The sequence below is a fragment of the Anopheles nili genome, chromosome 2, assembly GCF_943737925.1.
Source record: "Anopheles nili chromosome 2, idAnoNiliSN_F5_01, whole genome shotgun sequence".
Lineage (NCBI taxonomy): Eukaryota > Metazoa > Arthropoda > Insecta > Diptera > Culicidae > Anopheles > Anopheles nili.
The window spans coordinates 54,394,351-54,454,494 of NC_071291.1; the positions used below are offsets into that span (position 1 = coordinate 54,394,351).

At 46.8% G+C, this 60,144-nt stretch overlaps 4 protein-coding genes across 4 annotated transcripts; 2 read left to right on the plus strand and 2 right to left on the minus strand.

Annotated features, from left to right (window-relative positions):
- The first annotated feature begins 515 nt into the window (after positions 1-515).
- Positions 516-28,676, plus strand: LOC128731277 (protein phosphatase 1 regulatory subunit 12A-like). Its single transcript, XM_053824385.1, has 9 exons — positions 516-645; positions 10,150-10,318; positions 14,113-14,559; positions 14,671-14,796; positions 14,883-14,958; positions 15,032-15,152; positions 15,614-15,710; positions 25,493-26,432; positions 28,222-28,676. Exons 1-9 carry the CDS (start codon positions 566-568, stop codon positions 28,674-28,676), a joined length of 2,511 nt encoding a protein of 836 aa, XP_053680360.1. The 5' UTR covers positions 516-565.
- A 3,224-nt stretch (positions 28,677-31,900) lies between these two features.
- Positions 31,901-42,940, minus strand: LOC128726193 (sal-like protein 2). The gene is made up of 3 exons (XM_053819990.1): positions 42,776-42,940; positions 33,563-33,748; positions 31,901-33,523 (listed from the first exon to the last, which is right to left on the minus strand). Exons 1-3 carry the CDS (start codon positions 42,938-42,940, stop codon positions 31,901-31,903), a joined length of 1,974 nt encoding a protein of 657 aa, XP_053675965.1.
- A 1,340-nt stretch (positions 42,941-44,280) lies between these two features.
- On the plus strand, positions 44,281-45,590 carry LOC128726204 (zinc finger protein 454-like). Its single transcript, XM_053820001.1, has one exon. It carries the CDS (start codon positions 44,281-44,283, stop codon positions 45,526-45,528), a length of 1,248 nt encoding a protein of 415 aa, XP_053675976.1. The 3' UTR covers positions 45,529-45,590.
- Positions 45,591-49,326: 3,736 nt separating this feature from the next.
- Positions 49,327-52,655, minus strand: LOC128721981 (Na(+)/H(+) exchange regulatory cofactor NHE-RF2). The gene has a single exon (XM_053815792.1). The coding sequence runs from the start codon at positions 52,636-52,638 to the stop codon at positions 51,730-51,732; it is 909 nt and encodes a 302-aa protein (XP_053671767.1). The 5' UTR covers positions 52,639-52,655; the 3' UTR covers positions 49,327-51,729.
- Between the last annotated feature and the right edge of the window lie 7,489 nt (positions 52,656-60,144).

Below are 60,144 nucleotides of genomic sequence, written 5' to 3' on the forward strand. Positions count from 1 at the left end.
GCCCACCGTGAGCTGGACGTTGGTGTGTTGGTGGTGTTGGTGGTGGCTACACTCTGTGGATGTCTCTCCGCGCAGTTACCGGGACGCGTATTCGTGTCGAGTGTAGTGGCAGGAAAATTAAGGCAAATATTTGCGAAACCCCCAGTCTCCTGGGATGCTGATAAGACCCACCGATACACGTCCACCGTTTGTGTTCTGATAATACGACAGCCTCCCGTGTGCGTTCCTTTTTATCGTTGCAGCGTTGAAGCTTCATCCCCACACAGAGCTCTCGTCGGAAAACGGGAAGCAATAATAGTGCGCCAGCTACATGCTTCAATGAGTGCGCCCGTTGTACTAGTGGCGGTGTAGTGTACGCGTGTGTGGGTGTGCTCGTATGTGTGCGTGCGTGTGTGTTTATGTGTCCAGTATCCGGTAAGCCACAGCAAGGGCAAGTGCAGCAACGGCGGCGAACATCATCGTAACCGCAACCGCGGTCCACGGCAGCCGCTTCCACTCCACTACCGGCACCGGTTCCAGCGCCCCCGGTGGCGGGAGCCGCAAGCTGAGCTTCAACATCGGCAAGATGGAGCACTCCGATTTAGTCGCCGAGATGGCTCAGGTCGAGCATCTCTCCACACAGGACCGGTTGCATCTCGCGCGCATGTAAGTAGCTCCATCGATCTCGTTTCGGGTCCATCACTTTGTTTGGGGTCTCTCTGTTTTTCTTTCTCTGTCTCTCTCTCTCACCTGTTTGTTCGACCCCGATGCACAGGTAGGGTGCGTGTTTGCTGCTCTCACCTGCTGCACACGTTCGTGCGCCATATTGTGTCTCTAAGTGGGACCATTTACTGCGTTTAGTGAGTGAAGCGTGTTTTTGTCGAATGTGCGCGCGCGCGCTTCCCCACGCACTGGCGCATTAAACTTTTTCGTACGAATTTCGTGCAACGGAGCTTTCGGAAGGGCTTATGGGGGGGGCTTTTTCTTTATCCTTCTTCGCTTTCCGTCGTCCATTGCTCCGTGCTCCGTTTAACTTGCTCGCTCCGGTTGCTGATTTATTATTCCTGGTGGTGTGCTTTTCAAAAAAAAAAAAACGCCGTACAGCCTAAGTGCAGTTAACCGGCTCTCTTTCTCTGCATTTGCAGTCGATTTCTCCTACCTTCTCTGTCTCCTCTTGTCGACCTGCCTGTGCCGTCACTTTCTCTCCACCGGCGTTCGCTGCGTATGCCGGCGTTTCGTTTTATTTTCCTGTTTTCACGATCCTCTACCCCACCTGGGAGGAACGCGTGGAAACTTTCTTCCGTAATCCAAACCACGTGCGCTCATCCATTCATTCATGTATGTTTTGTTGGTGTTTTCTATTCCACCCTTTCCTGCCGCTTTTCGTACCACTGTCTCATCCCTCCCAGTGTCGCCGTTCGTGGTTATCGTGTTTTTTTTTCTTCCTTTTGGTGTGTGTTGCTGGTGTTGCTCTCGCTGCTTACCTATTTGTGATTTCCCGCTCGGTTTTGCTGCAGCTTTCATATTTTTTGACGGGTATATTTTCTTCGATCGTCTCTCTCTCTCTCTCTCTCTCTCTCTCTCTCTCTCGCACCAAGGGAGGGAAAGGTTTCGGACCTGCGAGTACCGAGTGTTTTGCTTTTTTTTTCTTCCTTCCTTCCGTGAGCCACAACCGCCGCCAGCAACGAAGATGTTAGTTTCGGGGGGAGGGTTTCTCAAAGCTCGCGATCAAACCGCACCGGCACCCTAAAATCTCCCTCCCTTCGTGACTCCGACGTGCTTCGGAAGGCACCCGGGGCGGTCAAAGCCTACCTTACCCCCGACCCCGTGGGCCCCACGGTGCTGGTCATTTGTTCGGTCGAGGTAAATCGTGAAAATTGACTCATTACGAAAAAGTCGCTCCCCGGTCGGGTTGTGCCGCGGTTGCATCCGGCTCAGTGCAGTACGATCCGGGTCCGGGTTCGGTAGGCTCGACGATATAGTTTTGTTTGCCACCCAACGGCGCGCGATAGGCACGACGGTTTGACGGTGAAACGAGAGAAGAAAAAGGAGAAAAATACGAGTGTCAACGCTTGGTGACGTAGTGTGGCCATCGCGTGATTTTTGCTTGCCCCCGAGCTGGTGCAGGCTTTTGGTTTTTAGAAGCTTTTTCGCATACTGATCGGTTGGCTGAAAAAAAAAAACGACGAAAAATTGCTACGAGCATTGCGCGTTAGGCAATGCACCGCATCGTAGTGTAACGATCCCCGTGTGCGTCATATTGGCTCGATCGATTTCAACTATCGATGAGCAAGGCAATGTGAGACGAGAAATTATCGAAAAACAAAAAGAGCAAGTTTATCAAAAGTGTCCGGCAGAATCGAACGAGTGTCGTTGCTACGAAATATTCCACGGAAAAAGCTGTGTGCTTTGCAACTGATCCCGCTTGGAAGGGTAGCTTACTAACACCCACGTTCAAATGCAGTACCGAGTCCCGGAGGTGTCGAATGGTGGCAGTGGAGGCGTTGGAACGGCCACCACCCCCGCTGGCCGTGGTCGCGCGAGGCATCAGCGTGGCAAGACCTGCCAGCGATACAAGTAAAGAAATGTCTTCATCTACCACTGCCTAATCTGCTTCGTGCACTGTAATCAAACTTCGTTTATTATGATATTACGGTGACCTCATCTTGGGCCACATTGTGTGAAACCGTCACCGTGGCTGGGATGTGATTTTCTCTGTGGGACGAATAACAAGTGTACGTGTGCTCGGGATCACGTGGCGGTCCAAGCGGGCACGGTGGTATTTAATTTAACTACTTACGGCCGCACTCGGGCGTTTGTTGGGTTTCCTCGGGAAGCATAATTATGCTAATTCGTCCTACTGCTCATTATCATCCTCCCCGAGTGCATACTGAGTGGGTGCGCGCGTGGGTTGTCCATTATTTAGGATGCTCCACACATTAGCCCTGTGTGCTGGTGTGTGCGGTATGCAGGACACATAGCGGAGCAAATTTTAATCTACTTTTAATGGATAATGTGCGGAGGAAGTTTGCCTTCTTTTGAGCCGTTTTTCTAACTCCTTTCATGCCTCCTATTGGGGAGCTTTTGGAGCATCTGCATTTACCAAGAAGCAGAAACATGGCAACGCAAGGATGTTCCTGATACGCAGACCTCGCCTGTGTGAAGAATGTGAGCGGCAAAAGAAAAATAAACTTTGTTAAGGCTTCCTCTCGCCACTACGGAAACCGGGAGCTTTTGGTGTTAATTTTGTGCTCGGTGTTTAATCCTGCCCGTTTTGTGCTATGAATTTTTAATTACGCTCAAAATTGAACGCCGACATGTGTAGGTACCCGTCTGTGAAAACGGCGGCCCTTTTATGGGTGTTGTTATTCAGGCTCGGCGAAAAATGCACAGCATCTGGTGCTGTGCTAATAAACGACGGAAGCTAATTAAATGCTCAAGTAAACCATTCCCGAGGGTTGTTTTAGCGCGCTATAAAGATGAATGTGGGTGCAATTGTCGACCCTAACACGGCTACATTTTATGTCAGGCGAGTTTTAATGGTGCTAATCAATAGTCAATGACAGGTTGGAGATTGTTCATTAAAGGTGTGCTTGCCGTAATTGTTTAGAATGTGCACTAGCTAAATAATCAAAGACATTTTTATATTAGTTCTGGAATTTCGAAGATAAATAGATACATTATATATTCGTTAAAAAAGGTGTCTTGCTTATAGAAAATACCATTGCGTCTTGGTTTATGAGTTTTCACATTGATTGATCCCGAATGTTCCGCCATGTCATATTTGCTCGGTCTATAAATCACCTACAAGTATAACGCATAGTTGTGTAGGTTATATCCTTCCTTTTTTATTGTCTATATTTCTACCCCTGAGAGTGTGCGTTTATCTGTTATCACACACGCGGTCACACGCCGAGATGGCGAAGGGGTTCGTCAAGCAATTAGCATCTGCTTGTTAGGACCGAAAATACATCGGTCCCTTGACCGGTGTCATCCTCTTTGGGGTTTTGATTTATTTCCCATGTCAATAGAGCTACCTCCCTTTGCCATACCGTCACTGTCACGTGTGCCGGGTGAAATACGCACAGTTTTTTAGCTGCCGAGATTGCTTTATAAAATTAGCACACGAAACTTCGGTACCTTTCGAAGGGGTCCGAGAATTTGAATTCCAAATTTGTTCTGTGTTTAATGTGTTTATATATAACACAAGATCATCGTTGGTCTACCCAACAGGTTTAGGATAGAAGAAATGTTGCATGATTTTTTCACTGCCCGATTTAACAGCTCGTGAAATCATTATTACATCATCTATCATCGTCGCTCGGTCGCAGTGCTGCAGCTGCTTTCCGAAACCACTAAAGATGGTGGCTCATAAAATCTGTAAAATTACACATGACCAGTGGGGGGCAACAGGAATAAGTGCCCCATGTTACCAAGGGACGTCAGGACGAAAGTTTATCATGTGCTGGTTTTGTGTGCTTTCACGTCCATGTGCTACGCCCGGAAGCGTTTGTACTATTTAGGAATCCTGTGGATCCCATCGTCTCCAGCAGTGAGCTTGAATGGTGCAGTTTATGGACCCAAAAAAAAACACACTACTGCTGAAAAGATATGTGTGTGTAGCTCTTTGTGCACCGTGGTGCTATTTCCGTGCTGAATGTCCTTTTTCCGATAAAACATCCGGTTCCAGTTTGAAAGTAGCAACTGTTTGAGACGGGAAAGGCGAGCGTTTGTTCAAAACAAAAACTAGAGCTGCCATTCCGTTCTCTCACATTCTACCCTGCCAGAACGTTACCCTTTATTTCTACCTACATTTATAAGACCGCCCGAAGGTCTGGACAATGTTTTTCATCCCGGTTTGCAACAGATCAATGTCACGTGTTTTATTGCTTTAATTTTTTTGTCGCTCCAAGCTTAAACTATTTTCGTGGTGTTTGGTGTTTTACAATAACAATGGTGCAGCTAGCGTTTCATCTGCTTTGGCGTGAAAAATATACTTGAAAGTGGCATTTTCGTTTCCATACAGTGCGCTCGTTTACAGTTTATTGCAAAATAGCAAGCAATAAATCTTACACTGAGCGTATTTCAGAATAGCGGCTTATTTGAAGGACACAAAAATATTATGATCGTCGAGGGTTTTGTACAATTTGAGTCTTTTTTAATTTAACAGTAAATAAAGTTGGGCTGAAATGTAATTAGTTTTGAACCCCACACTGATATCCATTACTAAAGGGGAAGCATATTCATAAACATGAAAAATTTCTTCTAAACAACATGTGCTTGGAAAGAACGTACATTGTTAGCAATAACTTTATTTCTGAACTTAAAACGGATTTCATTTCTGAACCGTAAATCTAGAATTCTTTTTTACTGTAACATTTACACTCATATTCAGTGATTTATGTCCCTTCAATGTTTTCGTAACCTATACTCAGTTAAAATACATCCAAACGGTGAGTTATGGCCGCGAGCTTCATAACGTTTCAATTCCGTATTACTTCATTTATCGCCGGTGCTTCGAAAATAATCCCACCCTACTCCGTAGAATGTTCAATCTTACGTTCATCTTACGTTTGAAAACATTGTAAACTCGTGCAACGTGAAATGCTTACAAGCAGCTAGGGCTAAGCTAGGGCTTTAATCGAAAAGTTTTGGTACAAAGTTGTGTGTGCCGTGGTTTTTATGAACCCTTAACTGCCATCAATTGTAATGTGTAGTAAAACTTTCCCTACACGTGTCGCTATTGAGACGAAGATAATGGACGACAGCAGCAAAAGCTCCCCGAAGTGAGCGAGAAATATAGGAGCGAATGAGGAATTATATAAATTGAAAGTGATCACAACGTAAGCTGGGCAACGGCTCACTGTTTGCCGGAGCCTGCGCCCTCCCATTTTCGAATGTGTACTTTTGCTTCATTGTCTTCCGGTGTCGAGCGTGTGTGCGTTTCTTGTTGAGAAAAATGGACAAATATATATTTCAATCAACATCCGACGGAGTTGAGGTTGAGCGGATAGAGCTGAGAAAGAATCAGCACCAGTTGAGGGCATCATTGCGCTCAAGACGCACAAAAACAAAGAGTTACACCGTTTCGCAGAGCAGAGTGCTCCTCAGCGGGCGTAATTAAATGTAAACAACCGATACCGGTTTGGGATAAGTGCACGGTTGCAGCGTAAGTCACGAGTACCGTGTACGCGAATGCTCGATAGACATATGTTCGCTCATCTTGAGGAGAATTTTGTGCGATAACGATACTGATGCGTTTTGTGCACGATGGAACATTCTGAAACATGGCGTCATTATACTCGCTAATGTGTGGTTTTGGTGGTCTTATCGTGTACGTCATGTATCGCAAACAAATTTGATCAAAAGTTTTCTCACGAGAGCTAACATTTGATAAGCAGCTGGGATGCTATAAGGCTATGAACCCCATCACTAGACAAAAATTATCTGACAAGCCCTAAACGTACGTACGTCGCTTTATGCAGCGCGTATAAAAGCAGTATAAAACTAATTTCTCGTATGCTTGTCTGAGGTTTGAGCTAGTTTTTGTTGCACACCGCATAGTCCTTGATTTACTTTCAAACCACGTCAGGCATGCATGTGATTGCAGCGTTAGCGTAAAATCTGGATTCCAGCTGCATTTTCCGTCAACTTTCCCGCCATCAGACTTCGATGCACAATAAGAAAAAAGGAATAGAACGTAGATAAAAAAAGCACTTTTTATCCGCATCTAGAGATTTGACCAGTTCGCTTGTACGTGAAGTGGTTGTTGATGGTGGCTGACACCCGGCTTGAAGCAGCCATTGCACTCGGGACGCAATGTCGGTGAATATAAGGTCATTTGACGAGGTCGCTAGAGTTCAGTTTATCTCATCATTGATTTTATTACCAATTTTATGAGCTGTCAACGCAGCGACGTCGTTATACTGATGAATATTGAGTAGAAAAAAATGATCGAAGAACGTGGTGGAGAAATTAATATTTTCTGCTGAGCACTTGTTTTTTTGTTGTTGCTTAATCAATGTCTTGTTCAATATAGTTTATGTACCATCTTTCTATGCTACACCTTATAAAAGTTGACCTTAATGCCGTCGTGCTTAAAAAGTTTATTTTTATATAAGTATAAATTTTTAAACTTTTTTTGTTTATATTAGTATCAGTTCAGCACCTATTTGATGAAAGATAAAGAGTTTATTCTGGGTAATGTTTTGCCAAAGTTTTCCTGAACCTTTACTAAATCGTTTGTATCATTGATCAAATTTATTTATCGCTACCCTTCCATTACATTTCAAACGCTAACACACTAAAAAATGCGAATATTTGTCATGGAGTTTTTAACGTACCGATATTCGGATCCGTCGGTTGAAAGACGGTAAACTGGAGACGATTGTTGATTGTTCCTGTTAGCTGGGTGTTTGATTCGCCACTCGCTGCATACAGTCGATTTTTTAAATGTATTTTCCACGCGAGTGTCAGGTTGCACGATTGATGCGCAAAACCACCTCCGCAACGGGTAGGTAACAATCGTTTATTGTTGTTTCGGTACCGAGTGTGTATTGATAATTGTAGCCAAAGGGTCGGCAGCAGTTGGGATGCTACTGGTTCAAATTTCAATAGAATACAGCTGCAACGATACCGAACGGTTGCTGGCTTGTAACAGCAACGCGATATAAGTGTTTTAGAACCCTATGCTTCCAACCACGCGCTGGTGTGCGAACTGTGACCCAACTAGGTTCACCGGTGTTTATGATCGCAATTAGTGTTGCTTCGATGCTTTCGGAGATTTTGCGGAATTTCGTAAATGGAGCACCGAAACATAGCGCTGCATTGAAAATGATGGGCTGCAAACTGTGCACTTAGAGGGCACGCGAGGGAGGACGCGGGTTTGATTGTTTTTCACGAATAAATGAGCTGGTCACGGGCACTGTTGCCGCATCCCATTGTCTAGCAAAGGGGCATCAACTGTCAAACGTTGGCTGTTGCTCCCAAATTTAATTAATAATGCTCATCTGAGTAACCATAGTTTATAGAGGAGTGAATTGAAATGCATTATCAAATCAGATGAAATTATCTTGTTTTTATACGATTGCATTTTTTAAGAAATAGTTTTGTTAAATTTGTTGTGATTTTCCGTGCTTTCATTAATTTATATAGCTGTTTTCTATTTCCTTTCGAAAGCATCGACCCAACGAAGATTACTTTATTAACCAGCGCAATTAGTGTGCACTATTGGTTGCTCCAATTTTCCCGCCTACTTTACGGTGAAATTTATTCGAGTACCCGTTCGAAAACATCAATGAAATTCAATCAAGTGTGCTTTGCTGATCGTTGTCCCACAAGCACCGGTTCACGGTAATCGATGGATCGATAAATCGCACACACATGGCCGGCTCGGTACGATGCATTATAGAACAAAGCGCAAGTCCGATGCCGGAACCGAGCCTCACACCGTCCACCGGATGGCGGTGGAGATGGAAAGGGTGACACTACTTAGCCAAGCGGGCGCTAAAATCGTGGAAAATCCATCACCAACCCAGCGGCCGTGTAATGGGCGAGATGTGTTCGTGTTCGATGGGTGCTGATGAACGTGTTAAATGGTGAATTTGTCCCTTCCATTATTGCCACCGTCCAGCGCGATGGGGAAGCTGTTGCGGTTGTTAGGTTCGCAAATAACATCCCTCTATCCAACGCTCAAACCCCCGTACAGTGTGCTTCAATCTCGGTGAATGGAATGAAAATCGCAACCGTTTTGGCATTTGATAGGTATTTTCCATCACGTCTCTCACGAGTCCACTGGAATTCTTCCTACGGTTGATCACGCCATACAGCTGTGGTGCTTGTCGTGTGTGGCTGGATGCCTGAGGGTAAGCGTTGGCATAACCTACCGGACTCATTTTCAACCCACTCTAATGGAGGCGTGCTTTTGATGTACAATCAATCATCTAACCACGCCGTCGAGGTGGCAATGTGCCCTGGGTTGGTGATTGAATAATGCCAGAGTGCATAGTAAATGCCACCCATGTCGTCGGTTTCGAATGCGTTGTATAATGATTTGGATGATAATAACAGACATTCAGTGCACGTGAATCATTCACATCACATTTGTGGTCCTTTCATTCTTTCCCTCACACGAAATAGCGCTCCAGTTAATATAGCTCAAAAGAAATGCAATTAAAGCAACGTTGAAGCCGTGCTCTATTTGCTTAAGGACTTGAAGGACGATGCCCGGACCGTGACCGACTCCAGGACACTTGACATTCGTCCGGATAAGTTTTCTTTCCGTCCAAGTGCACTCGTAACCGTCGTGCTATCTTTAACCATCCAACCGACCGGCACCGGAATGGGCTGCAAGGGCCAAGGATAAAGGATGTCAGAGCTCCCCTTTCGCGGTCGGAAATGTTCGGTCTGCACCAAAATGGGCGGTGCGTTAATGACCACCTCCGCCGTATTTCAGACTCATTAATACGAAACCCACGGAGGGAGCGTTTTTCCAGGGGTTTCCTTTTCTACACCCATCTGTAATCGGCCCGCGGTTGTGGTGTGGAAAAATCGTGCGACGGTGTGCGGTAATTCTAATTCCTGACCGCACTAAACCTTGGCCTCATGCCAGTGGAAAATGAGATTTTCTATTTTTTCGTTTTTGGTTACCTCTTTCCATTTTCGACGCAACACCCAACACTTGAGCACGGTGATGCTTGACCGCTGCAACGAATTCGGACCCTATCCGATTATCTGCCCCATGGCCGAAAGAGGCACCACCGGCACGAAAGGATTCCAGTGCCATGCCACCGGTGCTGGTAGGGTTGCATGTCGCCCATGGAAATTGCCAGTGGTGGCACGCTGCCAAGGCTTTAAACGGTCGTCCACATTTCCTTCGTGCTTGGTTAAGGTTGAACGTGTAATTAACCCGTTTTGACCGTCAACTTTGGACGGTCACCGATCGGTCAGCTGGGCGCTGACCGAAATTGGGCTAGCGAGGGTTTTCTTCTCCAACGTTTGGGCCCACGGATTTCGCTAAACTGAAGTTCAAATGTCGTGCAATAGGAGCAAATTTAGAAAATGAGGCTTAGCATGCGTGCACGCGAAGACATTTTCCTTGCCGAATATTCATAGAAAGATCATTGCTTTAATGGTGTTGTTTTTTGCTCTTCTTTCTACTCCTTTTTTCAGGCGCCGAGCACAGCAGCTAAAAGTTGCAAAACAAAAAGAAAAAGAATGGTTGAAGGCGCAGCGAAGCCGCGACCGGATGGGGACGCAAACGTCCTCCTACAAGCGGCACATTACGTTCGAGGATAGCGTCGTCCTGTTGGAGGCCGCCGCTCGAAATGATATAGCAGAGGTATGTATGTCCACGGTAGGCGAAAAGACGCATCTTCATACGCCAAACTTTGTTTACGCAGCGCTGGGTTTGGTTTCTAGAGCACGCGTTTGGCATTGCAAATACGACACGGTGTTTGGTTTCATCTTGGAACGAAAACATGCAACAACATGAAAGATCAATAGAAACGGTGAAACTGGTAGCATCTGTTGTCGTCAATTTTCATCCATGGACAACTAAAGCCTCGATGTTTTAGTTTTCTTTTACTATATTCCGAGAATGGTTCCTCCACTGCTTGTTTTTCAGCGAAATCACTCGGTTAGCCAAGAGTATTGAGTGGCCTTGTTTATTGTGAAGAGTTTATTGTAAAACTTTTCTCGAACCTCTGTGATCGGTGATGGAAAATTTTTCTTGCAGTTCCTTCGACTAGTGGATAAACATTTTATCGTTTATTTGTCATGCTAGGTTTGATAACATACCATCGCCTAAGCATCCATGAAACTAAAACCAATTTGTAGAAAGAAGAAAGAATTATTTTTATCGTTTTAAAAAATTCTACTCCAGGCTGTCCGTTTTCGACGGTGGTGCTAAAAGCCTATCTCCGTTAGAAGGTTATTTTATGATCATACGTGCGCTCCCTTATGGATGAACCCTCGAGAGTGAGTTGTCTTGTAAACGCCAGCGAAGTCCGCATTCCCAGCTGGAAATGGAAACATATGAGAATCGGATCTGGCGGCCTTCAAAACGAGGTCACTGAATCACTTTTACTTTGGCCAGTTCCCATATTCTACTGCAATGTTCCCGTTGGCTTCCGGTTGCTATTAGTCAGGTCGCTCGGCCATGGTTTTATTTTTCCAATTTTTCGTTTTGCAATCCCTCTGACGTAGAGCACGTGCATTTGGAGCGGCTAGGTTCTGGCGGGATAGGTCCTGCTTGCTAAAACAATGCCAAATTGTATAAGTGTGGTGGGTACTAACGAGTTGTACGCTTTCTGGGTTAGTCGGGACACGGACAGTGAATGATCTATCGTACGATGCCTGCACTTGGGTTGCGTTCGTTGCTGCTGTTGCAGGCAGTTGCAGGAAAAATTACCATTTCCGGTAAGCTGCCAACCATACGGTGGCATGTGTGTACCGGTGGGTTACGGTCCCGTATCGCCCACTGACACAATTTAGCTCACTTGTCACGCAAAGCACACCGCGTGACTAAATGATGTAATTCAGTTGCATACCTTCCAGGCGGACGTAGCTATTTATGGGCGATTTTTTTCCCTCCTCACTCGTTCAGCACCGACTGGACCGCCGGAAAATTAATGACAATCAGAGAACAATCGTTGTCACTTCACCAAGTGGGCGAGCGCGTGTTTGTTCCACCGGGAATGGAGGATACTTTAGCATCATGCAGGCTGACAAGCGAAAATGAGACTAACCTCCGTAATATGAATGCGGTACTTAAACGAACCAAAATTCATTTACATATAAGAAGACGACCTCGGGTGGTCTATCCTAGCCGAAGACACCCACCCACTACTAGCCCATCCGGCAGGAGAAACTCATTTAAATACGATTCGCTATTCTAATCGATTCATAAAACGGTAGCCACTCGGACGTCTTCCTTGCGGCAGCACTACTTACAACTTCGGTAGACAATTTCTGCTTCGGAAGTGAACGGATAGGTTCCTATTGGTTTGGTTGTTTTCTTAGATTTTTGTTGTGGCAACGGCGCAAGGGTACATTTCGCGTAGTCGCTCTATCTATCTCTTATAAATACTCGCATTGCATGCCGTGGCAATCCCGGAGTCGTATCTTCTTTGCAAAGGCACTGTTTACTTTTACAATTTTACTGCCCTATCACTAGAACTACAGTTAGGAGTTGCCAGTGCCATAAAATTGCAGTGTAATGGGAGTTAAGTTATGAAAATTACTTTGGTATGTTGAGCAGGGTTGAAGCTAAGATCATTTGGGGCTAGACACAATAAACCCTGGCATATAATTGATGAAAATCATAAGGAATTATATCCAATTGTAAACCATTAGGAATGATATCCTGATGATATAATGATGCTAAACCATTGAACAGGAAAATAAGTAATCACATATTTCAATCTCCAAGGGTCGTAATATAGAAAATTGGCACAGCTTACATTTCCAATAGCTTCACAGCCCGGTATCAATAAAATCAAAAACCACAATGCACCAATTCACAAGCCCCAAAGCTGGTCTCTTTTGGTGACAACTGATGTTAGCAGATTATCCTGTAAGCATTCCATTTACTTCCTGGTAGATGGTTGCAAAGAACAGAAAAAGGGAAGCTTTGGTATTATTGTAGAGTCTGAAATCTGAAGTCATTAATACCACCATGTGGTTTTTTTAGGATCGGTAGGAACTGAATGCACAGAAAGGCTGATAAATTACTTTAGCTCGGTTTTATTAGCTCCCTTCGGGGTCAAGTTTGCATCGGCTTGGGACTGTTGGAGATTACGCCATACCTATCCGCCTTCCAATGCTACAGAAAGACCCCAACGGGCTCGAGAAGGGTTTTATAATTTTCCAAACCCCTGATAAGCGCACCTGGCATAGTGTTGTCCTTTTCTCTTATTTGTCTTCACATTAAATTGGTTGTCGACCCAGATTAGTTGAGGATGAACATGACATTGCAATTAATTATCGCATTTCATGACATTAAGTAGAAGCACATAGCCCTCTGCGGGTTACACAGGAGATTTGTGAACTGTTTTCATATTGTTTATTCTTCTAACTTTGATATGATACATAAAGATACTAACCGATATGATACATGTTAAAACACTTGCACAGTTCGACTTTAACTCGTTGAATTGTTTTCTGTGCTTGACAAGGGAATATTCTGCTAGGCTAACTTCTGTTCTACACATAAAAAAATCTTGAAATTGTCACCTCATCACCATTTCAATTCGTCCCGCATAAACTTTCTTCCCAACGGATCACGCATTCCTAGCACCGACAAAGTTTTGTCACGCTGTACATACCCCAGAAGCAGAAGTAGGGCAGAAGCTGCTATCCCCTTGACGAGAAAAACTTCCTTTCGTATCGTCGCAGCAAGTGAGAGAAACAAGTCTAGTTGCGTTTTCGTACGAGACGTAAATTATCCGGCTGCAGCATTTCTGAAGATACTTCCTTTCGGTTTGCTTTTCTTTCTCACCCTCCCGGGATGACTCGCTGAAACGAACAAACACTCGACTGAAAGGAACAAACACCCAACCATCAGACCAACTTGTCCTGAACAATGTGTGATCTATCTCGCAGCTGAGACGTGTGGACTGCTTCTTCCTCGTTGTCCCTAAAGGACACGCTAAAGCTTATTTTCTTTGACTTTGAAAACTTACTCGGGCTTGCCCTGATGACCTTCCTCAAAGGATTTCGCGTGACCTTGAATCATTGCCTTAAGAAACTAGGTACATACCTCCATGGCAAGGCATTTACTTTCGTTCCATAGCTATGCATTTACTTTCTTCCTAGTTCATTGAAACGAGGACCCCAACTATAATAGCGTTTAATGATCATAATGACGATGATGATGCTTCGTTGTTTTTTTTTTTGAAAAATGAAAACGTTCCTAGAGAAATGGATGCACTGAAACTCGAGCACCTGATGAGTGGTCATTATCGACTACGGGAAATGATACTTGCATCCGTTTCCGCTCCCTGTCGTTGCTGATTGCTTCCGGCCACGTGTGATAGAACTGTTCCGTTCGCCTGGAGACTAGTAGAATGCTCTGCTCTTCTTGAATTTCGCATCACGTCTAAAGTTTCTTTTCCGTTCTTAAACGTTTTAAAGGTGGCAAAGCTGCTCCAGAAGGGCGTCACGCCGGATGCAACGAATATGGACGGCTTAACGGCACTGCATCAGTGCTGTATCGACGACAACGCGGAAATGCTGAACCTGCTGCTCGACTACGGTGCGAACGTAAACGCGCAGGACAGCGAACGGTGGACACCGTTGCACGCTGCCGCCACATGCGGACATCTGAATCTGGTGAAGATACTGATAGCCCGCGGTGCCAACCTGCTGGCGGTGAATGCCGACGGCAACATGCCGTACGACATCTGCGACGACGAGGAAGCGCTCGATTACATCGAAGCGGAAATGTCGAAGCGTGGTGTCACGCAAGAACTGATCGACGAAACGCGCGCCGCCACCGAAACGCAAATGCTGCACGATCTGCAGGACATGGCCCTGCAGGGTGGAGATCTAGAGGTGCCCGATCCGCAGGGTGCGACGCCGGTAAGTCAGTCGCTTTGACGACGATGGATTTATACCCATGGGCCGATGGAAGCATACTCGATTATTAATGATGTTCCGTTGTCACGTTCGCCATCACATTTTTACTTCCAGCTCCACATAGCATCCGCCAACGGGTACACCCGGGTCGTCGAGTTCCTACTGGAGCATCACACTTCAACCGATGCTGTCGATAACGATCTCTGGACACCGGTACATGCTGCCGCCTGCTGGGGACACGTAAGTTTTTGTTTCCTTCGCCGCAGATTGTCACTACATGCATGTTGATGGCACTAATGATGGTCATTTCTCTCCCATCCGTGCAGCTAGAAGTGCTGGAAATGCTTGCCCAAAGTGGAGCCGATTTGAATGCCAAAAATAAAAACGACGAAACGCCTTCCGGTAAGCCACCGGCAGCTTTGTAAGGGTTTGCTGGACGTCCATGCTAATCAATACCCGTTTGGAATCATTTTAGATATTTGCGAAGATCCAGAAATACGAGAACGAATAGAGCAGCTCAAGACCGAGCAGGAAAGCAAACGATTAGCGGAAGCACAACGCAAACGAGTCCGGCGGTCGCAGAGCAACAACACGAGGTCAGTTGACGAACACTTGCTTGCTGCCAAAAAGCGCTGCAAACGGAAGCGTATTTAGAAGAGAACAAACGCACGGGAAGATTTCGCGTAGGAGAAAAATCAATAAGCAATTTTGACTTTCCTGCTCATCGCTACTTAATTGATTATTTAGGCGCATTTGCATGCGCCATCCGCTAGATGATACAGATTACAAACTATCCAACTTGCTTGCGTAAACTTTGCCTTCCCCGAATAAACAACGCCAAGAAGCGGGGAGAAAGTTTTAGCTGGCCCCAGGCAACTTTGTTTGCGGTGAACCAAGTTAAGATATCATGTTCACACCCCGGCCGGGGTGTTGCAGAGTTCATCGTAATCGCGCCGCTGTTTCGTGAACCGCAAAACTAAATTGGAAAATGTGTTAGCCGCTTGGTAGCACCACTAACTCCACGCTTATCATTTATAATTTCTTCTCTCTGCCACAGGGCGCAATCCGTGAGACGAACATCACTTCGAGATAAGGGACTAACGACCAAAAAGGATGCTGTGGAAGAAGCCCGCTTCCGGCTACAGGCGCAGGAGGTAAGTTCCGGTCGGGGTTTTCAATAGCTCTCCTTAACTCACGTATTGCGTACAAACCGAATTCCTCTGTGCTCCAGTTCTTCTTCTCTGCCGCTCATTCTTTCCATCTCTCGTTCCTTCGATGCCACTTGGTGAAGATTTGGTGTCGAGAATATCAGCAACCAAGCAGCGACTAAACTGCGGTTAAAAACGAATCCCCAGAGATGGAGAAATATGGCTGTTTCACGCGAACGTTTTCGTTTCAAACTGCTGTTTCCGGCGTGAAGGGAAGAAGTAATTAAAAATTAATTTTCACAACAAGAATTCATTCCGCGCCGTTGGTACTGCTTTCCAAAGTCACACAGGCTGCGAACGGCGTTACTGTTTATGGGTCTGCAAAAGTTGGCCGAATCACGGCTGCTAATTTAATTCGCACGGTGCGCAGTGCCACAATGCGGCTTTCTCCTGCGTGCTGAAGTTGTGTGGCTGCGATACGAAGAAAGTTCTTAAAACTTCAGCAAAGCCATAAACACAGCCAGCACACTACGGCTAGCGGGAAAACTGTTTTGAAGAACCTATAAACAACGATTTGTAAACCTAATCGTTTCGTCCGCTCGGGGTAAGATGGGTTACATTTTACGATACTTTTATGAGCGTTTGATAGAGTTATGACAAATCTAACACTGCGTCGTTTAGGTACAGATGCTCAGATTGCTGTTAAAAAAGATTAAAGCAAATCTGTGACTAACTTGGCTCTAGAGATGTAGCTTGAAAGCAATGTAATGGTTTGCATTCAAATTCATTAATTGACTCAACAAACATTTGTCCGATATTAAACATCTCAAACTGCTGATGCGCCATATATTTGATTCATAGTGTAGGACAAAAAATAAATGACAACTTATTCAGACAACATTCTGCTAGAATTTGGCTAATTGATCCTTTCTCTAAATAGTTTATGTAGTTTCATAACTATGAATTCAATGAATCTTGATTCCTGTCACGTTCTTTTGTGGGTGTGTTTTTCTTTTTCTATTTCATCGAACATTGAATGTAAACCGATTCAAGGTCTACATTAGAATAGACAAGTGGCTGAGCTTTCGTATGGATTCTGCCTTGCCAGAGATGATGATGATCGATGATTGAATGCACATGAACAGGGTGGGAAAATTGCAGTGCAGAAAGTAATTATTCTGAATCATGCATATAGAGATGCAGAAACCAACCTATCTTCATTGGACAGAAAGCAGTCACGTCTAGCAGATTAGTGACGGGCTGAAATTCCATGGCCGGTCATCGTTGGGGAAAAGGTTTTTTTTTGTTAGTGACTCAATTGAACTCCGCAAATTCTGACTTTATCGCTCCGCATACCGGAAATGGCCTCTGTCTGGTTGGTTCGACTGCTTTCCACGGGTATTCGTTATAAGAGCAATATGCCCAGTGCAACGTAGCCGAAGGACTTGAAATGGCTACGTCGAACAGTGGTTCATTAATTTTTCACCGATCCTGCAGACGTCGAACGAGGCAATTCCAGGAAACGACCTCACCATGTCCAGAAAGCATCAATTTGAATCCATTCCAACGCGAGTTTGGAACACCTTTTTTGCTTTTGACTTTCGTATAACTTGTGCTACCTGGTCCCGTTTTATGTACACTGTTAGGTCGGCATCTACTAGGGCTTTTATGTCGTACTTGGACCATTCAAACCGCACCTGCATCTCGGGTCACGGCCATCGCCCTTCCCGTTTGGCGCCGGTTTTTAAACTTTCGATTGTTTCGACTGTCGTCGCGCAACTGGATGAGGGGTGAAAATTGAAATTTTCCGTCCTTTATCTTACTTCATTCGGGGCGTCCAGAGTGAGAGAGAGAGAGAGAGAACTCGCGCTTATGGATTAAACACCATCCATCCACCGCCCACGGAAAGTGCCAAGGCGGCTTAGAGGGAAGGCAATCAAAAGTTTTTGAATTACGGTGCAGAGAATGATACTGACCCGACCGGGCGGCCATTGTCGGGGTGGCTAAAAGTGCGCCATTCCCCAAAACGTTAATGTGTTTTACTCGTGCTTGCAGTGGTGTCATTGAATGTTGATGCTCGCCGTTGGGAGACAGATTTGAAGTTTTAAAATAAAAAACAAGTGGTTTAAATTATATCACTTTAAATTGGGAAGAACTTTCAATTTAAATTATACCTCGAATAAGCTTCAAACTGTCGGAAATCCTTAAGTGGTTTTGGTGATTTAAGCTTTACGCAGAAATTCCAACGAACGAAGCCATCGAGCGTAACGAAAAACTTCCCATGCCCTTCAATTCGAATCATAATTCTTCAATCATTTTCAATCAATCGCGGCACTAAAATGACAACGATAGATTTCCTGCTACGAATACGGAAGCACTATCATATACCGTGTGCTCATGAACTTGTTCGCTTTTTATAGTTAAGTGTGTATCTTCAATTGATGAGATACAATAACAAATGGAGCTCACCTTCGCGATGTTAACAGTAATCGATTTCCTGTGTTGTCAATCTAATATAACAATCGACGTTAGGGTTTTTTAAACATAACCAGCACCCTCCGATATTGATCAGTTGTTCACTTGGTGTTATACTTGGACTTCGATATCAATTGAACGCCAATATAGTTGTCGTATTGAAACTTCGTGATTATATAGCTTCTAAAAACTCCAACATCTATACATGCTATCAGTACTTCTATGCAATTATTTGAACAACGAAAAAAAATCCCTAAACTTAACGCTCAGTGACCATTGAAAAGGGGGTTTCTACCAACGCCGTTCGGTTCCAGCTGAATAAAACCTTTATGAACTTTGACGCGGAACCAAACGCGGAATGTTGTCCACGCTCCAGTGGATCCATATCACGATTGTTGATGACGATTTTCTGACCAGCGATTGATAGCTTCGATCTATTGATCTGCTTCTGCATGGTTTGCGAAGGGGGAGGTTTAAATTTTAATTTGAAAGCAGGAACTCGCGCAGGAACGCGCGCTATACGGGGTGTGTTATGTTGGGATGTATGCGATACGAAATGGTACTATTTTGGCTTTTTATTTCAACCCCCCCCCCCCCCCCCCCCCTATCAACCGGATTCCACTATCAAACGGATGGAGAATGAACGAACCGCGATAGTGGATAGGCGCAAACATTTAACTTTTTCTCTCTCCTTCACTATCAATCGTTCAACTTCGTTCGCATTAACATTGTTGCACGTACGAAAGTTGTTCATGTCCAGTGGCTACTTCGCATATTTCGCATCTAGTATGCATTGACGAGCGCGCGGTTCAGTTCATCGTTCGTTTGACAATGCTCGGTGGAAAGCCTTCCACCGTTCACATGACGATCCCCCGGGAGGATTGCTTTGATGAACAAGATTTTTCCGCTCTATCATTGACTTTCAAAGTCCTGGACGCCGTATACCATGGTTTCCATTATCCATCCTGTTCTCTCGGTACCACCGTTCCTTCTAGTTTCATAACAGTCGCGCCGTGAAGCTCGTTTCAGATTTCACCCAAGGCGAACATACTTCACATCCGCGCGCGATTGGCAAACTTTTTTCCGGTTTTGCGGCCGCCAGCTAGAACCCCATTGCGCAACGGATAGGAACTTTCGCGCGTTGCCTTCGCGCACTTTAATTGCACAGCGTGTGCGGTCGCCCACGCATGGCTCTTCCGGTGCACTTGCGGGCGTTTTCGCTGAGCACTCACCCATCGCCGGTTCGGTTTTGCTATGATCAGTGTTTCACCAATTTAAACTCTTCGCATGCACTGCGTGACAGGAAGGAAAATGCATCGGACGGCGGTTTTGTCGAAATGCCTTTAAATGCAGATAAAGTTGAGCTCACTGTGCACCGTGTCTGTATAGAGACACGGTTAAATCAGGCAACCATTGTTGACGCGGGAAAAAGGATTCTACCGCGAGTGTCATGCGAAATCTAGAGGAAATGAAAAATACGTTCCCCTTGCCATATGCCATCTGGTTGCGTACTGCGCGCACGAACGCAGCCCAAAAAGCGACGTAGTATTTTCGAAGGAACCACGGCTCGTAGGGTCTACGTCCGTTGCTCGCATTCAAACCGCCACCTCCGGCCGGGGGATTGCATTTGTTAACACAGGCGCAAGTGCAACCGGCGGTCACGCACCCACACTTGTTCAGGCGTGTCGAACGAAAACGAACCGTACCAACAACAAGAGCAGCAGCAGAAGGGGTAACAAAAAAAAATACGCCACCAGCCATAGCGCACGTCGAACCTCACCGTGTGCATGTGCGAGTTGCCAGAGGGGTTGATTATTTTTTGGTCGATCATATGCGATCGCCACCACCACCGACCACCCATCGCCCCCCGGGGCACGGTACGGATGGGTGCGATTTGAAAACAACGTTTAACTTTGCATTACATTACCGTTCAATCGGTCGTGGGTTGGGTGTCGGTGGGGAGAAGAGCCCACCCAACCAGCTCTTGGATGCTCACGCAAGAAAAAGGAAAATTAAAAAAAAAAAAAAATTACCCACACAAACGCATCACAACGATAACGGCGTTAAGGTGGGTGGTACCGAAGGGATGCGCGCGAAAAAAAAAAACAACGCAGCAACAAAAACACCTCCACCACCACACACACGCGCGCCTGCCTTCACGAACGAGCAGGTTGCATTCCGTGCGAGCCAAATTTCCCGGGGAAGGGCGGCATCCATCCAAAATCGGTCTGCACGCGCGCACACGCGGAAAGCTCACCCGGACACGTCTGGGGCTGTACGGCGCCGCCTCGCAGCGAACCACGTTCAGTTCGCCTCCGACGGTCGATCGATTCCAAGCGCCCCAAGCGCACGTGCGCACATGTGATCCGGCGTGAGATCGGTTTTCAGTTTTTACCCGCGCCAACCCGTGTGTGGACGTCGTCCTTGCCATTTGGTAGGCAGAGCGTGCCTTTTGGTTGCTGGTTTTCAAAACTCCCGGGAGTTTGCTCGACTCGCTTCATTTGCGCCCGGGTTTTAAGTGTTTGTTTCCGTGTCGGGACGCTCCCGATTAGAGCGAAAGAGATTGCATTTTAAGCAGAGCAAAGTGAGTGAACGCCAGTTGGCGTGATTAGACCCCGTCCGTGGCCAGTGCCGTATCGGTGGTGCGTGTTGGAAAACGAGAAAATTGAGTGGAGTTGACCGATTGTGAAACGCTCGGATCGCCTTCTGGGCCATTAGTGACCCTTATTTAGTGTGTGTGTGTATGGTTTAGTACGGAAAATATGACGAGAGAGAGAAAGAGAGAGAGAGAGAGTTGTGTGAAAAAACGAAGGAAAACCTTTTGGAAAAAGTGCCAAATTTTAGCTTGCGTTGAACATGCCTGCGAATTGAAATTTCAAATGTTTTTTTTCTGTTCGTTTCATGGTTAAAATTATCAAATTCGTTTGAAAATCATATTAAAAGCTTCCCTATTATCGTTCGCCAAATAAAATGTGGTAATAGTATTATCACCTCTCTGTTTATTCACCCAGAAGATTACATAGCCCTACTGGAGCGCATTCTAAGGCGTGAAAAACATATTCAATAGATGCCTCTCGATCTAGGCCTATGAATTATTGAATGATAAATTCCCCGTTACGCCCATTATCACGCCGATTCTTGCAATGGCATTCAACGTGGTCCACTGTCCGACATTTCGGCAGTTCGAAAACCATTCTACGAAATTGGAAGGACCACAGACTCCTCGATAGTTGTCCCGTAAATACTCAATCCACTTTGCGGGTGTGTTCGGAAAAGCGAAAATCAATTAAACACTGATTTATTACGGCGATAATGCGTGACTGAGAACGGCTTCTTTCCGCCGCACATTAGGTGCGAAACATCCCTTTTCGGCAGATCGAGCAACTAAATCTTAATTAAAACACAAAACCCGGCCCTGTCAGCGAGGGCGCCAAACAGCGCTAGAGTCCTGTCCGGTGCGTTACCGTGAAAACCACCCAGCATCGCAGCATCGTAAGCCCATAAGACACCCAACTCTTGATGTGGTGGTTTCTCGGGGATTGTCCAGATCCGCCTACGGAGAACCCGAGAGCAAACGGAGCCTCCTTGTTGCTGCTGGGCATTGTCAGGATTTTGATGTCCTTTGTGTTTTGATGCCCTGTTGAGGCTGTCGCTCGAGGGCATAGCAAATCCTTGAATTCGTCATCACCGAACCGAACGAATGTCTCACCGTTTAAGCCGGCACCAGGCGAGTGGTTTGTAAATTGCGTTTTCCCAGGACAATGGGGCGCATGGATCATGATTTTATGACAGCGTCTCCTAGTTTTTTTTTGTGTCACTGCTCTCGAGATGAGCAAAGTGATAGCTGTGTTCTTCGGTCGGTGGAAATAAAAGTGTAATTGCTTTTATAAAGCAAATGCACATTGAATTGACCGCTTGAAGGGATAATTCTGCCAGCGATAAACGCAGCGTAGTTTAGCATTTTGATGTAAACCATTTTACGTTCAATTTTAAACCCATTAAACCGCTTGACCAGCCGATTAGTTTCACAATCACGGTGGGCATTTTTCCCCCAACCGATCGAAAAGCTCATCGACCCTTTGCGAGAAGCACCAGGGTATTTAGCCTGGGAAAATCAATCACATCCAATCGATGGGGCCACTCCCCGTGCATTGCGGTAGGGTTGAACAGTCGCAAAACATGGACACATTGTGTTGTACTGGAAAGTGAAAAATCCTCTCTCAAAACGGGGGCGGCTTCGCGTAACACGCATGAACGCATTGCGAACGGACGCCGTCCAAAAGAGCGCCATTATTTGCGTGCGTTGCTGAAGAGGAGAAAAAGAGGGAGGTACAAAGATGAGCAGAAAGTAAAACTAGTGCCCCGTTGGGCCAATTATCAAATTACGCTGCCCAGCCCGGGTAATTCTTCCGCCATTTACAAACGCGCCACGTTCTTCTCTCCGCACAAGAGCCCTACGCGTGCCAGGCTGTTCTGCGAACCGACAAATTGCGACCGTGCCTCGTGTTCGTGAATGAAGGGCTAGGTTTAAAAGGAGGTGCGAGAAGAAACGAAGCAAAAAAAAAAACAGCAATATAAATCGCCGCCACAATCAAACGCCACCTGCAACGAGCCCCGGCTAGTCACGCACACGTCGTAGGTTTCACTTTCCGTTTCGAAGCGCGTTATGTTTTGGGTTAGCGTTTCTTTAATGGGCGAGCTTTTTTTTTTCTTTTTGCTTTTCGGGAGCGGGGTTTTCTGTAAATATTTTCCGCCTTCACACGTCGCGGCAGATAAGCTGTCGATGAGTCGCGGTGGTCGCGTTACAGTCTTTTCATTCGGCGTAAGGCTTGTGGGGTGGCTATTCGTTGTAATCGCTTCACATCGGGCGTTCGGTCTTTGATGTGTTTGATGGGTGGCTCTTTGATAACCAGCTAGTGTCGTTTGAGGCGTGAAAAACGGCAACAAACACTTCAAAAAATGCACACACGCAGACGAGACAGACAACGCGCCCTAGAAGGGATTATCGAGCGACCAAATTCGACAACCCAAAGCTGACCTGATGTGCTGTTCGATGCATAAAATCGTATCCTTTTTTACAAGGAAACATTTAAATTTATTCTCACTCGCTTTTGCGTCCCAAACCTGTTCAAAAACCCCTGACCTTCGCGTGGCTCGGAAAAAGGGGCCAGTAGTTTTTCGTGCCTTTTTTGCCCTGCTCCCATCTTTACACTTTCCGGGTCGTGTCCCCCTTTTTTTCGCTGGTGGGTTACAAGCGGCGAATTTTTAAATTAAAATTCCAACCACCCAGCACCACCTTCTTTCTTTTTCTTTTTCTCTTTCGTTTTTTTTTTTGCCGTTCGATCGCCCATCAGAAACCCCTCCTTGAAGAAGGTCGCCAACGGAAAGCTTACGACTCACTTCCGGACGGGGGCAGTAGTGCTTTCAACCGTGAACCTTCCACCCATTGCCCGCTGGTGGTCGGAAAGGCGCACATTGAATAAAACAAAACACAATACCTTCCGCGCTTGGAGGCTCGTATAAATATGAGTTCATGCATCCAGCCGAAAGAATGTTCGCTCGTCTCCGGTCGGAAGGACGTGGTGACGTTTGAATGCACGGCGCATCAGCTTTAAAGCTACAATCTCAATCGCTGGCGCCTTCTTTTTGACATTGAGCATTGACCAGCGATCGTAAAACTACGCCCCTAACAATATAACCCTCGAATGCGTACGCACGCGGAAGGATAGCGCAAAGCCAACGGACCATGTGACTCGGTGAAGGACGCAATTTTTGCACCTGTGCCTGTGTGGCCTATTTTTTGACCGATCAATCAGCCACTCCTTCCTTTTTTTAAAACGTTGCTGGTGCCTAATGAAGCACCGGCAAATTGTGATTTCCAGCGTGGGGCCTTCAACAGGCCCAGGAGGAAATGCAAATCAGGATAGAACGCGAATGCAAAGGTGACCCTAGTCAAGACCTATATTACGGGATCTATTCGTTCAGGTTGGGAGAAAAGTTTGTAAAATTTCATTATCCTTTCGACCGAGCACGGGCCACGGGACGATCGCACGACGAGGAAATGTTCTTTTTCCCCGATGGATCATGTTTTCCACCCCACGGCCGTTGGAAAAACTCTCGCTTCTGTAAAAAAACTCCGCAAAGCCATCATTAAAATGTTGAGCAGAGAAATTACTCACCCAGGGCCGACCCGGGGGTTCTGGCCGTTAATACAACCTTTCAGAGAAAATCAGAAACCTTGGATGATGGAGCGCGTCTCGGGAGCGCACTTTTTGCCGTCAGCACCACACCCTCCCGCATTGTGAATGAGCATAACTTAATAATGCGATTGTTGCGCAAGCATAATTTTGTTTTTCTTCATTCATCGTTCTCGCAGCCACACCACGTTCCGTTCGGTGGTTTCGCATTCTTCCCTCGAACCCCGCGGTTGGTGGTGATTGTTTCGCACAAAATCATCCCGACTTGCCACACCCGATGGTCAGTAACTTTTGACCCTCGTGATCGTGCCTCTCGGTTTACGCGTCCTGAGGCGGTGGTTAGAATTTCCCGCGCAAGAGGCGCTCAGTTTCACAATGCCGCAGGAGGGGGTGCCTTAACAATACGATAAGGCTCTTTCGGATGTGCGAGATAAAAGGAGTATGCAACAAACACACGAGAAAAAAAAATCGAACATCATCCACGTATATCTCGCATTGTTCCTCGAACCAGCGCGTGTGCTTATTCCCCGAGGGCCACTTTGTTATTAGATTGAACCGGCAAGAAGAAAGTTTATCACGCCTCACGGTGGTGTACGTTCGTTCCTTTTTAACCTGTAGAGAAACAACGTGGTTTTAGGTGTGAATCGTGAACAAACAACAAGCAAACTTTAAGAACAATACACACAGTGAGTCGTAGTGCGAATTTCTTCCGCAAAACAAAGAGTAGTACGGTACGGCAAGAGCCTTAGGAGCTCCATTCGCTTTCGGGATCGGTGTTTTTGAAGGGCCTCAAAATTAAGTCCAAAATGAGACGCGTGTTTTATCTGGAGCGGGACAAGAAACGCGACTCCACGCTGGACGATAGCATTATCGGGCTCCGGTACAGGGTAGGTATAGCCCGGAGGGGGCATTGTTAGGGAAAATACAAAGGAGAGTTGAAGAAGCAGTAGTAATTAATTACGGATGGAGCGATCCTTGTGCTGACGATAAATAAAGGAACATAGAGGAATAATAGATCACGGTTGATGGAATCAAAGGATGCTGTGCCTTTGGCAAATTTTACCGACACCTCATATTTATTAACCTTTACCATTACTCTGCTTCTCATTTCCACAGGGCTACACAACCCCAGATGGCGTGGCAGCAGCAACGGCCACCGCAACAACGATCGCAACCGCAGCAAACGGTGACAATAACAATCAGTCATCGTCCGCCTCGGTTTCATCCACCGCCGTGCGCACTAACGCGTCCTCCCAGCATGCCACCAACACGACCTCCTCCTCCGCTTCCTCCTCCTCCTCCTCCACCACCACCTCCACCTCCGCGACCATCACAAGCACGACCAGCAACAACACCGGCACGACCACGAGCACGACCATCATCAGTAACGGCAATAGCAATAACAATAACCTCCCTCATCACCATCATCACCATCACAACGGCAGCAACGGGACCTCGGTGGCACACCTGAACAGCGTCAACAACAACAGCCTCCCGAACGGTACGACCGGTGGTGGTCCGATCCTGAATGGTGGCGGTGGAGGTGGTGGTGGAGCTGGCACCATCAGCAGCAACGTGCGCCACATGAACAACATCAACAACAACCAAAGCAACCTGCTGCAGCAGCAGCAGCAGCAACATCAACTCCATCGCATGAAGAACGGTTCGGGTGAGCATCACCAGATGGCGCCACTGGGCGGTGGATCGCCAACGCTCAACCAGTACGATCGGCGCTCGCCGGACGGTAAGGATAACGACGAGACGTACCTGATCGAGTCGAAGGGCGCGAACGGCCCGCTTGCGGGAGGTGGCGGTGTTGGTCTAGTCAGCAATAGCAATGGCATGGGTGTCGGTGGCCATCATCATCTGCACCATCATGGATCGGTTAACATTCCAGCCAATGGCGCCCTTTCGGCGGCTGCCGCGACCGCAAGTTCGGGCCCGGGCGGCGTTACGGGTGGGACGACGGCCACCTCCACCACCACCGCCGCCGAGGTGTACTCCACGTCCAACAGCGAGAACGGCAAGATCAACGTCCAGGTGACGGTCCTAGTCGGTACGTATGTTCCCGCTTTCCATTCCCCGGCACTTTCATCTTTGCGCCCTCTCAAAGCGGAAACGAACTAAGGCTAAAATGGCGCCTCGATCACTCTTGTTCTCTAAACACCCGTGTGTGTGTACGCTTGTTTGTGTGTTCGTGTGTGTGTGTTGCTAGTGCTTTTATCTCCTTTCCTTCCATCTTTCCTCGCTGTTTCGCTCTCTTTTTCTCTCACACAAACATATCCCTCATCTGTCGCACCTCGGCTTCTTTGATTCATCCTTCTTCACGACGCTTGCAAATGTGCCGCCTTCATGGATTGCTCTTCATAAAACCCAGAGCTCGCCCTTTAGCATCATGCCAGTAACAGTAGCACACGAAAAAAAAATCCCTTCCTGGAATGAAATGGCTACAAAGCGTGGGTCGCTTTTCGGTTGAAATATACATTTCAAAAGTGTCCCTGAAGGCAATGTAGGAAACACATTCACCGCGATCGTGCGGCCAACTGCGTGTGCCATATCGCTCGGTGGTTAACAGGTCAACATCTAGAAAAGGATTTGTTTTTGCAAACCGCTTTCCACTGCACCGAGGACTGGGCGTCTCCATCGGGTTCCCGCAGACAGGGGGTGTTTAAGGGTTTTGTGTTATTTATTTTTTTGTGACACGATCCCAACAGCAAAATGAAACCATTGTTTATGGTTATCCCATTTATTTATTGTCCTTTTGCTTCAAGGAATTTGGTGGAACGAGCCGACACTCGTGCGCTCGGTTCGATTCCTTACGTTCTACGAAACGCCTCCTCTAGGAGGCATAATATATTCCTTTTTATGTAATGTTTCTTTCCCAATGTGGTTTCCTAATTTCGGTTTGGCGTTTACTTGTCTCCGTTCGAACGGATGCAAACTCCAAACAATTTATCACCTTCTGCTCTCAGTTCTGTTTCTCTTCTTCGTATGTCTCATCATTATTCAAATTTTTTTTTGCTCTCCTTTCATTTCAATCGGCCGTTAAATTGAGTTGGAAAAAGTTGACATACGCCCACGAACCTTCGGGTAAAACTTTGCCATGATTTTGCTCTTTTGTTCCACCCGCTTTTCACACCCACCGAATGGCTCGGGAAAAAGGGTTTAAACAGCGCATTCCGGAACCAACGACAAAGAGCACACCGACACGAAACGTGTCTGTTGAAGAATGCCATTTAATTACGCGAGCACAAACAAATTTCTGGCATTTTGTTCGTTGATTTCGTTGCATTTTTCACAAGAAGCTGATGGTGGGTTTAACTTTTGCTTTTGCCCGTTGGTACTAGTAAAAGTATTGGCTTCCTTCCTGGAAGGATCGTTGAAACCGCGCTATAATTGGGATCTGTTCATGCTCATTCGTTCCCGAACAAACCGCTCCTTCCTTCTTCCACGATCATCCTGCCAACGTATAAGCGTCAAGGCGGGAGAACATGCGTTACTGTCGCACGGATCCATCGTCTCATACAAATTCAAAACCCATCGGACTCTGGGAGCTGTCAGATCGATAATCACGTATCTTAACTATCACTTTTCTTCTTCTCTTTCTCTCCTCTTTTCTTCTCTTTTCTGTGCTGTACGATGTTTCCTCTGTGTAATTTTCTGTGCCACTCCGTATCGAAAAAAAACCCGTGCACTACACCTTTGATTTTACTTTGAATACGAAACAAAACACGATCCCTTTTGTCTATTGGTTTTTTTTTATTGTACACTTTGAACAAACATGCACACACTCACACCTTGCCCCACACCGGATCCATCTCACGATAAACACAATAAAACCGAAGATCCCTCTGTCGCAGGAACGCTGGCCGATCTGAAGAAGCACCGCTCGCAGAACCGTTCCAGTGTGAGCCCGGAAAATGGTTCCCTGCTCAGTGGCACAGCCCCCAGTCTGACCGGAAGCATCGGCAACGGAGGTGGCTCGACCACCCCCAATGGTGGCGGTGGCTCCGGAACTCCTCTCGAGCTGTCGCTCGTATCCAACGAACTGCAGCAGCACCATCACCATCTGCATCATCCGCACGCATCGCCCCACCTTAACCATCGCCAGCAACAGCATCATTACGGTGACGGCAGCATGCTGGGAACGGGGAACGGATCCCTGCACAGCTCGGTGGCAGCGATCGGTGTGGAGAGCGAATCGGGCACACCCGGCGGCACGCTGTCGAAGTTTAGCGGCAACACCAGTGACGTCGTGAGCGACAGCACCCGGTCCCGGCGATGCTGTGTTGTGATGTAAACCCATCGATCCATCGGATTCCGCATCAACAGCTTCAATTCCGCTTGAAAGCATCACGCAGCTGTCGGTGTGAACGGGAACGAGCGGAAAAACGCTCCAACGGAAACTAGAGAACACGTGTGTGTGGCAACCGAACGAATGATATCGTTACTAGCGCCATCTGTTGGATGCTAGCTGAGTCGCGCATCAAATTGCCAGCAGGCTGTGACCGTGTCGTGCGGCTTGGGAGGGCAATATGCTGTCAGTAGGACATCGGAACATTAGGGAAAGAGGGAAGGGCGGAGGGATATCGATGGCCAATCGAATCGACTGAAAATTAAAGCAATGCAGTATTTACACCAACATTACCGTGGGTAAAACTCAAGCAACTGGAACTGGCAGCAAACAACCCGTACGCAGCTGATCAATATTGTACGTTCGTTGCGTTACGGAGCGGAATGCGATAACATCACGCGAGCAAAACCAAAAAACAAACCCGCCACCAGCACGAAACGATGATCTGCAGGCGCTCTTGATTCCGGCGGTAGCTAAGAACGTTAGATGTAATCGAATGAACTGAACAAGGGCAAAAGCGCACCTTAGCAGCTAGTAACGGGGAGAAGCGTGTCGGTCGGGCAAGACGCAAATCAAAATCAAAACGAAGCAGTAGATGAGGTGAAGCAAATTTCAAAGGCTTAGAAGCTTGCTAGCTAGGCGAAACTAGAGCGAGCACATTGTGATGGGCTTTGTGATGTCCACATTTCTGACCCCGTGGTTATTACCACGCGGTTGTACATAGGGATTACTGTTATCATCATTATTATTATAATTATTAATATTATGATTACTGCTACAGCTACTATTATTATTATTATTATTAATATTATTACTGGCCACAGAACTTAAGCGAAACGCGCATTACATTATGTTACTTCCTCAAATCCTAATTCTACGTACGAGAAAACCGTTGCTCGTATGCTTTCACACGCTAGCGATCGCGGGAAATGATCCGTTTCCCGTCACAAGGATACACCCAAGACAAATCCTAGAGGCATACCCTAGACACACACCCCTCTGGGGCAACATCCCAAACGAGGATCGTGTCCGTTCAATAGCATCACACACAACACCCCCCCCGTTGCGTCATTCATTATCACTATTATCATTATTATTATAGTTATTATTATTTTGTCACACGTGTTTTGTTTTCGATTTGTGTTCAGTTTGTTTTAGTTGCGAATGTGTGTGTGTTTAGTTTGTTTTTGTTTCTACGCACGGATGGGCGTCATCCCGGCGCCCTCCTTCACACGGCACCACCAACTCCACATCACGAGCCGCTAGGGACGAAAAAGAACGATCAAATAGCTATGCGTGTGTGTGTGTGTATGGATATGTATGTAGCGAGAACTTATGCGTTAAGCCGAAAATGAGAGATTCCTTCCTGCAATAAACTTAAACCGTACATGTACGAGATGTATTCATATATAGATAGCATAGGGGTGGGAAAGTGAAAGAGAGAGAGCGGTGGGGAACGTCCAGTCACAATACCGATCGAAAGAGAAAGAGTGAAACTACTTAAAGCAATGTGAAAACAGAACCTGCAAATGAAGAGAAGAAAATATATTCTATGTTGAAACACACCTGCGACACGCGTCGTGGGAAAATCTTTCGTCCGAAAAAGCTTGTTTTATTCGTATCGATGTTTTTTTAGAAAAATCATCTGATACGATTATTTCATCTAAGGTGGTCATACCACGTGGCCGCGAAACAACACGGCAATCACATGGCGAACATGAGAAAAGGTGGTTTCGTTTGTTATTCTAAGCGAACGACGTGATTGGCCCATAGCGAGTAACGTCGCACTATGGGACATTGTAGTGATAAACGGTTACCATATTTATTCGTCGCTTGTTTTTCGTCTGCTTTCGTAAAATAAGCATCCTCCGTACACTGGGGAGCACTTATTTATATCACACAAATTTATCCGACAAAGCTTTCTACATTTTTTTTGTTTGAAATTGAACTTTCATGTGTTAAAACATAATTTACGCCTGATTAAAATCCCGTGGCATATGAACACCAAGATCCCATTGTGAGCTTAGAACAGCAGGCGATCGAGAGCGAAAGAGAGGGCTAACGGACGAGTACGCGCAGAACAGAGCGACGGTATGTGTTGGTATCGCTCGAGTGAGCGAGCGCTAACGGATGCAATTCTGACGGCTGCGTGCGAGCGAGACCACTAGCTGTACCATGCCTACCAGGCTGGTAGCAACCTCTTCAGACCATGCTCTCCTGTTACTATAGCTGGTTTTTGAATAGCAAAATTTGACTTCGAAAATCTTCCATTCAGCGCCACGCGATCTGAACTTTCTCGATCACGGTGAAAATTCGCTTTTTCGAATCGAAGGTGAAAATAACAGTACGGATGCGACCGAATGCCATTGAAGGAAGCGTTTTGGAAGGTAAAGGGTTGAGGGCCCAGTTTTTCTCGAGCTTTTCTTTGTTTCATGGCGATATTTGCACTTTAAATGAATGCTCTAGGGCCAAGGATAATGTAAGATCCAACACCGTTTGTATCCTTATGCGGTCTGTATGGGTTAGGTTTTCTATTTCTCTCCCTTTCGGGGATTGTAAATAAGGGTAAATATTTTTACAAAAAGGTTGTTTTGGTTTGGTTGTTGTTGCCTTCCGTTAATAAGTAAAGATAATTAATACCATCCCATTACCCAGTGCGGTTACATGTTTTCGAATGCTCCCAAAATAAACACATTGATTTTTATTTAATACAGATAATCGTCTATTTTACTGGTAAAGTTTTTGTACACGATTCTTACGTTGTAACTATACAAACGCATCTACAGGTGATCAATCAGTCAGAGGGTGATCGACCATCAAGAAGCGCACGAATTCTAATTTATATCCTTTTGAACTAAAACACATGTGGACGATTTCTCTATCGTCTAATAAACAGGGAATATTACACAATAAGCAGTAGGATAGTGTTTGTACATGCATGTACGTTTGCACTAAAAATGACCTAATATATATATATACGGACTGCACCGTAAAAAGGGTCTCCACAGTCGCAATTAAATAATAGCGTGGCAACCTTTCGTTAACGTGCAATTCGTCTCGTAAGTATCCCACTATCGAGAAGGGATAATCTCGATCACGCCTCCTGCAAGGACGATCTACGATCAAGGGGTTGCAAACGAAAAGCGGCTTCCCAACGATCGCCATCCAACCTAGATGCACTTTTCCGCCATCAACGAGCTCGTCTGCGATTGCGCAACACCACGCACCGGATCCGCGTTCAGTGTGCGGCACGTTTGCTTCTCCAAGTGCAGCGTGTAGTTCTGCTGATAGCGGAACCCTTTCCGGCACCAGCCACACCGGAACGGGCACGGTGTATCACGCTGGTGCGTTTTCTGATGCTCACGCAGCAGATCCTCCCGCGGGAACGTCTGGCGACAGAAATGGCACCGATGTGATCCGTTCAATGGCAACCCGCCAGTTTGCTGCACTGTCGGAGTCTGTGGCTGGTGAAGTGGTGCAGCTTTTTGTTTCACAGCAACAACCGGATGTTTTGCACGAACCGCACCAGGAGGTTGCTTGCTATTGCCGTTGCTTTCAGCCGTTTGTGCGGTGTATCTTAGCTTCGACGAGAGTGGCCCAGGAGGAAGTGAACCCACGCGCCCAACCACCGATGGAGCCGGTTTCGGTGAAGAACCACCGCCACCCATCATCAGGCTTTCCTTCGCATCCGCTATCACGACGACGTCCTCATCGTGCCCCACCGTTCGAGCGCCTTCGTCATCTTCCGCACCGATCTCAACGATTGCGAGCGCGGACGGATCCGGTCGTAGCTCGATCTGTGGCATCACGTCACCTTCCCGGAAGCTGCCCTCGTCCTCGTTGAACCCATCGTCGCGATCTTCGCTGTTACCACCCACGCCGAGTCGCAGCTTCGGTTCGTCCTCTTCATCATCCGACAGCTGAATAACGTCACTGGTGTCGATGTTGGATGCCGGACGCACCGTTTCGATCTGCGGCTGATGCGGCGCGATCGCGACGGAAGCACGCTGCTTTTCCGATGCCAAGCGCTGCTGCTCCTGTTCCATCGCCTTCACCAGCTGCGGTTGGTCGAACACCATCTGCCGGTGCGTTTTACGGTGCACCGCCAGGTGAGCCGGCATCTTGAAGCTTCTCGGGCACACCTCACACTTGAACGGACCGACAATCGGTGGGTCGGTGCTTTTGCGCTTCTTTTTCGGTGGCATGTAACTAACCATCTCCGACCGTTGCTGCTGCTGCTGCTGTGGGTGTTGCTGATGCAGCACCGATCCCGCCATACGATCGATGTGCCCATAATCGTAGCATTCCGGTGGTGGGCTTTCACCCTCGACAATCTCGTCACCGTGAGACGTCTTGATGTGGCGGCGCAGGTTCGTGCGGTTTTTGAACAACCTCCGGCAGAGCTTGCATTTAAACGGTCTCGGTCCGCTCACCAGCAACATGAGGCTGTTTACGCGCGCGCAGTACTCCTTCGACCAGCTCGCTTGCTCCAGCTGGATCGTGTCCGACACCGGTATCATCCCACCGGTGGTAAAGGATTGTTCCTGTCTACCATCCCGTTCCGGTGTTTTACACTCTCCCAGCACCTCGACGATAACCTTCTGCCCCGTGAGGTTACCCGTGCGATCTGCAACTGGCCACTCGAACGTGCTCTGACGGCGTTTGGCAAGGCTTAACCGTGACATTCCCGTCGTCGGTGTCGCCGCCATTGGAACCGGTGGTGATGAGGGTGCAGAGTTGGACGAAAACTTGCCTCTAATCGACGGTTCAGAAGTCGATCGAAGGATGTCATCCTGCGCGTGCAATCGCTGATCGTAGGATGGTGTGGTGACGTTCGAAACCGGTGCTGCTGCTGGTGGGGACGGTTCTTGTGTTTCGTGCGGGAAAAATGCGTGTCTCAACGTGACGCGGAGATACTCATCCGTACCGAGACACTGCTCGCGAAAGGCGTGCCAATCCTCCAGCCGGACGCTGCACAGCTCACATATCGTCGCTGGGACTCCTTCCGTTGGTTCGAGCTAAAACGAAACACAAGGAACAGAACAGCAAGGAAATTAGCGATTTTGGAGATATAGCTGAGAAAAGAGTGACTTTAATAGTAGCATTTAAGAAGGATCACGTTCCACTCCGGACACTCCACCATTCGGCTAGATTTCCTTTCTCCTTCCTTCCGTTCTCCGAACAAAACCAGTTTCGCGTACATGTAGGAGGAGTGTGTGTTAGCTTCCAACTGAAAGCTGCCTCAAAACCCTTGTGCTACTAGACATCATTAGGAACTCCACCGACCAATCGATCAACCCCTCACACGAGTGGTCCTTCACGGCGTAGTATCGATTTTTGTCCCAACTTTCTAATCCTTCTAGTACCCCTCCGACGAGGAACTGGCGCTTGTGAACTCGGTCACTTTCACAATCACGTCGCACAAGTTGTGCCAGGAATAGGAGTCCCAACAGAATTCCCCGCCATTCAATTTTTTTGGGGTTGAAATCGAATCGATTCATAAAGGTGGTTCATAAAACCCCCGGTCAGCATAATGACACATATGCATGTACGATAAAGACAGGTTATTTTTTTATCGACACGAAGCGTACAAATATAAAAATGTTTAAAATCAGCGAAAGAAGCAACAAAAAAACCCAACATTTCGAAAGGATCGAACCGGTCTTCCCGGAAACTCATCGTGAGTCACATCTCCCCCAACGGGCCGAGTTTACCTCAATCGATAACGCAACAGTCAGCTCTGGCTCTTTCAGGGAATCCAATTTTTGCAACAACACCCCGTGCAGGTTGGCAGCATCCATCACGCGTAGCTATTAGAAACGGAAAGAGACCAGTGAGACCTGCCAGAGTATGCCCGGGGATTGAGAGCATTGCGTCCACCCGACCCCTGACACGTGTGGGGGCTTTTGCATAAGGGGCCTCGGATAAGGATCTCTCTAGCTTCGGGCTTGGGAAGGGAGTGAGAATTGGGGGCCCTAAATCCTTCAATCTCTTCCCTTCCTCGACGCGTGCATGGTGGTGGTCGCTAGCACCGGCAGTGACGTGGCAAAGTGTGCTGCTTCTGCGCATGCTCTACAAATTTCTCGGCGGAAACTTCTCAACTAGATGCCAGCCAGTCAGGTCACCACCAGCGTGGATCGTCGTCGTGTGCACGGGAGCAGGAAGGCACACTGCAGCATCATCATCCTCTCGAACATCAGGGGTGGTGTTTTGGTGTTGGGTGAGTCTAAGGCCAACCAACGACCAGCCAGGCAGGCAGCTGGCGAACCGAGACGTGTGCGGTTGATTGTCGTGCAAGAAAGCATGAACAAGACTTGACGTTAATACGCCACTGCTGTAGCTCGTGGTGCCGTTGATGATGACAGGGTGGGGATCCACAAAGAGCTGCTTCTTTCAAGGGGGGGGGGGGAGATGAATTCTCCATTCCGTTAAGCACACTGAACCCGGTGTGCTGATGGGGTTGATCAAAATGCTACCATTTGATCCGTTGGTTAATCCAACGTGCAACCTTTAGTGGGTTTGTATTTTACATTTTAAAACTCCGTACTAGCGAATATTGTCTCAAAAATCTTAAAAAGGAACAAAACAAGAAAATATCCATACAAAAGGTATTAGAAAGCATACATTCATTAAAAGGACACACTCCAAAGATGCCACCGTTCAAGATGCATGAGCGAAGATGCCGTTCGTCTGATCTCAACGACATTCACTTTTCGCTTTTTTCGAACAGCCATCGGTGCCATCGACGCCATCGATCGCAACGAAGCTCACCCCTTCTCTCCTGGCAAACGTGGCCAACATTATAAGAACAATCGCCCGTGCGCACAAGCTATTGTTGTATCGCAGGTATCAATAAAACCCTGCTCAAAAGTCACCCAGTTTATCCTGAAACTCAACATATTTCCGCCGCCTAGCATCGTTCGTTCTCGAGAACGATGATTTTTCTCTCACTCTCTCTCTCTCTCTCGCCAGTTTCAGTTCTATCCGACACGGCACCGACAGTAAGCATATAAAAAAAACCCATTCGCCATGAAGCATCATCACGATTACTCTCGGGATTCTACTTCGGATCGGGTGGGTTTTGTGTGGGGAAGATGGGAGGGATTTCGATGTTTTGAGCGAGCTTAGCAGATCCTCCGAGGCTAGGGTAAGACGTCGTCCTTTCGACGACGGCCTCTTCCTTCGTCACGGTTCTCCCTTTGGCATCGAAAAACGTAAATCCCCCATTTGCCTCACAAGGTTCCCGACACATTAATGTTACTGCGGCAGCGACCATTGCAGGATTCTGTGCTCGTGTTCGTCGTTCATGTTTTTCGCTCTTTTTTGTATTATCCTCGTATCGCACGACCCGGCAGGGGGTGTTGGCACGGCCAGGGGGACAACTATCCAAACATTCTCAACTCGAACCGAAAGAGCAGCAATACACACACACACACACATTGGCATTGCAAGGGTGGTTTGTTCTGAGGGTGAGTAGCAATTGCAGTTCGCGTTTAGGCGTATCCCGGGGGGTGGATATGGACGTTCGATCCCGAAACGGCGGGACCGTCGTGGGCGAAGGGTGAGGGGAGATTCCGACGAGATCGCAGAATAATCTGAGCCATCACGCGACCCTTCTGCTCGCTGGCGCCGGGATATTTCCAGCCATTCGCCCTTCGTTCAATGTTTCTCGCGCGAATCACGTCGTTGGCACCCTTCTGGCCGTGCATATACATCACCACGCTTGCTGGTGGAGGGTTCACTCGAAATGTCCTTTACGCTCGCACTCATCAGCCTGACAGAGGAGACGTGCCCTTGTTCGGCGTTCTCGGAACCACAAAAACCCTCTCTAGACGATGGGCGTTTGTTGTGAGAAATTCAATCAATGCAGGAAAGAATCAGCTCCCGTCCGGGGCTTACTTAGATGGACCGTTCGAAACGACGAAAACTTTTGCCATGGCAACGTACAATTCGTACAGCTCGGAAACTGGAAGGGAGAGAAGACGAACGAAGATGAGTGCTCGAGAAGAGGATGAGCCGACCAAAAAAAAAAACGCCAGAAAAACTTTGTTCAACTGCTCCCTCTCTAGATGACCGATGGAGGTGAGGGTGAACTGAAATTGTCCGAAAACCATTCAACTCTTTATGTTGGCTGGTTGTTGGTCGAACCTGCTCGGCGCACTATGGAACAAATTTTGCGTACAACCTAGCAACCGGGACAACATATTTTGTGAGATTCCTGACGATTCACTAACTCGTTTTGTTAGGTTATCTTTTTTTTTGATTTTCATTTCGAACAATTCGTTTCGAGTTTTAGAATCGCAAAGTTTCATGCGAAGTTTTACAGTTCTTAATCAACTTTATATACACATCATAATTTTTTATATAATGCTCTGTTCAGCAACTTCCATGTGTCTACCACAGCTAGGCACCGCCAACAGCTGCAACTGCGCAATAAGCACTTGAGCAGACAGACAAAAATCGATAGCCTCGATCGTTGTGCAACGAACCGCTCTAAAAGAGCCTGCCACTCACCTAGAGGAACTAAAACCCCTCAACCAGCACACAGCTCCGAAAATAGAACCACGAGACAACTGCCTGAACACCTCACGGCAGGCTAGCTCAGAGCATCACAAGGCAATATAGGGGCGTCAGTGACACACCCTTACATCACAGCCACCCCTCACACAAGGGTGACTTCGACCTCACCAGTCTACGTCGACGCAGACGTACCCCTACTGCAGTAAGGCATTGAGAGCTGCACCAAACCACCTCCCTCTCATGCGGTTGTGTCCAGTGCTTTCGCGAAGAAGGCAAAGGTTGCTGCCATCGCGCTGGCCTGAGGTTATCGATTATTTTTGTACCACCGCGCTAGGTCTCGGTATTCTATGCGGAGAAGCACGAATTGGGACGGCACCGGAGAGCAGCAGCAGCAGCAGCTTCGAGAGCGCTCGCAAAGTCATCCACAGCATCAAGGAGTGCGACGATGTCAGCGCACGTTTCGGAGAGGAACAAAGCGTGTCTGTGCAGGCGTGTGTGTGTGTGACACTGTGAAGAGTACAACTTGAAGGGGGGTTTCTGGGTTATGTGGAAATGCTGCTTCACCACCATGACCAGGCACTACTATGCGGGAGCAAGCTGTGACAGGCTGATTTCCGACGCTTTAGCACACTGGACGTGAATGTTTAGGATCTTCGAGAGGCGTGGACAAAATTAGTTTCATTAGGCTTCTCTGGAGAACCGATTCTTCTGCTCCTCTGCACCAAGGCACCCCGCAAGGCTTGCTGCGAAATACGAAAGGGACTCCATGGTTGCTATGACGAAGATACCGACCATCCGCATCCAAGATCACATAGCTCTCGATTACCAGGCCAACCGGGCGTGTGTGTATTGGTGTAGCAGCACAGCACAGCGGGAGTTTCTGCTTTGTTCGTGGTAAATAAAGTACATCACATCTCTGTTCCACGGGCCTTGTTCTTCTACCGTACCAAAAACGCCATCATCATGGCTCTAGAGTGTTCACGTAGCTGAGTTTCAAGTTTCATACCCAGCTCACACCCAGTCCGATGGTAGTCCGGCTGCGTACGATCCACCCAGGGGTGGTCCGCGTTAAGGACGTGGAAGCATTCTCTTCAGCGAGGAAACCGAGCCGGCAACCCACCGACGTCGATGTTGAGCAGGCGCACATACACACGCTCGAAATACCACCTATTCCTTCTCGGGGAGGGTGAGTTGAACACGAAAATGCGACGTTGCCGCTACGAGCACCAACCCCTAACACAAAAGGCACGCGCTGGTGTATAGAAGCATCGCAAAGAGGGTTTTACTGCTGACGTGTACATCCGGGGGGCAACACGCAACACCGCGCTCTCTGCTCAGGCAAGCTCGCTCGTACACATCTAGCAGACCTTTTTTGTACGGTTCGGCTCGTCATCCCATCATCGTCCTCCTCAACGCCCGTCGTCGTCCCAAGAGTTGGCAATGTCCCAAGAGCTGCTGCTGTGTGTGTAGCGCATTCGCTCCCTTTTCCCAAGGCAATCCCAAAGCGCGTCGTTGCGAGCACGTTGAATAGCGAGAGACCAGACCCAACCACAGCTGCTGCTGTAAACTGCTCGGTGTTCAGAGGGTAGGGATTGCTGCTGCTGCTGCTAGCTGGATTGAGGTCGCACTTGGAACGCAAGCGACGATAAGCAGGCTTTGCGGAGGCCGTCCGGACGTCATGGCAGCTCATGGCACACATGATGATATCTTCCAAACGTACGTTTTCCTGTCATGCTGCTCTGCACGGAAGAGGAAGAGCAACCGTCGGCAATGGCGGCGGAGGGGGCACATGAGATGTTCCATGCATTTGATTTCGTGATGTCTGACAATCCCTCCCCGAACAACCCTAACCCCCTTCCCCTCCCTCCCTCCCTGTTGGGAATGTGTCTTTCCCGAGCGAGCATCATTTTTCCTCTCGCAAGATCCCAACCACGGATATCGGTGCTTGCAAGTTTCGCATAGCATTGCACTGGCATCCTACCATCCGGACGCGCGTGAATGGTGTTTCTCTCGCTACGAAAGGAAAACTGACCGAAAACCCTCCCAACCACCCACCCACCCGAACATGGAGACGCAGAAAAACACGTTCGCCGGACGGCCGTGTTTTCGAAGCCCCGACGGGCAATTCGACCCAGCGCAAGCTGCACTGCCACTTCAAGAGATGGCCAGGTGGTTTGGCGCCCGGCATCTGGTGCAGTTGTACCACCATCCCACTCACCGGACAACCGGATGGTACAGCAGATCGACAATCGGGGCGGGCACAGTTCGCTCAACCCGCAGCTTAACAGGCTGGCAGCAGGGCAGGCTAGCAAGCAAGCATCACGACGGATGGCATTGGCAGTTTCTGGGTAGCATCGAGCGGATGCGGTGGTTAAAAGCAACGCAAGCACGGATCTTGCAAGCAAGCGAACGCAAACGTACCAGAGCCACCGGAGCTTGGGTCGCGTTTTTCGAGAGCGCTTATGTCGAGGAACCGGTCCAGCAGTTGCGATGGACGTTTCAGAGCATGCGAGCGAAAGCGAGAGAATGCCACGGCCAGACCATCGTGTCTCGGAACGAGCGGAAAGAAACCATCATCTTCTTTGTTCTCCTTCACTAGCCGAGGGTGTGTGTGTGTGTGTGTGTGTGTGTGTGTGTGGGCCGTCGCAAGGATCCTTTGGCACACTGCAGACCCAAGCAAGCTCATGTGTATCTCACCATCGCCATCCGTCCCATTCACGCCACTGGGACACAACATAATGCTCCGCTGGTGTGCTTATGCTTTCGTGTGATCATGTTTCTTCGCTCGCACCACATGGCCAATGCAACGGAACGGTTCGAGATTCTACCTGCAGCACTGTGTGTACCCCCGGGTTCTTATGCTTCCATCGAGCTTTGCGAGCAGAAATACTGGACTCGCAAGGACAGCGTACGGGGCCGCGCATCTGGTGCTTCTTCACGTGTGGTATGTTGTACGAGGGCGAACGAGAGCGACTGCGAATGTGGGACTACTTCGAATATACGACGCCGAGAGTGGGCCTGCTGGTTCGTGCGCTCGTACGGTGTTGGCTTGGCTTCACCAGAAACTCCTTACGGTTGTCCTTGGCGTCGAGGCATTTGGCAACGGAATTGAGCTTGACGTTTGCTCCGATTGGAACTGTTTCTCCCGCTTCGCTGTAAGCTACGGTCCTTACGTGGTGAATGTGTCCTGCTAATACTTGGAATTGTATTCAAACGATACATTTCGTCGACAAAACAAAGTGCAACGGATCATATCTCGAAAAATACGTTGAACCCTTTGTTTCAAATAATTTAAATGTGTATTTTTTTAAAACAATTATAAATCGAACATTTTTTTTTTTTGAAAATCATAGAGAATCTTCACCGTAGTAATACTTTCTCAGACTTTTAGCACACCGCCAAGCTTTTTCAGGTGCGCTTTTAATTTCACCATGTACAGTGTGTAACACAAATTATGCCGATGTTGTATTAAAATGTACACAATACTTTTCATTGTGACTATAAAGAGCCTGGATTCATTATAGGTAGAATCTGGACATACCACTTTGTACAGTATAAGTAGAGTATAAGAGAGTAAAACAAGGATATATCTCTAAAGCTCATTAACGAACCGGTAAAGGTCAATTTCTCGAACTTGGAGAAATCAACAATAAACATTTAAAAAGTAAACAGGTTCATTTAAAAAAAGGTCATAGTTAAAAGCAAAGAGCATCTTGACACAACTTGAAATAAGAGGATGCAGCGTATAATAAAATATGCTGGTAAAATATATTCGATTCTACATCATAATACCCTGTAGACTATGTAGACGAAACAACAAAATATACAAGATAGTTTAGTGGATAGACAAGAGAGTCATTTTGTTAGATATTGATAGCTTTATTTATACTTAAGAACCATCGAATAATATAATTATTCGTATTCAAAACTTTGGTGCAATTTAACGAACAAAATCTTTTAAACACCAAAGATCATTAAAAAAACCTGATGTTCTATCGACATAGTACTCATTCGACTGAGCCTCCTCTGTACGCAGAACTGGCCATCCGATTACGTGAATAAATGCAAGTCATAGAAAGCCTTAACAAGGTAGGCTATGACCGTACAACGGTAGTTGAGCCATTTAAGAAGAAAAAGCCATTCATTAATAGCGAAATCTTTAATATCACATCAGTTTGAATTATATGAGTTAAATCTCTGTTTTGCCAATGCATTTTAGAACAAATCCGAAGTTACCAGACACTGATATGAAAGATTATGAAATTAATTATTGGTGCATTGGTATCACGATCGAAGGATTTTAAATCCTGTTGAGACACAAGGAACAAATAAAGCATTAAGGATAAAATCGATAAAAAGGATGAAGGATAAAATAAAGGATAATCAGAACAATTTCTTTTTCCAACAAAATTTCTAGATAACACTGGAATTTCCTGCTAATGAGCAGCTTGTGATTCAACACGGACATGTCAGACATTTATTCTATAGCCTACTTAGTCGGATATTCATGAGAATTGCGACAAAATGGTGATCTTTGTCAAAGAAGCACTCAAATGCTGGCTAAGACTTAATGGCGTAAACGCGAATACCAAAACGGATAGAGTGACGTAAAAAAATAAAGGATTAAGGATAAAAATCATAAAAAACCAATTTCCTACAAAATTTCGAGATAATAAAGGCGTTTGCCGCGGATTTTTGAGCTATGTGCTGTGATACGAATACACCAGAATCGTGTCTATAGCCTACTAAGACGGATATTCACGAGAATTGGAACAGTATGGTTGATCATTGTCGGCCAACCCCAGTGCCGTAGAAGCGAATGCCAAAATGGATAGAGTGATACATGAACAATGCTTCCCCTTCACGACTGCCAGAGCGCATTGGCCTATTCTTGATGGGTCTCGAGAATACAGCGTGCTCACGTCATCGATTGTACCCATCCTGGCTAAGCACATTTGGACGCACTCGGCCCCATCTATACCTCAGGCTAGGGTAGAGCTAAGTGCTACCTGCCCACGTCTCTCAGGTAATAGCGTTCGAGACCCCTACCATACTCTGCACAGGTTTCGAGACGGCCTCGATGATGTAGTAACACAAAAGAGAGAGCGAGAGAGTGAGAGCAAGAGCATGGATTTTGAAGTGCCACTTCTTTCGATAGTTTCTAAGCATGCGATACAATGGAGTGGTGCAAATGCTTGTATACACTAACGTTACGAAGGGGTTTCTAACCTGAACAGCACCATCGTATATATCTCGGCCAGCAGAAATATCTTAGCTTCTTCGCTCTTCTTGTCTATCGCTCTTGATTGACGTGCAACCAACACAAGACTCTCTTGATGGTTCGTTAGTCTACTGAGATCACTATCGCATATCATTTGGCATGGAGAAAAACATGGACGCGATACTATATGACACAAGACCAGAGGGTAGTGTGCTTCTAACACAAAAATTACGCCAAAAATACAAAGTATACACCAAGAGAAGCACACCAAAGGCATGAGGTCAGGATAAAGAAATGGTCTTACCTTTAAAGACGTACACTGAAGAATCCGATTGACTATGGAGGACGGACTGTTAGGATTGCCCCCACGCACCGGAAAGATGGGCAGCATATCTCCGGCTTCGGACGCATCCGTTAGGCAGAGTCGGCAAACGTTTTGTAGCTGTACGTTGTCGTACCTGCCCGCCATTTCGTCGGTGTAGAATCCGATGGAGGTGTGACCACTCCAAACGCTCCTTTTTTGCGTTCCTCAAATGGCACAGGACTCTCTCCTGCAGAACACTCGAATGTTGCAAAGTTCACGCACCTAAACAAATCTCAACAACGGCCGATTTTCCGATTTCCCGCGATCTGCATCGGAAACACACAAGAAGGACACCGTCTCAAACAAACCGACTGACCCGCGCGAAGTGTGTTGGTGAAATACGTACGGCAGAAGAAGAAGAGAGATATCAACATAAACAATCTGCTGCATGGATACACACTGCCACGCCGAATATGAAACAGAACAGGGTTAGGCTGAATGTGCTTCAGTTAGTGCTTCAGAGCATTAGTTTTTTTTTACACTGTTTCATTACTCTTGATGTATGTTAACATAAAAAAAATAAATGGCATGAAAATAAAGGAGCTTTTTTAATCAAAATTCAATGAATAATTGTCAGAAAACAGCATTTTTATGTAATATATTTAACTCATCTTCCTATAGCTGTCTTTAAGGCATGCATTTTAGAACAAATTGTGTATTTTGTTACATATTTCATTCAAATCCTCATAGATTGGATTATGTACTGCCTCTAATACTTTATAGTGTATAACATACTAAATATGTGATAGCTTTGGATCAAACTTGGCTAGCGATACACTGGGATGTATTCTGGTGAAATTCGAGCAAACTGTTCGTTAGGATTTCTGATAAAATATACAAACTGAGGCATAGATCCTACACCAGCAGCATAATGGCTATTAACTTTGATATTTTGAGTCTTGGAAAATTATGTTTTGGCTGTATAACTGCATATTTTGCATTATTGTAAAGAAAAGTAAAATAATCTTTTCTCTTTGTCATCCATGTGACCGATGTAGTACAGACAGTATTTGATGGAACAAGGAACGAGCCGATTGGCGTTAACAAATGTCAAAGTGAAATTGTTTGTAAACAATACATTCCATAGCGCAGGTGCAAAGAACATGAAATGTTTAACACACGCAAGTTTTTTTTTTCTCTCGCAGAACCATTGCACCCAAAATGGGTTTCCAATGGAGCGCGTCTGTCACATAATAGGGCTGGATGAAGTTTGTGTGTGGAGAATGAAAACAAAATATACATAACCGCAAGGGTACCGGAATAGACGAGAATCAAAGTAACTCGCCGATCATGTGAGTCACGTTTATTTCACACCGCAGGCGTGAGGCAGCTTCTCAACAACGTGTAGGCAAACACTCAGGCTGGTCTGTTTGGCTTCGAATTATTGCTTGCATAGTCGGTAGACCAGTTTCCATCGAACGTTAGCCGTTGGCGCACGGTACACCATGTACGCCCGTGAATTGTGTTGTGACTGGTTCGCGGATGCAGACGACGATGTTTGTATGCTGCCACTGATCACGGCCAACGATAACAGTGTTATCGCTAAGGACGTCACCTTTGAGCCTGCCGAGTATTTACCGCCAACGCTTGAGGAATTACCTTACGCAGTGGACTTTCTCCTTTTTGAGCCGAGTGATCCGTTCCTGTTTGCGGAAGTTGAGGTTGAGAAACAATCAGCAGCATCATTTACTCCCATTCGATCATCATTATCTAATGTGATAGGGAAACGTAGGCTTCAGAAGGAGGCATCATCAGCTAAGCCGGCAGCATTAACGTGTAACACTTGTAATCTCAGATTCATATGCAAAACGCATCTCACCCGTCATCAGTTGCTTCATCATGGGGATGAGGAATCCGTCAAAGAGCCGACATCTAGATCCAAAAGTCGATGCCGTTTATGTCGCGAATGTTTAACCTCAGTTAAGGAGCTTGAAACACATTTAGCCACCCATCATCCCCAGAAACACGCGTGCGAAGTTTGTCTGACGACATTCCACGACGAGGCGTCCCTCGAATGGCACAGAAATAGTCACATTTCGGAAGAAACACCCCATCCACGTGCGAGGTATGTTTGCGACGTGTGTCAAAAACAGTGCGCGAGCTCGAGCCAGTTGCATCTTCATCGAAAAATACATCTGCAACAAAAACCCTACCTCTGTTCGTTTGGCTGTGGAAAAAGCTTCGCATCATCGGGCAACCGGCAAAAGCACGTCGCACGAGTTCATACGCACGAACGCAAGTACCGCTGCGTGTTCTGCGCGGAATCTTTCATGTACGCACGGCAGCTGGAACTTCATCGTGAGCGGCATCACACCGAAACTATGATGAAAACACAGGGTGCTATCGTTTGTTTCAAATGTAAGCAACCGTTCCAGTGTGAGGACGTTTTCCGGCGACACCAGAATACGGTGCAGTGCGTAGAACATCGCGCTTTCGAGTGTACACACTGCGGGAAGCGCTTCAAACAGCGTACTCACCTGCGTAACCATCTCCTGACACACGCGGGTGGCGTACGACCATATGGTTGTGAATTTTGTACAAAACGGTTCAAAATCGCTGGCGATTTGAGAATACATCGGCGGATCCACACAAAAGAGAAACCGTTTCGTTGCAACCTCTGTCCGGCCGCCTTTATTATGGGGAAGCAACTTAACAAGCATCGGTTCTCTGTTCATGTAACCGAAATAGAATGAGGAGCACTAAATATCCTGCAATGTCCGTAGAAGGGCACATACGAAAGACAATAAAAAAAACCGCCAACATTGGCATGCTAAGTAGAGAATAGTTGGTCATGTTCATCTAGCTGAAAACCCGAGACAATAAACCTCAATGTGGCATTTAGCGTGTTTGATAAGAATGAGGGAATAACGAGCAATAAAACCGGTTTACAAATCGCAGATAAAGCACTTCTGACGTGTTTATGGGTTTAATTATTTTTTGGTTCAGAATGACATAACCTTATGAGCACTACTTATTGCATATCGGAAAGGCAAACGATCGCGGTTCTACAACAGTTTTTCGAATTCAATTATCGAACTGTTGGCGATAACGGAGCCAAGAAATTTAGAGTAGAATCTGCATCACGTGTTTGTACTATGTATACTTATTTATAGCTCATACAGTCGTTTCCTAGCACATACAATTTAGCAGGGTGTTAAGTTTGACACCAGCTACTAAGTAGTGCTCACGTAATAATGTACTAAGCGGATCGTAATTTCAAATGAAATATTTCACTCATGTTTTGAAACATTTCAATCTCGTATAACAGTATAACATATGTACGAAAAGGCACACATTTCAAATGAAATCATTTACCGCCCCATGCTTGATATTTGTAAAGTAGAAAAAAGTTCGCCTTTTGGTGCTAATTCACCAAATCAAAATGCGAGGCTCTATTTAATAAGTGCTAATAGCATCGTGTCAATTGCGATGTTACGGTTGATGGCACCAACGGCCTCGGAGTGTGTTATCGGTCAATTTTTTTTTACCCTATTTCATGTGACGGTTAGTAACATTCGTCATTGTAAACTAACTCAAACTGCACCGAACCAACGACAGTACCTGCAGCTGGTCTCCTATAATCATAGACCGATTATCGTTTCAGTTATTCCTTGGCTCCCTCGCATTATGACGAACCGCACAAGAGAAGGTGCCAGAAAATGGTAGCATTCGATCTTCGTAGCGGGATCATTGGCCACTCCATCCCACCGGTGTGCATTTATCACACCGTGGACGGCTAATTGTGATCCGTGGTACCATTTACAACACGGCTTCCGGCAGAAGGAAGGTCGTGAAGTCGTTGCGTGTGAGAAAGATCGACTCTAATTAAATTACCCGTCCAGTAATGTAGTGACGCTGAAACCGATTCACCACACCGTCAGTTCCAGAAAAACTGTGCAAAGAGAGAGAAGCGATCTCTCCGTTCATTGCGCCACATTAAACCATAGCCGAATTCATCAGGAAAGACGAATGGATCGCTAACGGGACAAATTACACCGCGAAAGGGATCTATTACGATTTTAATATTCTAAGATATTTTTCTTTCGACCTGCATCGGCACACCTGCTTAGATGAAGAGCTCATTTTCCGGTGCCTTGGTTCGGTATTCCTTTGAAATGTTTAAATTTCAAAGGCCCATAGGTATGAATCTTTGAAATTTGCTTTACTTTCCTTTCGATGCTCTTTTTTCCGCATCTCGAAAGCACCCAAAGTTTCCATTTCGATTACTTCATACCCCAGCGAGAGAGCCGAGAAGCAGTTACCGCTTTGGAACGATCACATAACATCATTAGACGGTCAAGATTGGTCAAGATGGCGGGACGAGCAAAGGTTTCGTCGCTTTCCATGTTTTAGTATCCTCTCCTTTTTTTCGGCTTCCCGCGAAAATAATGGAGTTCACCGCTTGATTCCCACCGCTAATCGATGAAATAATGGGCGGCAGAAATCGGCTCGTTAAGATAATAGATACAAAATTCTGTTGCCAAATGAAGTCGGTAGTGCTTGCCTCTGCCTGCAAAGTGCTTTATGCAATTTGACCCGTTTTTAACTGCCTTTTCAAACAGCTGCATCGGTGGTTTCTTAGTAGGCGATGAAACCGCCCTTTCTTACACGTGACATCTCGCCCAGACGCGTGATTAGCACGTGGCATTTTCTTTCCGTTTGAAGAGTTTTTCCGCCGGGAAAAATCCTCCCCAACGAAGGTCGCCTGCTTGTCCATTTTTGCAGTGCCATATCGGATAGTAATCTCCCGATGCATGTCTACTGTTGCCCACCAGCGTTGCGGCAAGCACGTGGATCCATCGTTCACGATTCGTGCGATTTATAACGTGGAAAACCGAGGAACGACCGTTTGCATGGCAGTCGTAGGCCCGCTCCGCCATATGTCGTGGAGGTTTTATTTATAGGCAATGTAGGTACTCGTCGAAGCGACATGTGGGGGTGGTGAGGACGAGCTGTAACTCGATTAGACAATGGTTCACGTCACTAAACGACACAGGCCGGTACTGCACCACGGCGTAGGTACTCGGTCCTGGCTTTTCGAAGCGCGAATGTCGAGACAATCCCGCACCGGAAGTGGATCGTTCGGAAGGGAGAGGGTGGGATTGTCTCCCTGTTGGTGGTGGAAACTGATCCACCGAATAATGGGAAGTCAGATGGAACGTCGCTCTGGATGCCGGACGTATCTGATTCCCGCCTGGTGCTTGATACTCGAAAGCATATTCTAGGTGTAAAACAGATTGTCTAGGTAGCAGAAATTGTTCTCCGTGTTACTTATTTCCACACGCACGAGCGGCTTGATTTAATCAAATTTAAATTTGAATTTATAACGGCTAATTATATTATATACAAAATATACCTCCCACATTCGCACATTAAAGCCAGTACAACTGCGTTGGTTACTTTTCAAACATCAATTTAATTGTATTATCACTTGAGTGGGTCCGAGTGAACAGGCCACACTCCACTGCAACGTGTGCTCTCCTGCTCCCCCTCCCCCCCTCCTCGACCGACCAAATCAAGGTCGCCCGTGACAAATGAACCGGTCATGTAGTATCGCATTTTTATTATTTCCCTTCCGGGCGCACGGCAGGGAATCAAGGTGGGTGGTAACGCGACATTCGGGTAAAACGATCTACCTCACGGGAAACACGTGCCAGCAACCGGGCCCCAACCACATGGGTGGGAAATTAATTCTTGAACGTTTTTTAAACTCCCCTATCGGTGCCTTCCTCCACGGGAGGAAGTTTATTGTTGCGATGATCTTCCGTTTGTGGGCGGGTTGTTTTTTTTTCTTCTTTTTCTATTTTTCATTACAGTGATGTATCACATTTTGCCGTGCGTTCTATTTAGGATTAATGATAATACCCGGTCATTTTTTGCTTTTGTGTTTGCCATTGTCCGGGTCCGATTTCTACCATCTTGCTGTTTGTTTCCATTGCTTACTTTGATGGCGACTCCGTTTGACAGCTCGCTACGCTGCCTAGCGATGATGTTTAGTTGTTGGGGTGGAGAGACAACTAACACAATGCAGCTAGATCTCACTGCACAAACTGAAATGAGTCGATTCCGCGTCATCATGCACGCCCGACAGGAAACACGTGCTTTCATTGCGCACGCCCCGATCATGATCTTTGACAAATGCAACGAATTGTCCGCCAGAGTGCGAAACAATACCGCCTCATCGTGTTTTCTGCCCAGCGCCGAGGGCAGTGAGACATCAAAATGCAACCCTGAAATTGACCACGAATGACAGCCATCACCACCATGTCGGGTCGTATCCCGCAGGACATTATGCATTCCGAGAACGTTTTGCCTATTATCTGATGAGGTTTATTGCTCCGTCTAGCGTGGAGCTTATGATCGCGACAAAACAAAGTTCAACAGCACCATCAGCGCAAGGTCCTTTGCAAGGATTGTTTATCGGATAACGGGTTTCAGATTAACGGGCATTCAGAATAGACTATGTATCTTTAAAGAGTACTGCAACTAATTTCAAATTCAGTAACCTGTGGAATGTTTATGGAAGAAAAGGTTCTAGAAACTTTTTTTCTTTCTAGTTCTGATTTCTCATTCAATGTCACAAAAAGCAGTGTAATGAATCGGAAGTTCGCTTATTTCATAAATACTTTATTCTACTTATTACATTGGCTTTGCAATATGTGCAAAATATCGTTATAATTCATCTCCTTTTCATTCGTTCGTCTATATATTCTATGATTTCGCTTGCTGCATTTAGTTGTATTTAACCGCATCCTAGCTGTATCTGGTGCTTCTATTTCCTTCAGTGTTTCCTTTACACTCTGATCTACAAATTCACACGGATGGTGTAGACGTGAAACTAGAATTTACATGTTGTTTTCGCCTCACCATCACTTACGAGTGTCTGAGGGCAAATGTGCCGGCGTTTCAAAACGGCTACAAACTAGCAATAACTAACGCTAACTAAACGTAAACTTCCGTAATGCAAAGAAAAATGCATACTAACAAACCAAAAACTTAAGAAGCTACGACAGGATCGTAGTATTAAAAAAAGTTACAACCAATTCAGAGTGCTGGACGAGGGGCGAGTCGGAAAATTTTGGCACACGCATACTTATTCCATTTGATCCTTTCTTACTCTCTGTAACCTGTTTCTTTTTCTTGCGTTTCGATTCCTGCAAATTTTTAAAACAATTTTTGCATTTTTATGATTGTTTATCTTACTCCTTCTTTAACTTTCATCTCTTTCATACAACCTTAAGTTCTCACGACATTATATGGTAGATCAACACGCGAGTGATTAAATGCTACACAACGAGGAAGCGGCACATTGAATTTGAATTTTGCAACAGTACTAAACTAATACGCTAGTAATGGCGTACTACAAGAAGCAATGGAATACTTTCAAAAAGTATGGATGATTTTTTTTTTCAGAACGGCAAAACAAAGGCACAACTCTAAAAAGTGTTTCCCTCATTTCGATGGAGCGCTTCGAGATCGCCAGGCAATTTTCATTTTTCGTGCTCTTATCGCTCAAACAAATCAACTGGCCGCTCAGACGCGATAAGTGCGAATGTGTTAAGTGTGTGAGGGGAAAAAAATGAGCTCACCGGTTTTGTGCGAGAGCAGAAAATCAATTAATTTTTCCTGGTCACACCTGTCGCCGCAACTGAGTTATCAACGTTTTGTGCTTATCTATCGATCCGATCATAAAGGCGTGCTGATAGTTGTGTGAAGGTGGATATTTATGTGCCGGTGTTATCAGGCGATACACGACGTGTTGTGATAGCAGCAACAGCAACAGTACAAACTGCGTTGCAAAACCAAGTTGTCCCCGGCTTTATGTCGTCGCGATTGGTCACCTCAACAGCCAATGTTTCTACGGTTCCCCTCGAGTGCCTTGCAATGTACGGCTTTTGGCCCTTACGCCTAGGTGAATCGTTTTATGGTACAGCTTCAAAGGTCAATAGGAAAGGGTACAGGGTAACCACGCACCCTTTGCTGGGTTCATCACAACATAAAATGGAACCTTATAAACACCCGTTTCTGGTACAATTTAGCTCGATCAATCACGACCTTGCCAGACGAGACGATAAGCAAACAGGAGGCCCTCTCGCGCGATGGCCCTTCTTTCCGGAAACCCATAAAACAATCCGCTCTATCGCTAATCTTTTCCGAACGCATCATCAACCAGCGTCGGTTGGTATCGCCTTGCTTTAATTGTGGCGTTTCGCCTTTTTCTATCAAGTATCCCCTAAACACACATTATCACACTCACAGGCACACACAATGTTTGTCCCAAGAAAAGCTCCACCTAGGACACTTCTACGGCGTGTTTTGTTTGATCGTTGCACTATTATTTTGCCGCACACTTCCTAAACCACCGGTGTGTATCCAAACAAATAAGCCCCCGGCTGCTCAAACAGTCAAGTGAGAAATGTAAACGTTGCAATAGGGCGGTAAAAGTGTTGCACAAACTCGTCCCGAGCGAGCGAGTGGGAGTTGTGAATAAATAGCCGTTAAACCCCCGTGTGTGTCCACATCAACCCCTTGTTGTTTACCGCTAATGGTAAAGCCGCCGGTGACCGGAGCAGCATCGCAACAACTTCCGAAAGGCAGCCCCCGAAACCCGCCGCTCGACGACGAGATTCCGACCTCAGAACATCCGGCCGTAAATAAGCTGCTTTCACTTTCTGCCCGTATCGCCTCCCCCGGGATCTGCTGGGACAACGCGTTCGGTGATCCGTCGTTACGGACGGACGTGCCTGCAAAAAGGGATGACGGGATGGCCTTCTCGCTGGTTTGCACGCGATAAACTACACTATCTTGATAAAAGCCTGTGCCTCGGGAAGTGTGGGTGGAACTAAGCGGAAATGCGAGCTGTCCGAAACTGGTGCCGGGTCCGATGCGCCATTTTACATTTTCTGTATGATGTCGTACTTCTTGCGCAGATCGCACACCTCGTTCTTGGGGTCGTACTTTTTGCGTGCGGCCAGCTTTGCCCGCATCTCCGCCGCCGTCATCGAGAGGTTAAGCTTCATGCCCTCGGCCGGTGCTGTCGTTTTGTTCTGTTCCCCCGTCGCTGGAAGACCATTCGGGGTGGCTGGGGTCGTGCCGTTCAGCGCCATCTTGCCCACCGCTGCCCCATCCGTCACAGTAAGGACCTTCTTCGTGTCATCTATGATCTTCTCCATCACCGGTGACTCTGGGGCGGCCGTTCCGTTGCCATTGCTATGGTTGTGATGGTGGTTGTTATTGTTGTTGTTGTTGTGCTTGTCCTCCACCTTCGCGCTTCCTTCCTTCGAGTCCTTTCGCTGACCATTTTCCTTGCTCACACCGTTTGGCGTGCCGTTGCCGTTGCCGTTGCTTTCATGGTGTCCATTGCTCGTTCCGTTGCTGTTGTTGTTATTGTTGTTGTTAGGTGCCGCCCCGTTCCCGACCGTTCCAGCGGCCGCCTTCGCCAGGGCCAGCTTCAGATCGTTTGCGTCAGCCCGCGGGTCGATCACCAACAGGCGCGTCTCGTTCGGCACGGCTTTGATCAACTCGACCACCTTTTTGTGCGTTTCGGTCGTGATGTTCTGTCCGTTGACTTCGATTATGCGATCACCCTGCCGCAAACCTGCCGCTTCCGCCGGTGATCCATCGTCCACCTTGCCGATGTACTGACCAGGACGACCCTTCTCAGCGTGCAGGTTAAACCCGTACCCGTCAAAATCAGCTCGCTTCACCACGTGGCACATGCGGGGCTCGTACTTGGCCATTCCTGCCACGGGTGCCGTGGCCGTGGAACCGTTCGATGCCGTGCTGTTGCTCTTGGACGACATTTCTTCGCACCGGTAAAGCGTTCACCCACTGGAAGCTGTTCACACAGACCACACAGAAGAAACAAATCACACTCCCGGAGGGATCGATTGATAGCCACTTATCAGGGCAGCACGGCACTGGCAACAAAAACGGTGGCCGGATGACCGTACACGCGCATGAATCGTTCACTTCTGCGTTGAAGCGGTCTTGGGACTGCCGACACGCCGGTCAGCGCTACTATCTTTGTCTCAGAGCTCTCGCCGCTCTCGCTGTTACCTCTACCGATGCGCTCTCGTAATGGTGGTCCGGATGTTTCGTTATCTGAGGACGAAATCGAAATTAAGAACACATGAAATATTGGAGTTGTGGAGGGCAACAAATTATGCGTTACCAGGCTGGACGAGTAATTTTTTTTTACCATACAAGGCGTTACAAACGACATTTCTGATGCTCTCACATTATCACTACCTGAACAGGTTTCAATGCTCGCGGTTAAGCTCTAAACCCCGAAAAAGGATAATCGCCCTGTATAAAGCCAGAGCGGAGCGTCCTGTGGATCTCTTTTTCGTCAACACCCAAGAACAAAAGGAAGAAGTGTCTTCGAAGTGTCGTCGGTGAGACATACTATATAAACGACTTTAACATTATTTTCAAAAGCGATACGTTACATTTGCAACAATAAGCGTGACAATATTCCGGTGCGACCATTTTTTTTATGTCAACTTGAACCCGATTTCATGCCTACTTTGTTGTCACCCAGGCACATCTCTACAATAAGCGTATATTTTCCCAGCTTGTTTGACCACACTCACCAGGTTTTTGGGCATCCAAGGGTTAAGAGAGCGCGTAGTTGGCTAGATTGGCAATCACGATTGATTTGGAATGGGTTTCGGAAGGTCGAATTAGACAACGATAGAAGCAAGAAAGAAAAACCACCCCGAACAGCATCAACTGCGTCCCCTTCCAAGTAAGAGTGAGTAAGGAGGGGCACACATATTGCGTGAGGTAGAAAAGAAGCAAGCAAAAAGGCAAGTGGTCCGATTTTTAGTGCTCAGGTTTCCGAGTACCCGCGTCTCGCGGGTCGAGGCAATCTTTCTGTGGCAACACCGTGCAGCCCCAGAAAGCAGTTGATTTGACGTACACCACAGCGCGTTTCAATTGGCGTCGTTCGAGTGCTGTGGCTGCTGCTGCACCAAGACGTCTATTGCATCTCCTTAGAGAACCTTGGAGCACACCTTTGCTTGGAGTTTGCCGCAGGACGGTGCTAGTTGTGGGTCATTGCACGCCATTCCGGGGCGCTTGGATCGGTAACGAGCAACGCGAGCGAGTAGGTGGAAAATGCACCGGATTGTATCTAATCTAGTTCTGCATCCTGGCCCTCTCGATCCTCCGCTTGAGCGTGCTGCTTGGGGGTATAAACGGGCCCAATCGGAGGACTTCCGGCGGTATGGACATGAACCGGTGTGCCGGAGGAAACGTCGATTAGAGATTGCGCTCCGCACTAGAGGCCAGGCTCTAATCAGACGGATAAAATGTTGGTAATCGAACGGAGTGTGCAGAATGTGGGAGAGCGAGAAAGATAGCAAACCGGTGCAGGTTTAGAAACAACATAACGCTGGAGCAGCAGTAGATCATTGTTTTTAGCGCGGCAATCGGGAGTGCAGGTGCGCAGGTGTTTCGTCCCAAGCAACATATCTTTAGATTAATTGTCGGACATTTTATTGCGTAATGGCGTCGGAATCGGAACCACCGGTATTTGAATGTAAAAGTTGCTTTGAGTTCATTTTACTGGTAACCGTGGAAACCACTCGATGGTTACTTCATGCTTTATAAGAATGCTTTGAGAGGCGTTTTAATCGCATTTGTCAAACGGGGTCAACATTTTTTCTGATAAAAACACGCCAATATTACCGTATTTTAGTGAGTATAACGACCCTCCAGATTAAATATCCACAATTTTGAAAAAAAATTGTTTTCTCATTTGTAAGCAATTGTAACAATTTTATTGACACAATTTATTTTTCACACTATATTTTATAATACTTTTCCAACTTATCCTCACTGATGTCTTCATTTTTAACTCTGCAATCGTCCATGTCGTCAATGTCGTTGAAACGAACGTTAATCCATTACGCGAGAATAAAAATGTTACTACCCGTGCATAACGACCCTCTTAATTCGACTTTGAGCATTTGTAAGCAAAAATGGAGTCGTTATGCACGCTATAATGCGGTATATTATACCACACCGTACCGGTCCATTTGAGTTGATAAAAAAAATCATTATCTTCAGATCATCGAAACACGGATGCGAGGATTGCAAAAAAAATCGATCGGAGCGATCTTCGTACAGTCCAATTGAGATCAAGGTGCAAAAGTACGTATGGGTTTCAATGTTTGCAGAAGCCGTCCATCGTTGGCTCATGTAAAAATGCAATAAACGCACGACGCATTGTTAATGGTGGCGTGCTCTGCCGGGCGTGCCCTGGAAGCCCTTTTGAGCCTCCGGATAGGGGGGACGTGCATTCTGTAGCAACACTAACCCACCTCATCTGGGGTGCAGTTTCTAATGCATAGAGGAACTGATGGGTCGACCATAGTGAGAGAGTGAGCAAGAAGAAAAAAGATATTATTCCGCCCTCAAAGCACTCGTTTGGCTGACTTTGACACGCCTGGTTTTGACCTGCAAAAATATGCCAGCTGAAGGTCTTCTGGTTGCTTCGCGACCGAGTACCCTGGTGCATATGCATGAAGACTTACACGCGTCTATGCTCCCCCGCACTCGGCTCCTCGGGAAAACCCTACCCCCATATGCGTACCGTGATCGATGGTGCCTGCTCTCCGCTGCAGGCTATTATTTATTCGCACACAAACTAATTGCTCATTGCGCACGTTTGCGCATACACCGGGCTTGCAAATGAAGCAGATGCTTTCGGCCTGCACCCAGTGTGCGTGTGTGTGTGTGTGTGTGGGTGGGTGTATCCAACCTGAACGTGAGGGGCTACCCACCCACAGCTTGGAGGGTTCGTTCGCCGGATGGGAATCGAAACAAATAGAAGCAAATTTGAGCTGCAGCTTCAACCTTTTTCTAGCCGTGCTGGATGCACTTTCACGGTGGCCAGGTGGCGCACGATGCCACCACGGGGAAACAATGTGCTGCGGGCTTATGAGGCACCGAGCATAGGGTCATGAACGTAACCCGCCGGGCTTGAGGGGCTATTGTTTTGTGACTGCACGTAAAATTAGTGTACGCTTCTTCACTGTCGGATTTATCAGGTAAAAAGATCCGCCGAGTCTGTGAAGACGGCCCCCAGGGAAGGGCCAAGAGATTAATGAGGTGACACGGTTGAGGCGTGGGTTTAGCCACCTCTCACTCACAATGTGGGCTTTTTTATTTTACTAACAGCTGGGGAATGCGGATTCAGTGTTACTGCGTGGTTAAATAAATTATTTCAAAAAGATAGCTTACACTTGAAATTACGCTGCAAATGAACAAAGCCGAGGAAGATGGTCGAGCAGCATCGACAGCTAATTCTGGGTTTGCAATGCATTGTTCCCCTGAATTGGAGGTCGCATTTGGGCATCATGATCGCCATTTTCCCGCAGTTTGGTAGGCCAGTTTTTTTCTAGGTAAACTATGGCTCACTCCTCCATCGTTCACACTCCACTCTCCAGTCAGGAGATGCATCTGCAACGCCTTGTGTGTGAAGCTAATCAGGTGACGTAGGCACACAATTTTTCTCTCCTCTGCAGGTGGTTAATGCATCCCACCTGCGCAGTGCTGGTTAATTAAGGTTTCACTCTCACCACAAACTTGCTTGTTTGCCGGGAGGCAAAATCACAAAATCAAATAAAAACCCACCTCCAAGTGCACGAACTCGCAGTGTGGGATCGCTTCTTGTGTGCCATTCACGCGAAATGTCGTTGAACTAATTTTGGTTGGAAAAAAAATCCCATCCCAACTAACACACGTGCTGAATTGCGGTCGAAGGCAATGATACATTGGAACTCTGGATATTGATATTGTGCTTGCATTACAAACAAATATTAAGATTTTATCCTTCCTTGACCCACATGGCTTCCAACGTTTCGTATCGTTAAAAAGTGGATTTTGGATTTTATGACAAAGACGCTGGGGTTATCTCTGATAAAAACTCAAATTGTTCGACGGTGCGGATCGGCCGTGTGGTTTGGCTTTTTGTATCGCTTCAGCCCACCAAGTATTATACTTTGCTCTTGCATCGACAAACACAACCGTTTAATGGCGCGGCATCGCAAACGTAATTATAAATTACAAATTTTTCCGGACTCGAGCGGGGGTCTTTAATTTTACTCTCACCCACCTGCTCCCTTAGCCATACTTTGAGGGCGGATCTCTTATCGCGACCGTTGGCAGTGGGTTTTGTGGAACTCGCATGGCCTCCTCCCAAGCAGCGGCGTGTGTTGGTTTTGGACCCGATGGTTTGTTAAATATTTAACCGCAAGACGGTGGTGCCGGTTAGATAATCCACCCGCAAACGAGATTGCAAACCCATTGTTTGGATAATGTTTTACCGCCAAATATTTTGCGATGGCGACTTTTACTTTTGCCTCTGGGTTTCCCACTTATGAGGCCTTTAGAGGATACACACTTCGATTGATCTCATTCATCACTGAAGCGTGCGATCACTGCGCCGTGCAGTGGCTTTGGAGAGAGGGGTTTTCTTAGCATAACATCGGTGTTTAAAAATCGGTACAAAACACGTACCATTTTTTTTGTGCCACTCTTATCGAGCATGTAGCGTGAAACGATCGGAACGCGGGAATTGTAAAACACGCTCGTCATGTGGCGTTGTATTACCTCATCAGTTTAAAGGGCGAACGTGTTCTATCAATTACTTCGCACCCGAAGGCTTCCTCATCAATGCTAATATTTCCCGCCCCATGAGATCATCATGGATCCCGGCAGGCACCAGCCGTTCAATCTCTCAAGGTCCAATGAAGGTCACGATCATCTTCTTTGCGTGGTGATGACACCACGATCGGCGTTAGCGTGCATCAAGAAACATCAATCGAAGCGATGGTCAGCTCAAAAATAAATAAATTTACGCGGCACTTAGGCACCTTGGCATTCGAATACGCTGGCCGCCAGATTTGCGTTCACAGAGGCTTATTGAATGAGAAAATGGATAAAAGGGAATTAATCAGGGTATCATTTTCTCAGCCAGCACCGACAACATGCTTGGGCAGATGATTATCACGCAGTTTATCGTCCAGCAGGGACAATATTTTAACGTCGATTGTGTGCATTGTAAAGGCGAATAGAAATTCTCACCGTTTTGCTCGGGAGTGCAATATTTCTTTCCCCTTCATCCTTTGCATGCTTCCCCGTCATGCGAATCGATGCGCTGGTAAAATGCATTTCCGATATTTGTTTATCCGATGATAAATGACGACCGGAAAGGGTTTCCCTCTTTTCCGCCCCACGCTCACATCAAATGGTGCTTGGTTACGTGTGTTACACCAGGATGTAAATCAACCTGCGTCGCAGCATCGTTTCCGATCGTACGATTTTTCCGCTTCACGAGCCACAACACAGCTCGCAACTCTGGAAGCCATCGAAGACATCCGAAAGTTGCCATCCGCTTGCCGGTTCGCCAATCGCTGGCTCCTATCTGCGTGCAAACACGTCGCAAAAAGGCTCACGAGGCTACCAAGCAGCAACACATTAATAAACACGTACATTCGTCGCGGTGGAACGGCTGCAAGTAAACAAACTTGTCGCCAACGAAAATCCCGATATGGCGAAATGGGAAAACCGGCACCATACGTACACACGAAACGATAAAATTTAACGCCACTTTTACGCGCGCGGTTCGTCGTGTCAACCTCCGGCGAAGAACAGGGGAATCTTTCGAAAGGAGGAGACGAGAAAGCGACCCATCCACCGCCTGTTTCCTCGGCACCTTTCATCTCATGTTGCCCAACCGTGCGTAGTTAAATGGGCGGTAAGGGCACAGATGCCTGCGCGCGAGTGAAAATGGTAAATTATTATTTGTTTGCCATTATCGCCGTTGGTTTTCTTCGCCCCTAAAAACGCTGTCATTTCCACGTTTTCCCAGGCGTTGCGAACTGTTAGCACACCCGCCGATCGTATGGCATCATGTGTCACCGATTGTGGGCTTTATTTCTGTTTCACAAAGTCCGGATATGAGTCATCTCCAATCGCGCGTAACCCTCTGCTGATCGAGACGCAAACGATCGTACGTTTTTAGTGGCGTTATACTCCTCCGAGTTGGAGAAGCGGCGTGGATAAGCTGCGATCATTCTATCACAAACGTGGAGCACAAGTAAAACAACGAAACATTGCATGAAACGTTGAACGATTAAAGAACATCTAGGCACGTGTTCATGTGCATGAGTCATTGTCATTGGCGGCATTCTTGGGAGTATATTTAAATCTCCCGTCGGTCGGATCGTTACATCTATCGACACTTTATAGCAGTTGCAGCCGGAACAACTGTCTCCACCACATACCGCAGTAATGATGATGATGATGATGCACATACGCACCGGGAGGTGATATAATTAGCAGCCCATGCGAAAAGCTAATACCTAGTGACTAATGATAGCCTGGATTGAGAGTGAAAGTGACTGCAAAGGGATCTTCAGCGTGGAAAGGTGCGTGGAATCCTAAATCGAGCATTGCAGTAATGATGTTTGTACGGTTGGCGAAATGAAGCAGCGTTGCTGGGAGGGTAAATTAGATCCATCGAGATCCACCAATTGATCCGCAACTTTACTTGGCGGATGCGTGTTGTGGGCTGTTTTTTTTTATTTTAGCCCTCGTGCAATTCAGCTGAGCTAACAGTAGAGCGAATACACACACGATAAAGCCTACCGCAGCTTGTGTGGGGTATCGTTTGCACTATGCAACAGAAATGGGGGGGAAGTAGTACGATTTGAGAACAAAATCTGTTTTTTTAGAAAAACAATTTCAGCAATTAACTATATTTTATCATGTGAGAAATAAACGCTCTTAATGAGCATAAAACTAGAATGAAATCAAGATACTGTGTGAAACACGTGTGATAGGTGGGATTAAAAGATAGCTTATCGATTCCTTGCATTTCGAACTAACTTCGTTTCTCGCCTTACTAACTCCAAAAACATACATGCAGTTATTATGAGCCAGCTTGACAGCGGCAATGCTCACAAAATTACCTTTCCACTGCCACCGCTGCATTCCACAAGTGGGGAGGGGTCTCAACAGGTTTTCCGCCACTTTCCGCCACAAACATCGGCGAACGTTGTCAAGCGAAAATTATCGCCATAGCACGAATTCCTGCGGCGCATTGTTCATCCGCAAAAGCCCCCTATCACGTTCACAGTCAAGTCTGCGAAGGGTACCACGATGTGACGTGATCATCGCAGCACGTAATCGAAGAAGCGCAGCGAAGATGCGCCACAAAACGAACGAAAACCCAACGTTTCGTGTGGTTTTGCGCCAGATTCTTCTGCCACTTCTGCCCCAAGGTTCCAAGGTTC

What these genes read in the sequence shown, in the direction of transcription:
- LOC128726204 (XM_053820001.1), top strand. Translation starts at nt 44,281, where the DNA reads ATGTACGCCCGTGAATTGTGTTGTGACTGGTTCGCGGATGCAGACGAC.
- LOC128726193 (XM_053819990.1), bottom strand. Translation starts at nt 42,940, where the DNA reads ATGGCGGGCAGGTACGACAACGTACAGCTACAAAACGTTTGCCGACTC. An exon ending in TTCAGTGTACGTCTTTAAAG is followed by an intron (nt 33,749 to 42,775) that starts GTAAGACCATTT and finishes GTTTCGTTTTAG; the next exon opens with CTCGAACCAACGGAAGGAGT. An exon ending in CAGCAGCACCGGTTTCGAAC is followed by an intron (nt 33,524 to 33,562) that starts GTCACCACACCA and finishes TTGCACGCGCAG; the next exon opens with GATGACATCCTTCGATCGAC.
- LOC128731277 (XM_053824385.1), top strand. Translation starts at nt 566, where the DNA reads ATGGAGCACTCCGATTTAGTCGCCGAGATGGCTCAGGTCGAGCATCTC. An exon ending in CGGTTGCATCTCGCGCGCAT is followed by an intron (nt 646 to 10,149) that starts GTAAGTAGCTCC and finishes TCCTTTTTTCAG; the next exon opens with GCGCCGAGCACAGCAGCTAA. An exon ending in TCGCAGAGCAACAACACGAG is followed by an intron (nt 15,153 to 15,613) that starts GTCAGTTGACGA and finishes TCTCTGCCACAG; the next exon opens with GGCGCAATCCGTGAGACGAA.
- LOC128721981 (XM_053815792.1), bottom strand. Translation starts at nt 52,638, where the DNA reads ATGTCGTCCAAGAGCAACAGCACGGCATCGAACGGTTCCACGGCCACG.